At 35.2% G+C, this 53,900-nt stretch overlaps 2 protein-coding genes across 5 annotated transcripts in view; one reads left to right on the plus strand and one right to left on the minus strand.

Annotated features, from left to right (window-relative positions):
- Positions 1-3,709, minus strand: part of LOC123548289 (protein unc-93 homolog A-like) — a 13,346-nt gene extending 9,637 nt beyond the window's left edge. For 2 of the 4 annotated variants that reach the window (XR_006685858.2, XM_045335433.2), the window contains exon 1: positions 3,536-3,706. The gene's annotated coding sequence lies outside the window, so the exon portion shown is untranslated. Of the gene's footprint in view, positions 1-3,535 lie in introns of all 4 variants that reach the window. The other 2 variants (XM_045335434.2, XM_045335435.2) reach the window with 2 other exon arrangements.
- Positions 3,710-18,908: 15,199 nt separating this feature from the next.
- LOC123548288 (ileal sodium/bile acid cotransporter-like) lies at positions 18,909-46,771 on the plus strand. Its single transcript, XM_045335432.2, has 3 exons — positions 18,909-19,628; positions 37,755-37,926; positions 39,820-46,771. The coding sequence occupies exons 1-3, from the start codon at positions 19,011-19,013 to the stop codon at positions 40,515-40,517; spliced, it is 1,488 nt and encodes a 495-aa protein (XP_045191367.2). The 5' UTR covers positions 18,909-19,010; the 3' UTR covers positions 40,518-46,771.
- The last annotated feature ends 7,129 nt before the right edge of the window (positions 46,772-53,900 follow it).

Below are 53,900 nucleotides of genomic sequence, written 5' to 3' on the forward strand. Positions count from 1 at the left end.
TTTTCTTTAAATGAATATTACATTGTTCATTTAAGAAACAATTTATAGCTAAACCGTGTTTTAACTCTATTTATACACGATGGGCGGTTATACGTCGAGCGTAATAAATTATTATTACGTGCAACGTATAACCACCGAAGTCTCAATATTTCATTGTCTATATGAAATAAAGAAGGAACTGAATTGGTATAATGTAACCATTATGGGCACCGAATGGTTTTAGGTTATATAGCAGTAATTCGGTCAAAAATGTGCTTCGAAAAATGCCCCTAATAAATAGATCCTTATTTTTCCATTTATAGCGCATTTGCGCGTGAACCAGGGGGCCAAATGGGCATTATTTCACTCGTGGAATGTATTTTACATAAAATAAGACAATTTTCATGCTAATATATGCATGTTTTCGACTTGTGTACTTGAAAAGAAATAGGGTGTTTGTTCTGCGGACCGCTTTCTGAAATGCGGCAATATGAGGGTATCTGGCTTTAGTTGACTTGCATTTCACAGCATACAATTCAACGCCCCTTTTTATTTTCGTTTTCTTGACATCTTACGTAGATAGCTAGGTTTACGACGGAGCGAAAATCTAGAAACTGTATCAAAATCGATCTGAAGTAGCTGAATTTTGTATGAAACAATTTCTTGGTACATAGCCTTTATGTTGTTATCTTATGTCTGTTGGAGGATCTTGCGTGCAAATAGCTTATCAACAAAATACTTCAAAATATTCATTGACGTACCCTGCATGATAAGACTGAGTTTAATGTCATGATTTGAAAATTTATTACTCATTCATATCCTATGTTATTTGATTAAGATTGATCAACGTACATTCTTAAACGCCTTTTAAGTATTGTATGTAAAAGCGCAAAATAAACAAAGCCTTATCTGGCAAAATTGCAGTAGTTTATCACAATATGATCTGTATGTACTCTTGCCTGTAAATATTTACTTAAAGTAAAATATGATACCCTTTAAAGTTTTCAGACTTCCTTCTCTTTTGATTTTGAGAATGTACATGACAAATAATAAATCAGCTATATAGCTCTAAGTGAAGAAATAACAAAACATAAGAAATCAACCAATCAACCGAATTCAAGAGTGTTTACCAATTACACTTGCTAATTCCAAAGTGTGTCCAAATGCTAAGCATTTCCCTTGAGCCTGCATTTTCTATTTTCGTTAAAATTTCGTATATTTCATTGACTTATGTAATGCGAAATCTTTAAAATATCAATTTTATATTTCGCGTTTTCGAGATGTCAGTAGCGCTAAAAGGTGGTAAAATGAAATCAAATGACATAAACTCCCCGTTCTTGGATTCAGTGTTTTTATATTTTTGGGTCTTTTGAGATCATGAAGTCCACTTAATATCTAGGTAATTGAATTCCGCTTAAGCCGGTGTTGAGGGGCGTGAGGGGTGTTGTATATTTCATACAGACTCAGTCAAACCGACCGAGCCTGCTATCATTTTGCTTTGTTGTATTCTTTGCTTCCAAAGGATCTTCTTATAGATTTTATTACAAATAATAACATACGAAATTTGCGCGAAAATAAACCCCCGGAATTTCTACATGCGCGTATATAATATATGACTGATAACTCTTATCTAGAATACGCGTTGACACTAAAGATACATAATACGAACATAACCACTTCTGTTAACGATGGTCAGTCTAATTTTAGCAACATTTTACTGAATTTCCTTTTTTAAATAAACTGTTAGTGAACTTTAAAGAAACAAAAAGGCCATTACATACAGATAGATTTTTATTAGAAACGAATGTTTTACTGAATAAGGTGACAAATTGTAATTAGCCCTTAAAATGACATAACATAAAAAGTATTTAAAGAGCTGATTATTTGCTTTGATTTCGATATAATTTCTAGTTTTACATTGCCATTTAATTGTACACAATTTAATACCATTTAAGACTAATGAGAGGATATTTCACAAGTTGAACCCAAATGAAAACATTTGTTTAAACTGACTTTAGCTTTGGAATTCAGTTTCAGTTTCCATTTATCATGGTTGCACAAGTATCTATTAAAGATAGATAAACTTATACGTATTAAAGGCCTAGATTTTGGCAGTGGGCCAAGGGATTTCTGTCTTCACCAGCACAGTTGGGGGCTAATGACCATCACAGTATGGCTCCAATAAACAAGGGTCATTGTTTATTGGAGAGACAGTCTACCTTACAAGTGTATCAATTAGTGAGAAGGGGAAACAATGTAATTTATTTTAAATTAATGAATAAATGATAACTTTTAAAGTTATACTAGATTTTTTTTTTTGCATTTCTATGTAAAGAAAAATATTTGTTGATAAAACACAATAATAAAATAATCAGAAACTTATGTTCGCAATAATGAAATAATGAGAAACTTACTAAAAGAAATATGCAAATTTTTATTTTTTCAAATTCTGTCTGGAGAATTGTGATATTTTAGAAAAATGTGACTTTTTCTCATCTAAAGATTGCAGAATACTGTAAAAAAAAATTTTGTCTAGAATTGAAATCAATATTATTACTGTATCTTTTATCATCCTATATGTAATATAATAATAATAATAATGATTATGATTATTATTATTTTATTATAACATTAAAGTAATAGTTATTATCATCTATATAATATCAAAATAATAATAATTATTATTATCATTCCACATTCACTGAAGAAAAAATAATTCCTTTCAACTCCACTGCACACATCTTCATGGTCTAGTTGGGGTCCCTGCTGTGCTAATTGCCCTCTAATCAGTTACTGTTACATAATCGCTGATAAGCAGCAGATAAGATGGGAGTTGTATATTGGATTTGGGGGGGGGGGGGGGGGGGGGGGGGGGGGGGGGGGGGGGGGGACACTTATATAGTAGTGAATCTAGGCCTTTAAGCTTAAAGTGGCTCATTAATATGTCGGCCATATTTGGTCAAAACTGTACTTACCTTTATTTTAAAATTGCATTTAAATTCACTTTCTAGAATGTCTTTTAAATTGAAATTCAACAAAATTTTAGAAAGCATTTTCACATTTAAGCATCTTTTTTATGCAAATGAGTTTATGGAAAATTCTACTCAGACCTACAGACAGCAATGAAATATCAGACCCAGTTATCGGATAGCAATGATTCGAACAGCCTTTATATATTTTCTGTCAATGAAGGGTAAATTTTATAAGAAAATGCATTTCTATATTTATTTTTCTGTAAGAAGCAACGGAACTTATTTCAAGAACAAAAACAATGTAGTACAACCATATCACGTAAATGTTATAGATGACAGTGCTTTTGCGAATGAAGTTTTTGTTTTTTAATAGTTTATCAGTTTTACGTTTAGGTTCGTAGATTTATATGTTCAACGAAAATGTATATAAAAGACAACATATAGTTATAAATATATATTCGACAAAAGTAAAAGTTCCAGCAGATAGTATAATTTGTAATTTGGTTTTTTATTACAAACATCATTTAATATACATGTATATGGATACAATGAAATGTGTTTCAAAAACAAAAATATATACTTACAAATATATGTGAAAACTTACTAAATCACCTCAAAATTACTTTTCCTTTGAAATTTCAATACAATAAAGTTTATATTTGACAGCAATTCACTCTGATGATGACATATCTGGTGTCGTCTGTATGTTTACTAGCCGCGAAAAGATAACGCGGAAATCTTGCCCGTCATTTTACCCGTTTATGAGATAAGTGCCATGTAGGTTTTTGATAAGGTATGTTTCACTTTATTTTGTCGCAAATTCCTGGCTCATGTGCGGTTGTTATACTTACGCTAGAGACCTTAAAATGAATGGAAACAAACCCAGTTTTACGGTTACACTTTCGCCTGTATATCGCCCATGTTGCAAAGATTTGTATGGTTTAGAACATGATTTATGTTCATAAACAATGACTTTTCCCTTAGGAAAGAAGGACTGGCATTTAAAGTACATTGTTTAAAGATGATGGTTACTAATATTAAAGAATTCACCCTACTCATTACAAAATACATTATATTAGATGAAATGCATCCAGAGGAATGGCTTGATTACTCTTTTGTTGGGGTTACAGTTGGGCCTAGAGCCGCAAGGATACAATTTAGGTCATAAGGCGACTTTTTAAAGCTGCTGATAGTGGAGGAAGATCCCAGCTAGGTGACCATACAGTCATTGTTTCAGGCATGGGCGGGTACCTGGGAAAAACACTGACTTTCAGGCAACATGAAGACTTCCCCACATGAAGAATTCTATACCAAAAGTGAAATTTCAAATCCATATCGGCACGAGGCAAGTGATTCAAGACAACGACCATGGAGTCCCCTCTCCCCACACCCTCTCAGTCATGGTTACAGACCCACTAATACACTAATTAACCCGGATTTTATTTTTTCTATTCGTTCATTTTTTATTGCTTAATGTAAACTAATTTGTTGATTGCTCAATAATGCAACCATGAAATATTCAAAATGGCGTCCAGGATGGCCGCCAGATTCAATCAATACTAACAACAAATTGCTATTTTAAAATTAAACTAACAGCTAGAATTAGTTGAAGAAATGACGGACACGAAGTTCAAGTTTTTATTTCATATATTTACTTGATTGGTGTAAACTTTAAGAGCATATGAAAAAACCAATAAGTCCTAAGATGGATTTCAAAGAATTTATGACAACTTAATTTTTTTCCACTCATTTCTAATATTACAATATGCCCTTAAACACTTTATATATTGATGGTATATCTGTTTTAGTGCTAAATAAAATTAAAAGATATATTAAAATACACAAAAAATGATACACTAATGGCGGAATTAAAATTATAGCTGCATACATTGATCTACTCCGAAACGGGTCAGTCCTTAAAATGCCTACTATGTTAATAAATAAATAAGACATAGCAGTCAGTGTTTACATTACAAGTAGTGTATATAGATATATGGCAAGCAGTTAAGCTTTCTTTTCATGTTTCAATGGTCGTTCACGCCGTAGGAATCTAGGACCCTTTATCTCAAGTATATATTAGACTGTGTACTTAAATTCTAGCCAATCACATTGAGACCTCGAAAAGTTACAAGGAAGTGAAATATTTGTCTTGCCCGACATAGATGAGTCGTGGATAACTCAGTGGTTAGTTCACTGGCTTCCCAAGCAGCATGTTGTTGGTTTAAATCCCAACGAAGTCTGTACTACATGTAATTGTATTTCGGTGTGACCTTAAAACAAGATGTTATAGTACGCATGACACGAACCAGGGAAAAGCACTTGAATCTGGGCATCTTCTGTATCTCTCAAAGTCCTCCAAAACCAATCTTTGAAATCGCCCATATGGGCAGTTGGTGGCGACACTAAATATAAACAATCGGTCGGTCTTGTCAGGTCTGTGTCTTGGCATGTACAGAGCAATTTTTGTAATTACTTGGAACCAATGTGTGTGTGTGTGTGTGTGTGTGTGTAAGCTTATTTATAGTCGCCACCGGTAACCCATATGGGCGACTTCTCCACTGTAAGTAGGCGGACAGTGCAAGATACAGAAGACGCTCCAATTCCAGAAGCTTCCCTGATTCTTTAGTGTGCCAGGTGCAAAGCACCCGTACACGGAACTCTTATCCCAATGTTAGTAATGTTTAGTTGGAGGAGCGGGGGCTCGAACTCACGACCCCTGGTTTCGTAGTCAAACAGTGTTATCACTGGAACACTAGGTCCACTTTTTTTTAGATTATCACATGTTGTAATATTTATATGTTTCGACAGCGTTATCCATCAATGATTTTAGCAATAGCTCATCACAAATGTACTCCATAAGATGACAATGCACCGTTTGCACGACCCATGTACATTGTCAGATGTAGAGAACATTTACCTGGCTGTTACTTTGACATTCACTGACTAGTCTTGTAAATATTTTTGCAGAAAGGACTGCGGCATCTAGAAAACATATCTGGCTTGCAATACTTGTGTCCATTGCTCAGATATCAGTGTCACAATTAAGTGATGGTCCTATGTTTAATACGATTTTGTAATATGTTCGCAACAAAAGGACAAGACTGCATTGAGATGCCGCCTTGCCCTAGCATTAATTTTGGGGGTACACGTAACTTTGACAAGGTTTGAAATACATGCACAAATCCTTACCTTGATGGAACGGCCACTATGTCACATTTTAAGGTAGTCTCCGATCGTTGACTGCTGAACATATAGCACAAGTTGCAGGACGAGCCCATATATGCGTATCATGAGCTTTGACGATGTATTTGATGCCAATTTAATCCTCGTGGCAACCATATGCCGGTATTCGTATTCGCTACCTTTTGGCTCTCAATACTTTGTCAATATTATTGTCAAATAATGGAACAACAATACCGAAATTTCAGACAAGATGGCCATGGTGGGCCTGTATCGCTCACCTGACTCAAATGGGTGCATGCATCTTTTGGTAGAGCGCCTCTACACAATGCATTCAGTTGGGTTTCTAGTTTTAAAAGTATTTCAATAACATGTTTCAATTAGGTACAACGAGTGTTTATTTTCTTAAAGATGGATAATCAGATTTTGGCCATGTAACGGATTTGTTCGAAACTTTAGCATTTGATCATTTACACTCATTTATGTTCACTTAACACTTAATACAAATTAGATTTTCACTGGAGGTATTTTTAAAATTTCATTTTCCTATCCTGGTTGCCCAACCAAGATAGAGTTATTTTATCATAAGTATAAATTTGATAAACATACTTTGCCTAAGGAAATGTATAAATATTAGACATATTTAATATATTTGTAAGATATTTGCATTAAAAATTATGTATTTAGATGGAATTCATTAGAAACGCAAGTTTGAAAAATTATTATTACCCCCCTTTGCCTATCTTGGTTGCGCAATCAAGACAGATTGGAAATAAATGAATTCAGAAGCTACACACAGCTTTTAAACTTGCATTTTGGTTCAGATTGTTCAATAGTTGATCTGTCTATCAAATACAAATATAAAAGTAGACATTGTATCGAAATAAAAAGAAATACCCAGCTTTTAATATACTTTCATATTAAAGGGGAGTAATTACAAAATTTTATAAAAATAATAAAATATACATTTCAAATAGGAATCTAACTCTATGTAATCGGTCTTTTTGTTCCTTAAATAATTCTCTACCAGAATATACAAAAAGTAAAAAATGTCATTAAATGTTGTTTAAATGTGATTGACCACCTTTAAATCATTCTGCTTTTGTAGCAAAAGAAATTTTAAACTAAAATAAAACCATAAAATATGAATATGAAGCGAATGCAGCATATCTCGCTGCAGCTAATTGATCATTACATACTCATGATACTGAAATACATAATAATTTTTGTCTCTCAAAAAATGAATTTCACGTTAACCCATCTCTTTCTATTATTTACAAATGACAGATACTTCCCTTCAGTTCACATTTAAGAACACGTAGATCTTTTGTGATATGACAGTAGCTTGATCTGGGATATTAACTTATCTGGCTCCAGTGGCTTTTGACAGGTCTAGATTATAAGAGGCATGCAAGCTTCTGTATGAGTTTTGTAAATACAGAAAAACCGAGATATTACAATTTACATTCACATGTACATAAATGCATTATTTAAATGTTTCTTTTCATAATGAATGCAATGTGCCCAGGGGCATTTATTAAATCATGCCGAAGGAGCAATACAATCAAGCTGCTAGAAAAGTTAACATTATCACAAGCAGACAGACTGGCAAATTGTTTGAAAGGCAGGTATTAGTTTAAAAGGTACGATAGAAAAATTGGAAGTCATGGCGTAACGTCATTTATTTCGATAACAGAAGCATCTTGTTTATAAATGTGTTGATAAATATGGCAATATTTCTTGCGCAAGATAACAAGAGACCAAATTGGCCTAAGTCACTTTCTTGAGAAAGACCTTTACCGTTTAAAACAATTTCCACAGTTCTCTTTTAGCAAATTCATTTTCGTAGATAATGTCAGAGTGATTAGGCATAGATAAAACCTACATCAGTTTAATGCAAGTTACTTTATAGTCGGTACTTACAACAAATGAGAGCTGACGCAGTAGTCCAGTAGCAACACTGTCTTACTACAAACCAGGGGTCGTGAGTTCCAGCCCTCGCTTTTCCAACTAAAATTACCAAAATTGGGGATAAGAGATGAGAGTCCCGTGTATAGGTGCTTTTACACTTGGCACGCTAGAGAACCAGTTAAACTTGTGTAGTTGGAGCATCTCCTGTATCTAGCACTTATATACTGAACAGCAAAAGAAACTATCCAGATGTATAACGGGGGTATTTTTTAATAAAAAATCTTAAATTTATCAATTTGACCTGTTTTCTTCGTACCACATTACCACACCCTATAAACGACTGTATTCCCCTCTTCCTCTTGCGAGTGATCAAAACAATAATCTGACAGCTAAAAGTTGAAAAACAGCATTTAAAGTGACTGATTTGCTTTGAAGGTATGTATATTTACATTTTATTGGAAGCTAAACATGATTTGTTTCTGTATATAATGTGTTAGTCTGATGACAGGTAGATGTATAGCAAAAAACTCGGTTGATCACTGGTTTTGTCCAGAAATTGTACATTGTCGGCGTCAGAAGTACTTATTTTCTTGCTTGAAGAATGACCTACATGTAAATTCTACTGTTTCATTGATAAAGAAACAATACTAGTTTGGTAAAATAAAATAAAATCATTGATAAATTCTCCAATTTGTTTATAACCGTAAATGAAAGAAGATTCGGTGTTATTTCCTGACTGTATGCACGCTTGCTTAATTACTGTACAAGTGCTTGCGAGTTTGGTAGAACGACTGTATGCCTGTTTGTGAGTGACTTCTTCATAAAATATCGGCGTTTCCTATGCTCCTGTAGTATTTCTTCATATTTAGAACCCGCAAACAATGTTTGAAGGAGGGTGGTATAAAGCAGTCACCATGCGGTCTGTCTGTTCGGTCTGTTTGTATATGTGTCCTCATATATTTGGTCGTGCAATTACTTCAATGCTATTGCACCTACCTCTCTCAAAGTTTACATACAAACATCGGCCGTATGTAGTTAATGTCCATCTTATTATTTTCCTTTTTCTTTTTAAAGAGACACTAAAAGGTGAAATATGGTCTGTTTTTCGTGTCAGTGCCATAACTTCTTTATGCATTAAGAGATTTTGAAATAACTTGGCACAAATGTTCACCATCATGAGACCGTAATGCGACGATGTGTCGCATACAAGATTATATTTTCTAGAATTTCAAACCATTGAAACCAATATATAATCGCATCTGCAATTAATAAGGTGTGAAAATATTAACAGTAAATGGGGTGATTTGGGGTGAAACGGCGCCAGATTGAATCCACTAATCCTTTGTGGGTCGCTTTCTTGACAGCGTCGCATAGTAAACAGCTCTATTTTAGTTTTGTCTTTGTATTTGCCATAAACACATGAACTTTAACATGAAACTTGTCTTATTTTACTGAAAATACATTCTGCGAATGAAATAAGTCCCCATTTTACAAGCAGAAGAGCCAGGGAAAAAATGAGGGTTTATTACCTCACCTGAGCAAGAAGTGCTCAAGGTGAGCTTTTGTGATCACCCTGTGTTCGTCGTTGTCGTCTGTTGTCAACAATTTGACTGTTTACACTGAGAGGTCACACTTTCGGTCCAATCTTAATGAAACTTGGTCATAATGTTACCCTCAATAGCATCTTGGACGAGTTCGATATTGGGTCATCTGGGCTTAAAAACTAGGTCACCAGGTCAATCAAAGGAAAAGGTTGTTAACAGTCTAGAGACCGCAATTTGGTCCAATCTTAATGTAACTTGGTCTGAATTTATCCTCAATAAAATCTTGGACCAGTTCGACATTGGGTCATCTGGGTTCAGAAACTAGGTCACCAGGTCAAATCAAAGGAAAACCTAGTTAACACTTTAGAGGCCACATTTATGACCATTTATTAATGAAACTTTTTTTCAAAAATGTGTTTTGGTGATATTTAGGTCGAGTTCAAATCTGGGTCAGATGGGTCAAAAACTTGGTCACCAAGTCAAATCAAAGGAAAAGCAAGTAAACACTCTAGAGGCCACATCTGTGAGCATGTAGTAATGAAACTTAATATTAATCTTGATAATCTGTAGGTGACTTTAAATCTGAGTCAAGTGGGGTCAAAAACTAGGTCAGCAGATAAAATCAAAGGAAAATCCTGTTAACTCTCTATCGGCCATAAATATGGCAATATTTCTAATGCCTACACACGACTACCCGCTGTGATTTAATAATCATTTCCAATACATTTATACTTACCAAATAACATACAGCTTTCGATATAAATGTCGGAATTCGCCGATCATACTGAAACAAAGACGAGGTACAACTCACGGCATTTTTAAAACCACGGAAGTGGATTGAGCAAGGCCTAGCAATAAAAACGACCAAATCCGCAAGGACAGATTCCCGGCGTGTGTGCGTTATCACTATCAAATGTAAATTATTCCTATTAACATGAGAAATATCGGTAAATCTTGACAGGTAGTAAACACGACGGCTGTATTTGTAACGATAACATGTTTATTTTGTTATTGAGGAAGGGGGAATAGGGTAGTTAAACCATTAGGCCATTCAACTATTTTGTACTACTTTTGAATCTTGTTGACTGATTTACCATGAAGTAAACTCTGAATTACTAATAAGGACTTAATCGACTTTTCCGATAATGTTTTCGTTATCATTTTCTATTTATACGTCCATTTGCAGGATACTTGCGGGTGAAATAGTTTTTTTTATTAAATCAGAGGATCATTTTGCTGCAGACGGACAGACAGACGGGGTCAACGTATAGTCCTCTCTTGTCTCATCTCATCGATGTTTTGAAATCGTAAGGTAACATTTCTTCGTGTGATTTCCATAGGGAATCGACAGTTAATTTCTTGCAAGACATAGTAGGGACCCTGTGTATACATTCAGTTTCTAATTCGTGTTTTATGATAGTATATGTGTGTAAAACCAACACTGAACACTTGCATGTAAAGGATGCTGAAGCATTCAATTAATTATTTAATTAAGTTGGGTAGCAAGTCACAGACACTCCACCCCACCCCAAATGGATTAGTACAAGCATCGCATAGGGGGTTCGACATTATAAACATGACGACTGATCAAAAGAAACAATTTTGTATGCATATTTTTTATTTCATTTACGTCTTTTAAGGACATAAATCGCCTATTGTACTCGCAAGATGGAATACAGTATCACTCGCAAATACGCATTCAGATCAAATATCAGAATTGGCAAGTCGGCATACAGTAAATGGTTTTTTTTTTACCGACTAGATAAAAATTAATTTCATTCAAAAACGAAACATTTTATTTACTTATATTTATGAAGTATGCATACTTATAAGAGAAAACATCATGGATAATTGGATTACAAATCAATTTGGCGTGATATTCATCAGCTTCGTGACTTGGTCGAGTGAATTTTCATGCAATGAGTGTGATCAGTCAACATTTTTTAAACATTACCTGTCAGTTTCATCTATTATATCACCATATACACATATCTATGTTAGACTTATCGTTTAACTTAAATACACATACAGTGTAAAGCCAAATAATGAATTTGAAGACGATTCTTACCTTTTGTGTGTCTGTTTATTGTTTTGATCACTGGCAAGAGGAAGAGGGGAAATACAGTCGTTTATAGGGTGTGATTACACTTGAAGAATTTCACTTGGTAAATTTAAAAAATCGATCAACCGTGAAGTCAGTAGTCCCACAATAGCCGTTTTGCACGAAATTCACGTGCGCGTCTAATTAATGATTTTCTTTGTGAATTTTATAGTCACTGGAAACATTGATGATTGACTCACTCGAAAAACAACAAAAAGTTAAAACAAGAGGGTCATGAAGGCCCTGTATCGCTCACCTGACCTTTTGACCTAAAGATCATGAACATTCTGACCAAGTTTTATTAAGATATGGTCATAAATGTGGCCTCTAAAGTGTTAACTAGCTTTTCCTTTGATTTGACACAGTGACCTAGTTTTTGACCTCACATGATCCAGATTGGAACTTGACCTAAAGATCATCAAGATTAACATTCTGACTAAGTTTCATGAAGATACAGTCAAAAATGTGGCCTCTAGAGTGTTAACAAGTTTTTCCTTTGATTTGACCTAGTGACCTAGGTTTAGACCCCAGATTTTAACGTGACCTATAGATCATCAAGATCAAGTTCTGATCAAGTTTCATTAAAATATGGTCATAAATGTGGCCTCTACAGTGTTAACGAGCTTTTCCTTTGATTTGACCTGGTGACCTAGTTTTTAATCCTACATGACCCAGATTCAAAATGGACCTTGAAATCTTCAAGATTAACATTCTGACCAGGTTTCATGAAGATATAGTCATAAATGTCGCCTCTACGGTGTTAACAAGCTTTTCCTTTGATTTGACCTGATGACCTAGTTTTTGATCCCAGATGACCTAATATCGAACTCGTCCAAGATTATATTGAGGGAAACATTCTGACCAAGTTACATTAAGATTGGGCCAAAATTGTGACCTCTAGAGCGTTAACAAGCTTTTCCTTTGATTTTACCTGGTGACCTAGTTTTTGACCCCAGATGACCCAATATCAAACGCTTCCAAGATTTTATTGCGGGTAACATTCTGACCAAGCTTCATTAAGATTGGACCAAAATTGTGTCCTCTAGAGTGTAAACAAGCTTTTCCTTTGATTTGACCTGGTGACCTAGTTTTTGACCCCAGACAACCCACATACAGTCATAAATGTCGCCTCTACAGTGTTAACAAGCTTTTCCTTTGATTTGACCTGGTGACCTAGTTTTTGATCCCAGATGACCCAATATCGAACTCGTCCAAGATTTTATTGAGGGAAACATTCTGACCAAGTTTCATTAAGATTCAACAAAAATTGTGACCTCTAGTGTTAACAAGCTTTTCCTTTGATTTTACCTGGTGACCTAGTTTTTGACCCCAGATGACCCAATATCAAATGCTTCCAAGATTTTATTGAGGGTAACATTCTGACTAAGTTTCATTAAGTTTGCCCAAAATTGTGACCTCTAGAGTGTTAACAAGCTTTCCCTTTGATTTGACCTGGTGACCTAGTTTTTGACCCCAGATAATCCAATATCAAACTCGTCCAAGATTTTATTTAGGGAAACATTCTGACCAAGTTACATTAAGCTTGGACCAAAATTGTGACCTCTAGAATGTTAACAAGCTTTTCCTTTGATTTGACCTGGTGACCTAGTTTTTGATCCCAGATGACCCAATATCACATTTGTCCAAGATTTTATTGAGGGTAACATTCTGACCAAGTTTCATTAAGATTGGACCAAAATTGTGACCTCTAGAGTGTTAACAAGCTTTTCCTTTGATTTAACCTGGTGACCTAGTTTTTGACCCCAGATAACCCAATATCAAACTAGTCCAAGATGTTATTGAGGGTAACATTCTGACCAAGTTTCATTAAGACTGAGCCAAAATTGTGACCTCTAGAGTGTTAACAGTCAAATTGTTGACGACGGACGACCGACGGACGACGGACACAGGGTGATCACAAAAGCTCACCTTTGAGCACTTTGTGCTCAGATGAGCTAAAAAGATATTGATGGTTGCATGGCACGACTGAATCAAATTCAGCGCGACCGCGCTATTGGAATGTTACAATGCAATCTGACTAAAGTACTTGATCTTCTAAACGAAGATCTGAGAACGACCCATTCACATTCGTCTTCTGTATATTTTGGATTTCCAGTATTGCTATTTTTATTTTATCCAATCAGACGACTTGTTCGAATGTCAAAGAGTAAGAAAAATGTGCAGTCATTCCAGGGCTCGAACCCGGGACCCCTCGCTTACAAAGCAAGTGGCCTACCGACTGAGCTAACCGGCTATCTGATACAATATGACATAAAAATTGTAAATATCAAAAGTCAAGGCTACAGGTAGATTTGCAGGATGTTGTAAGTTAGGCTCTGATTGGCTAGCGAAAGGGTCGTCAGAACGAGGCAATGAATAGGTCGTTCTCAGATCCTATGCGTAGCGTAATAGGATATGTACTTTAGTCAGATTGGTTACAATGCAACAATCGCGCAAAAGATACAGCCAGAATTTCGTGCAAAACGGCTATTGTGGGACTAATGACTTCACGGTTGATCGATTTTTTAAATTAACACGTGAGGTTCTTCAAGTGTAATGTAGTATGAAGAAAATAAGCAAAATTTATAAATTTAATTCATTTATCAAAAAATACCCCAGTTGTAATCTGGATAGTTTCTTTTGCTGTTCAGTATATATATATATGTAGAACTGCCATGGAGGAGTCACCAATATAGGATTCCAGTGGCTGCTATAAATAAGCTTACAAACAAACATTATAATAAATGTTTTCAATAATTTGATCAACTCCCTGACTAGGTCACATCAGCGTGCAAGACGCATCAGGGGCACATGTATAGCTAACTAGGTCACCGGGACTGACATCACTCCTAGACACAGTATATATGGAATATACATGACAGATGGCTATGTCAGTGATCGTAAAAAGGGAACAGTTATCACTGGGCCTGCATATCGTCGCCGGTCTGTTTTCCAGATAGCTGAACAACTAACCTCAGGTCTGCTAGGGTGTTCGTTAGGAAATGTCATGCACGGGTTTAAAATTAATTTGCTTATCGTCCCCAGACGGGGACTTGAACAGCGATCGTCAACAAACATGTCAGATTATTCGGCTTATCCGGATGGCTTATTTTATGATTTGATATTTCGTGGTTGTCATCTTTCTAAGTTATCAAGTTGTCCTTAAATGTTCTATTATTTTTACTATTGGCAATATTTCCCATGTAGTGATCTTCTCAAAGATCGACGCTACACTTGCGTTTTGTCCTGTTTTTGACCGGTATCCGATTTACCTTCCAGAACCTCATACCACCAGTCGACGAAGCCAGAGAAGGCATGCTGCACAAAACCAGACGAAAAGGCTGCGCATAGAAGCGGAGACACCATTACTAAGAAAAATCTTGAACTACGTAAGACAAAATTCAGGACCGAAGGGAGGATTATAAATATCCATTCGTGATCTGCTTTGGACGAGTTACTTCCCGTCGTAAAGCTGTGTGTCTTCTCAGGACTTCCAGTAGATTGGCATATCAGTCGTTAGTGTCCTTTAAAAAATTATCTCTGCCATCAAATCCTCTCAAATTGCACATTCTGAAAGAAATATACAATATCTTTTATCTCTGACTCTAACGTGTTGAGATGAGCCTAGAGAGAAAATTATAATTTAATTATGTTTTCTGTCTAATCAAGTATTTGGTATTTTCATGTTTATGAATTGAACACATGTTTTAGTTATGAACAAATGTTTAAAAATAGGAGGAAGTGGTACAGCAACCAAACCATTCACTATTTTGTAGAACATAAGGAGGCGTGAATCAGATCTCCTATTTTCAAGGGTACGCCATCTCAGCTGATTTAGCATGTTCGTGACACTGCTGTATGGGGAGAAGTCGTGATTAAACCCATCGCGCTGCCCTCCGTTGAATCATTTCGATCTGGTGAATGTTATGTTGGGTATATGGGCTCCAGACGCAGCTAGCATATTCCAGCTGCGGCCTGACTAGAGCTTTATAAGCTACTTCAGGAACTTTTGGGTTTTTGCAAGGGATATTTCGCTTAATGAAATTAAGTGTTCGGGTAGCTTTGGACGTGACTAAATTGATGTGTTTATTCCAGTTAAGATCTGAGAATATAGTGACCTTAAGATACTTTGCATCAGGAACTGTTTCCAAGACTTGGCCATGGAGTGTATACTTTGATCTGAAAGGGTTGGTTTTTTGACCTTGTTATGTTCATAACTGTGTATTTTGAGGGATTAAACTCCATGTCCCACTTACTTTCCCATAACTGTAACCTATTCAAGTCTTGCTGGAGGATGTTTTCTTGGGCAGAACTATTTACAGTTAAATAGACAGCAGTGTCATCGGCGAATAAATGGACCTGTGAAATCGGATTTTCAGGCAGGTCATTTATGTAGAGTAAGAATAGAAGGGGACCTAGGACGGAGCCCTGTGGGATTCCGGACGTTACTGGAACTTCATCTGATGCTTCACCATTCACAAGGACGGATTGGCGCCTGCCTATCAAGAAAGACTTGACCCATAGCAATGTGGTGCCCTGAACACCATGTTGATGAAGTTTGTACAGAAGTTTCAGATGGTTAACCTTGTCGAATGCTTTAGAGAAGTCCAGAAGGATTAAGTCCGTCTGGTGGCCTTGAATTAAGTTTCGAGATAGATCTTCTACAAGTTCGAGTAACTGAGTTTCGCATGACCTTTTCTCTCTGAACCCATGCTATAGGTCATAGAGGATATTGTTCACTTGGAAAAGCTTGGTAATATTAGAGGCTATAATATGTTCCAGTAACTTACAAAGAATACAAGTTAGGGAAATAGGCCGGTAATTTGCAGGATTGCTTTTGTCGCCCTTCTTAAATAGAGGAGTGACATTGGCCTCGGACCAGTCAGCTGGGATAGTGCGCGTGTCAAGGGACCTTTGGAAGAGCTTAGTGACTAGTGGTGAGATTTGTTCACTAAGATTTATAAGAAGGATCGGCTTTAGACCATCGGGACCACATGCTTTGTCTATTTTAAGGGAAGAGAGGAGTTTCTGAACATCATTTATGCCGATAGTGACCTTTGGTATTAGGGGATATTTTGGCTGGTATTAATCAATTGGTATAGAGAGTACAGATTGCACTTTCATTTTACAAAGTTGGCCTAATTTGAGAGGTGACATTGGGGTGAATACAGATTGGAATTGACGATTGAGGATATTGGCCTTCTTTTTGTCATCAATATGAAGTTGACCTTTTTCTAGAAGAGGATTCTTGCTTGGCATTTCTGGCAAGGGAGAGAAGTTTCTTGCGAGAGAAGTTTTGACCTGTTTGGAGGTTATCCGGAATCACTTGACATTCAAGGACATAATCTATGTAGCTGTCCTGGGCTTGTTTGAGATTTTTAAAATTTATGTAATGTTGTTTGACCTTTGGATTAGTGTTATTTTTGACCTTTTGGAACATCTTATTTCGTTTTCTAATTTGACGTTTAATGCTTTGGTTAGTCCATGGCCGGTAGTTGGGGTCTTGAACCTATTCTCTTGGTTGGAATGAATAGATTCATACCTTCAGATAGTACCTCTTTGAATTCTGACCATAGGTCTTCAAATGACCGTGTGTTATAACCTTTAAACAGGGAAGGGGATTTAGACTTTATGAACTGCTGAAATTTTGACCAGTCTGCTTTTTAATATAAGTGAACTAGGCGGGGTATCATTTTATTGAACCTTGGCTTAACATCTGAGTGCACTTGTACTATATCATGATCAGAAATTCCTGCCATAGTGTTAACATGATTGACCAAAGTTAGGTTTGAGGTAAGGAAGAGATCTAAAGTGTTGTTTAACCTTGTAGGAAGACTAACCGTTTGTTGGAGGGAGAAATCATTAATGATAGAGAAATTCTTCATAAATTCTACTGTGAAAGCAGCCAGGTTTCAGAGTTGGCGTGCCCTCAGGGTCCCAGGACAGTTTTGGGAAATTAAAGTATCCGGCAATCCAAATTTTGCCTTTGAGATTAGTGACCTTGTCTAAAGATTTTCGAAATTCTGTTAATCTGCCCTCATCTTGTTCATGTGGTCAGTAATACAATCTGTTTGTAACTCCTTCATTTCAGACCACTATATATATGGTTTTGACCAAAATGAATACGCCCTCACCCGCCTGGCCTGATTTCCTGTCTAGTCTGTATGGGGTGTAACTTAGGGAAGGGGGAAATACTTCATTATCAGTGTGATTTGATGTTAACCAGGATTCTGTACCTAAAATGATGTCCGGATTTTCAGTTTGAAGTAGGGAGTGCAGCTCTAATTTTTTGTTTACGATGGATTGAAAATTGACGATGATGGTCTTGAGGCCAGAAAAATGGTTCTTTTTAATTGGGCGAGGACTTTGGGTAGGATGGTGCTCAGTTAGACTCGTAGGAGGATAATGATAAATTAGAATCTACCGTGAAGTTATTTGATTCACATATAGTACAGGACCAAATAACTTCACGGTCGCTTCCCTTCAACGAAATCAGCTGGGTGCGACCCTGAAGGAAGGTCTTGATCCAAAAAGTGGCCTGTGGGCTGACACCTATATAATCTTTGTAACTTATGGACTTGTTTATTACGATCTACCTTATCCTCTTAAGTATTGTGCCAGTATTTCACACTTGAACAAAGATCATACTGAATAATAACAATACATTAAATACGAAATATACAAGATTGTAGCTAAAACATTTCAGCTCAGAGATGTTTATATGCTGTCACGGATCTCTGGACGCGACCACCAGAAAATAAAAATAGCATCAGTTTAAGTTTTGGTAGCCAGAACTAACAAGATTGCATTAATTTAGTGTCAAGTAGAATCTAGTGCTAATATTACTAAAATGGCAGTTTAAAAAAAACAAATTCCGGTTATTACATGACATGTAGGTATGCATACAGTTTTCATATTTATCCAAATTATGTTGATCTAGTATACATTTGACGAAGATTGCCAACATTTGTATAAAGTTGATACCTACTGATAATATTTTAGAGAAAAATGAGCACAGCGTGTCTTTAAATGAAATAGCTAGATACATATGTCTTTATTCATTGTTGTGGCATCCTACAGAAAACATAAAGAAAGAAAACTTTCTTCACTCATCTCCGCATTAAACTTACTAGACAGGCCTGATGTAATTTCCCCCTTGGGACGAATGACGCGGTCGAAGATATGTGATGACGAGTTCGGTAAAATATGCAAGTTATTCCCCTTGAATTTGACAGCCGGAAGTGGATTTTTTTGCAGATCTTGTTTACGATTTTAGAGAAAAAACTTATTCTTAATTCACAACAGTTTTGTAATTGTTCAGATATGGCTTGCCCAGTGAAACTTCTAGTACTTTTCATTTTGAATTGTTTACTGTCACTTTATGGAACTGTTTGTGCGAACAAAACGAATCCGTATTATATTGAAGTTGAGTCACACCAAGATTTCCCTTTGCACGTGAAAGAAAACGAGGAGAAATCATTATCCTTCACGTTCAGGAATTATCAAGGAACCGTGTTCAAAATTTTGCCTGTTCTTTCAAATCCAGAATTAGCAGAGGTGCATATGAACATGACAGAAAATTTAAATCCAAAAGAGACCGCAAATTTTACAGCCAAGGTCAAAGGTACTTTTCTAGGAAAGACATTTTTAAGAATGTTTGTGAATACTTCACAGGTTAAGGAACCTGAAAAATATGATGAAGGTTATTCACAAGAACCGGATACTTATGAATGGTATGAGTTGCCAGAAAAGTACGAAATAACAGTGAGCCGTTTGGAAAGTGCTCTAAGTCATTCTTTCACAGGAATGGTGATTATTCTTGTGTGCCTTGCAAATGTTGCTATGGGTTGTAAGACTGAGCTTTCAGTGGTAAAAGAAGTACTCAGGAGACCAGTAGGACCATTGACTGGCATGTTTTCTCAGTTTATACTGATGCCGTTGGTATGTGTATATCTTTAGTTTTGACTCTGTTTTAATATTTCTGCATTTGTGGTTGTTACTTTAGTAATTAAAACTTAAGGATGATTCAAGTAAATATTCCTCATTACTGTACATATTCACTGTCATATTCGTTTATGCTAGTAATTTACCATTCTCATCAGTCAGAGATTCATCATGCTGTTATTTATTTCTTTAACTAGTATATTTGATGGGCATGCACACTTGTTACCACCATGAGTGGTTTCTTCACTGCGAAAAAAGAGTTAATATACGGGAGTGTACGGGATCCCGTATATTACCCGTATACGGGAAGAAATACGGGAAAACTAAAATACGGGCGTGTACGGGGCTTGTATATTTAAAAGTCCGTATACTAATAAAATACGGATTTCCGTATACTATGAAATACGGAATTCTTAGTATACGATACCCCGTATATTATTGAAATACGGGAAATTCTAAAAAGGGTTATTCTGATCGTATACAACACCGTATATTCCCGTATATGTCTGGTGTACGGGAATATATAAATCCGTATATTACGAAAATACGGGACGTATATTTCCCGTATATGTTTCATATACAACCCCGTATATTTCCCGTATATTCTGGATATACGGGATATGTATAGTTTGTATATTTCGAAAATACAGGATTAAATTTCCCGTATTTTCTTCGTATACAACTCCGTATATTTCCCGTATATCCGGAAATACGGGATTTAAATAATTTGTATATTTCGAAAATACGGGACGTATATGTCCCGTATATGCTTGGTATACAACTCCGTATTATTCCCGTATATGCCAGAAATACGGGATTTAAATAATTTGTATCTTTTGAAAAAAAGGGACTTATATTTCCCCCGTATATTCTTTGTATACAACTCCGTATATTTCCCGTATATTCTGGATATACGGGATATGTATAGTTTGTATATTTCGAAAATACAGGGATTAAATTTCCCGTATATTCTTCGTATACAATGCCGTATATTTTCTGTATATGCCGGAAATACGGGATTTAAATAATTTGTATATTTCGAAAATACGGGACGTATATGTCCCGTATATGCTTGGTATACAACTCCGTATATGTCCCGTATATGCCGGAAATACGGGATTTAAATAATTTATATATTTAAAAGATACGAATCAATATGTGTAGTGAAAATTATATTCTCCGGCCATTTCAAAGGTCAAACGTTTTGCATGTTTTCGAACTTGTACTTTGCCGTATGAAAATCAACGACATTGATTAATTCATCCTTCCTTCCATGTTTCGAACTTTCTACAATGTACAATATATATTCCTTCGTGTTTTTATAATTTCTACATTCAGTGTATACAGACAAAGAATCCAGTCCCGATATTCACTAAATTTTTCATTCTTAATCTTTATTAGACTGAAAACGTTTGTCACGGGGTACCGAAGGTAAACTGCGTTAATTATAAAGCTTTATTTAAACGGGTCGTACAAATTCCTCCGTGGTGTGCTGGTGAAAAATGTTAAGGGCTTTATATTGCCTAGGCAATCCGGTTCGATTCCCAACTCATAAATATCTTTTGCTTTGTAAACATTCTTTTAATAAAAAAGTGTGCAAAGAATAGCATTGTTCTAATGTTCATAATATGACCAATTTTCATTTTTAAAGAAAGATCAAATTAGCTAAAATCTGGTGTCAAGGCCCTTTAATATTGATAGAAGAAGATGGATTTCTTGTAGTAAACTCATTCAAATGGAAAATCAAGGCAGGGAATAATTCATTTTTGTTCTTGTGCGTCCAAAATTGAAAAATAAACATTCGCGGACCATCGCAAATAAAAAATCAAAGACCTCAAATAATTCATCCTTTCTTCTTGTATCTTGCATGTATTTCTTCTTCTTCTTTTTCAATACAAGCAATTAGGATTGATTAAGCTATCAATTTCTTTCCTCGTCGATACTAATGAAAAATCATTATGAATGATAAGCCATGCAATCAATATATGTAGTGATTATATTATCCGGCAATTTCAAAGGCCAAACGTTTTGCATGTTTTTGAATGAATGAATGAATGAATGAATGAATAGATGTATAGCACTAATATCTCACGAACTGATAAAAACATTCGCGGGCTAAAATCAAGTAAAAAAATCTAAGACATGAGTAGTTTCCATCATTTCTTCTTGCGCGTTTCCGAATTACATTCAATCTAAATATCCGATTGAGAAAAAAATTCATTCATCCTTATTTATTTGTAGTGATAAACACATTCTTGATCATCGCCGTTGTAAAAATTTAAATGCATGCATCAATTACTCTTTCTGCTGCACATTTCCAACGCTCATGTATACAATGCAAATAATTACTAGTATAGAAAAAAATAATCAACTAATCCATCCCTGTTTTATTCAGTAATAATAAAAGACCTTACGTAGAATATAACACCAAAGACGTGTGTTGATACTTTACTTATGAAATTGATTCCTCCGTGCAATATTTTATCACGAGCTGGCACCTGGGTAGCCCCACCGACCTTCCGTAAGCCAGCTTGATGGCTTCCTCACATGGAGAATTCAACACCCCGAATGAGGCTCAGACCCATATCGGTGAGGGGCAAGTTGTTTGAAGTCAGCGATCTAAACCACTCGGCCACTGAAGCCCCATTCAGCTAGGTCGGACCCTTAAACCAACGTGTAGATAACATGGCATTTTGATTATTAAGAAAGCACATAATTAACCATAGTCATTCAGTTTAGTTCAATTCAGAGAGCTATAAAATGTATTTTATACTTCCTTGTTTAATTTTAGCTGTTACTTATAAACTATTAAGTGAAATATGTGTTCGTATTGTAAAAATAATTCCGCGGATGCTTCTATGTATACTACGGTTGCATAGCGGGGACATAGGAAACATTTTATTTATCACGTGCGCACGTGTTAGCTACCACGTGCGAACGTGTTAGCTAACACAAGCGAACGTGATAGCTAACAAGTGCGAACATGTCCCCTCTATGCTACCGTAGTATACACTGTTCCAAGTTATTTCTCGTGGTTGTAGTTTCCGTTGGTAGTGACCTGGCACTCATGAATATTTCGTATATTTCCGTAAATTGATTTTCAGTGTTCGATCACAAATAGCAATATAAATATTACATATATAACTCTTAATTGATATACTGTTGCATGTGCAGGTAACTGAGTGGACAAGCGGTGTGGCTGCTAATATCAGGGTCGTGGGTTCGAATCCTACCTCTGACCATACCTTTTCCCCCAAATTTTATATGCAAACTTACCAATACCACTTATTTGATCAAACGTATCGTGATATTTATGGTCTATTTACTAAAGGTTATCATACTTACTCGTTGTAACAAAGTAGAATAATTTGTTTAAAGTATTTTAGATAAAAAGGCATGTTACCCGTCATAAGCGTACTAGAATATAAATACTACAAGAGAAAACACTATTTTTTTTAAAAAAACATGATACATAAATTTATGTAAAAATAAAACAGGTATCGTTAACATTATATTATATTTTTAAAAATGATACCCGTGGTAACGTGCCGGGAAATCAAACCCACCGTGACATTGGTCAGCTGTAAAATATGGTTATTTTCAGGATACAAATATTAGGTAAATTAACGAAAACGCCCGAAAATATTTGCAAAGATTAATGAGTGCCAGGTCAATACTTACGGACATATTAAGAAAATAAATACAATCGTCTAACATAGACTTCATCAAAATGCTATATAAGTTTGCACTCATTCATCGATCTCTTCGTAAATAAATTGTACATATAGGTTCTGCGGCACAGTTTTACTGCAACATTAATTGATACTAATTGTATGCATATTAATTAATTTTATGAGATAATCGGCATGGCCTAATTTAACCCTCTGCCGTTTTAATGGAATCGGCCAATCAGCGCGCATTCATCTAGCCCGAGCGATAACATCTGTCCGAAGTGAACCAGCACGCACTAATCTGTATATTGCAAAAATGTCTTGTCATTAGCGTTATTCTGCAGAGGAAGACGAAGGCTCGGGTAAGTATTTATTTGATTTAATTTTTGATTAACTGAATTAGACAGGTTTTTTTTTTCTCAATATGAATTCTTTTTATAACAAGGCAGATCATGAAATACTTAAATTCATGACGTTGTTTATTTCATAATCATATTTGTTGACTTCCTGATGAAGACTTAATAAATAGTCGAAAGGTTGTATGAAAATGGAGTTAGCCTTGTAATTCTCCTGTTCTCTGATGTTGTTTTTTTATTCAATCGGGAATACGAGTTGCTGCGATTTAAAGGAACAATTATGTAGATGAAATAATACACTTCAAACGAAATACTCTTTTATTTGCTAGCGTCAGTAAAAATTGTCTATTTACTAAATTATTAAATTATATAATTATAATATGAAAAAGGAAATTCAGAATAGCCGTTAAGTAGTTTCATTCATTCGTGAAATCTTTCATTCATTCAGTCATTCAAGCACAATTAATTCAACAATTATTTCATTCATTCTTTCATTCATTAGTAGACAAAAATTCCAGTCACCAAAAGCTAATGTTGCAATTGTTTGAAATAAAAGAAAATATCGTGCAAAAATATTTCATGAATACCATTGTGGTTAAACGAGAAAAAAAGTTGAAAAGAAAAAAATATATTTCGCAGAAGCAAAGTAGCCACGGCTAACTTCTTTACGAATTAGGCGGCACGTACATTCATTCATTCGATCGAAACTGGAATCTCATGAAAGCATTCATGAAGTTAGTATTAACGATCTTTTATCTTTAGAAAATGGGTAATCTAACTGACAAAATAATGCTTTTCTAGACTAAAATGTAAGCGGTTTGTGATGCGTATTAAATTTTTTCATAGTATCATATCAAAAAAGGTTGGTTGTAATAAAATTTCAGAATTTTTGAAAGTTTTTTTTATCTTTCAATATGGAAAAAAATACACACCTACTCTATATCTTTGTTTGCCTAGGGTTTATATATTTTGAAACAACTGTAAGAACATTAAAAATCTCCGCCGGAAGGTCGATTTGTGCATGTAAACGTGTTTTTACTCTAACCAGACCTGTTCACGTGCACAGATAGACCTGCGCGCGTGCATATTCAATCATTCTGAAAACAAAAAAGTCATTTGTTAGAAAAAAATCGAGTATGTCTGTAATTTCGATCTTAAAACATATCATGAAATATTTAGAAATCGTTAGATATTATACATCTAACACTTAAGTTTACTTTCTTGTAAATATATGAAACATGATATTAAACATATGAGCCGCGCCATGAGAAAACCAACATAGCGGCTTTGCGACCTGCATTTATCCGAATGCGCAGGCTGGTCAGGATCCATGTTGTTCGCTAACAGTTTCTCTAATTGCAATAAGGTTAGACTGGCATCAGTCGTTAGAGTCATTAAATGTAAAGCACTTGGCCATAAAATCAGTCCTCTCTGATACCACTTTCTCAAAAAATTTACAATATTTCTTGCCTCTGTCTCTAACGTGTTGAGATGAGCCTAGAGAGAAAATGTTTTTTTCTGAGAAAATATCAGTGTCAGTTTGAAGAAATTAATATTATTACAGATTATTTGATCTCAACAGACTTTGTAAGTCTACAATAAGGTTTGAAGGCGAACAACAAAGATCCTGGATGCGCGGGCTGGTCTGGATCCAGGCTGGCCGCAAACGCACTATGTTGGTTTTCCCATGGCCCCGCTCATATTATTATCTATATGTACACAATATAAGTAATTGCGTAGCTAAGTCTTTTATTTCAAATGTACACCACCTACCGATTTTCAACGGACTATTAGGAAATTTTCATAATTTACATATGTATTTCCGAAAGATTGGTATATTTTCAGTTTTCTGTTATTACCTATTTTACAGCCATGACCACAAACGTCTTTTTTTTAGCGGAGCGCAAAATGACGTACTTTAAAAGTTTTCTAAGCAGCGTTTTTATATACAACAAAAATACAGCAAAAAATCTTTTATTTTCTAGCTTGTGTTAAAATTTTCTCTCCAATGATATAAAATTTGTCAAGTGAAATAACTGTAAAAATCATAAAAACTAAATTCCCGAGAAAAAAGACGATACAAAGACAGAATAAGGTGATGCATAAATACAACGTAAAAACCATAAAAATACCTATAAGTGTATTAACATATTTTATGACCCACCTTGAAACAACACTAGTCGGGTAATGCTTATCCCTAGGCAATGTTGTAATACACAATGAAATTTATAGTGTGATTAAATATTTGGCACAGTTAGATTATTTTATGTTAATTGTAACTGTGTGCAATCTTGGAGGGAAAAAAAGATAACGCAATTTTCAAACTAAAAATTAAAAGAATACCAAATACAGGCATTAAAGGCAAAGTTCGACATTTTTTTAAATCTCTGGAAATTAATGCTATATTTCTTAATTTCTGATAGACTATATGTTAGAGAAAATGAGAATTAATTGTTTTAACTACTTTTTATGATGAAAATTGAAAAGCGTTTGTAAATTTAACGCGCATTTTAACATCAAACCCCTCTCAGCGTTAATGGTAACGACAGCGGAAAACTTCTTTATTGCCGCGGCAGTCCGGGTTCGATTCCTGACGCTGTCATCTTTTATTTTCTCTTGATATGGTATTTTTAAATAGTTGAGAAACAAAAATTCCTATTCGGTTGTTCGTAATATAGACCAAACTTCAATTTGAAAGATAGCCTTTATGATCTGATAGTATCGAATACTAGTATTCGGTAACACTTATACGAAATAATGTAAATTATATTGATTGATATCTTTTAATATTTCATTTAGGTTAATCTATAAGATTGGATACATGTGTCTAACAATTTATACTTGTTTTCTATTTCATACTTGAATACAGGACTGCTGAATAAAAACATTTTAACATGAAGAGATAAGACGTTTTTGGTGAATCATTTTACTTGTCTAAAATAAATCTTAGTGAGAATATTATACTGAGCGCAAGACTGGAAATTCTTGAAAACTCTACAGATCATTTAATAAAAAAAAAATAGTGGCAAATATATCGTACAGAATTTGCTAATTTACCATGTTTTTAAGAAATGTTTGAAATAAAATGAATCGCGTAATGGCGGACAGGTTATAGAACACTAATATAGCATAATAACGACGAACAGGTTATGTGACTCTATTTTTTGCTACAATAAATGGCTGTTTGTGTTTAAGCTAGCTTTCGTTTAAATAGTGGATGTATTTTTTACATTTTAGTAGAAATAGAATGGGAAAGTGTTATTTAGATCACATCGCTGCACTTAATATGCTTTTGTAGAATCTCTCTTGAAAATATCTTCCCTACTATTGTCGTGACTTTGTCAGTTTGAAGACAATTCTTCAAAATGAGGTGGCTGCGTGTGTCGGCACTATGAACACCATGCATTATATATAAAATATAATGTTGGGGATAGATTTTAACGTAATATAACTATTAAACGCAAATGAAACACTTTAAATAAGTTGACTGTATATCCAGTTTTCTTTGCGCGAAATGAGCACATAAATGATGTCATCCCTGCCCACACGTCATTTCATTTTTCATATTTTTCACATCATTTATAACGTTAAAATATACCATTCTCTATATCTGTTAACTACAAGAGTCCATTTATATAACCTTTAATGCGTGCAATTCTATTTCAGGTTGACACAAGAGATTTTTCAATTAACTCCAACTGACGACGATTTGTTTTCAAGATAGAGAATACGCTTATGTGAGAAGTTTTGGTCAGTAGATGCTGACAGACAGCCCGGAGACCATCGTACTCAGTGACATTCGTACCTCAACAGACAAAAGCTTACATTTATTGAGATCATGAAACTGAAGATTTCCATGGGGTGCATCATTTGTAACCTGCTTACATATTGAATTCCAACACAGAATGCATCATGCATCTTTTCAAAGCGCTAAATTTGAATACATCTTCAGACATTAGAAAGGATGTACTGCTCTTTTAGCAGACGGCAAATCGAAAAGCCTATAGTGGGAATCAACATTCACTGGAATAACGAAACAATTATAATCAGTAATAAAGAAGTGTTTCTATACTGATTTGTTGCGTTAACGGTGTTTTTTTTTTTCAATTAGAAACGAACATCTAAAAATGCATAATGTTATTGATTGCTATAAGATTCTTTCACTGGTTGTAGGTGCAGATGGGAATTTCCGGCTTCGAGGGTAACTGTTTAGCCGAGAGCCGGATATTCCCATCTGCACCTATAACCAGTGACAGAATCTTTTTCTTGCATACCGACATGAAGAAATAATAATAATAATAATAAAATCAATCGAATGGCTTCTTTATAGAACTATTTCTTATAGCAGCGTAATTAAACAAAGCGCGGGAAAGCAACGTCCGTAAACAGGAAAGATGTCATGACGTTTCATAGACAAATAACAATGTTTAGTTCCGATTTTGTTTTATCAGTTGCAGCGTAACGTTATGAATTTTTGATAAAATAACGTCCTTTGAATCGAGAAATGTATTATCAGGGACCAAGAGGAACTGTCAAGGTATTGGATTTTTATTTCGTTTTTGAAAGAAAATATAACTACATGAATCATCTCCATATAATTATGTAGTTCGTAATACGTCATTTAAAGCACGAGAGTCATCTTACACCCCGGATGGATTTTTCCAGCACCGGTAAAAATACCGGGAATCCCGGTCTGGTATGCAAGAATTACATTTTCTGCTTATTTCATTTGGACAAAAAATAAAAATAACGCATAATCGTACGAGAAAAAAACAACTGTTTTTTTGTTTGTTTTTTTTTTTAAAAAAGTATTTATGTTATATATAATGTTAATTTAATCTGACTTGTCTCCATTGATGATAATGTTTTTCTCATACCCTGTCTTTGTCTTGATTTTTCCTAACATACCGTATTCTGCTAAAGATTTGTTTAACCTTCATTCTATGTCATCTTTCAGTGTGTGCCCCATATACCAGATTAGTTCTAATAAAATAAAAATACGGGATAGTGCATATACGGGAAAAATCTGGCCAACGTATATTTCAACAATACTGTTCCGTGTATTTCCCGTATACGAAAAAACAAATTCAGTCTGTATGTGACACAAATACGGGATCTGCATCCTACGTATATCTTGCATATACGGGAAAAACCCTGGCCCGTATATCAACAAAATACAGTTCCGTATATCCCTTTATATCAGATGCAAATAAATTCCGTATATGCCACATGTACGGGATCCGTATATTACGTATACCTTGCATATACGGGACAAGTCCGTAGCCCGTATAACAAAAAATACAGTTCCGTATATGCCCCGTATATGTCAAAAGTACGGGATCCGTATACTTAGTATATCATGCGTATACGGAAAAAATCCGATGCCCGTATATTAGAAAATACAGGTCCGTAATATGTCCCGTATATTAGATGCAGTTGCAGTCCGTATATGTCAAAAATACGGGCTCCGTATACTACGTATATCCGGAATATACAGGCTCGTATACGTGTTCCGTATATTCTAAAATACGACAAGTATACGGGATAAATTTCAAAGACCCTTCGAATACATGGAAATAAAATCTATGTTAAAGCAGAACACTAATAAACACCATTTCTAATTGATTTTTTTTGAAAACTCGTATATTTAATATATACGGGAAATATACATGTATGTATATTCGGCGTATACGGGATCCCGTATATGCATGACAAATATACGGACTTCCCGTATACTAGATGTTCCGAATACGGGATTGTATACTAGGTCCGTATATTTATAATATACACCCCGTATACTCCCGTATTTTCGAAATATACGGGACCGTACACTCCCGTATATTGACCCTTTTTTCGCAGTGCTTCCAGTCAATATATTCCTATATTCGACTTGCTGAAATGAAAATTCAAACCAGGGCCTCCGCTGTCGATCGCCAATGTCGCCATTTGCGATAATTTTAAGAATTTGGCGCTAAATTTTGCGAACTGGCGAAAATAAGTGGCGCATAGCTTTTTTTCCTCGGCATTTGTTTTTTCCGTAGTGATATAAGCGGCCCAATAATTGGTTCCCGATACACATGTTTACCTAGACGCTGGTAGTGAATAAGATCGATAACCAGTCTAGGCAGTGTTGACAATTCGACTATTGAGGTTGGTTGACACTTTGAGAAGATGATTGCGTAATAATGTGTAAATTGATGATTAACCAGTAATCAAAACATCTGCCAGCTTGTATGTTTGACCTCTGCCGAGAATTCACCAAAATTAACGCCGATTACGGTGTACTTTATGTGTTGCGATTTTTTACAAAAAAAAAAAAGATCGACATGTTTGTGGCATGCAGTTGTATGACTGACGAATTTTAAATAAGTATGAAAGATACATTTAATTTGTTAGTTTTTGCAAGATAATTTTGTAATTCCTAAGTTTTCATAAAAGATTTTAACGATGGATCCGAAAACAAAAACACATCGACCTCAATTTGTATCCTGGACCTGGTTAATTTCTTTGAAATGTTCAGAAGCTAGAAGATATCACTTGCTACCATGGCTTCTTAAAAATCATTAGACAAGACTTTAGTGTTCAACTCGACCTTTTAGAATAGAAAAAATCCGAATTTTCCTTTCCGAAAATAAATGAGTCCTGAAAAATTGGTAATTCTGACCAAAGAGCTATAAAAATAAAAATTACTTCTACAATAAACTAATGCACCTTCAAAACTTGTTATTATTCCTAATGAAATTATTTACAATATTTTATTTCTCTATGCACACTATGACAGCCAACTAAGAGAAATAAAAGTGGCTCAGAACTTTGGCTCAAAAATAGCTCTAAAGTGGCTCCAACTTTTTCAAATTGGCGAAAAGGTTGGCGACAAGTATGAAAAACCCAGAGGAGGCCCTGCAAACGGCATATAAGCAAAAGATGAAACCAGGGTTTTTTTTACCAGGAGGGGACGGGGCCCAGGCGTGACTTTGGGGGGTAAATAGCTTGGTATTTGGACACAAAAAACCCTGATGTAAAGTCAATTTTTGGGGAAAACTGCATGATTTTAAAGAAATTTTCTGAGGGGAAGGGGCCTATTAATTGCTCCTATTATGAATTCATGAAGGAAAAAAAAACAGAATAAAACTGCGATCAAATTCAATTATGACTGCAGGGGTCACGCTGTCGATCGCCACTTGAGCCATTTGCGACAAAAATCTAAATGTGGCTCCGAAATTTTCTGAGTGGCGAAAATGGCCCGAAGCTACGTCTGTCTACAAAACTATGATTATTGCCAGTTTTAGGAACCAAAAGGTGTGAAAAGTCGATAATCTGTGTAGACAAACAACATCTGTTATTGAAAGGGAGGAAGCCAATTTGCAAAATTTTTATTTGACCAGGCAGTTAATTGGCAATAATTAGATTATTGAATAACAAACTGGATAATTATTATCATCATTTTGTGCGCTTGATACCTTTTTATGAGCAATCGGCTGTTAGACAATCTGTAGCAAATTTTCTTTAATCATGTTAGTTGCCGAGGGTTAGTTTGGGCAAAAACAAATAAAAATGCTTTAGATAAGCAGAAATTGTAAGTATTGAATAGATATGATGACAGAAAAGCGATAAAACATAGGTATTTTATCAAAAATTTAATTCTAACTTACGTTTTCCGTATTTGTCACCCGTTTTCGCGACCTTCATTTTCGGAAATTTCTGTCATTTCTGACGAGATTTTTTAGTGCAGTCTTAAATAAAAACCCAATAAAGAGTCTACATTTAAGAAAAATATGAAAACTGTTGCAAAAGGAGCTCATATTTTAAAGTATTTTTCGAGAATAAAGCATGCGAAGGCATCGAACCCCACCCACTAATAGGCAGTGTGCAAAATAAAACACTGCTTAAGGTAACTTGGCATGAACAACCAAGATGGAGTCACGAAATTAGGGTTGGTCACATTATTTACCCCTATAGACAATATGCTGCTATAGAGGTCTAAAGATGCATTTTAATCATTTAACACACACATAAACAATTGTAAAAATGCATTTAATTTATAAAATTATAAAATCAAATGTTCTGAAACTCACCATGAAAACTAGTCAATTTTTGTGCGCATTTTGCGGTAAAGTTATTTATCCAAACTGAAAATAATTTATATCATCATATGTTTGAATATGTCCTTCAGATGCTCCACCTATGAACAAAAGAACTTATCCTCTGAGTTTTATGCTATTTGCTCTGGAATTTCATCAATAAATTATAAATTTCAATATTTTGTTGCAAATAATTCAGTAACAAGGGGCCATGCAATTCCAAAAATATGTTTATTGTAAAACTCACCCGGTCCTATGAATGGAAAATGTACCTAAACATAGCTGATTTTGGGTATATTACATTATGTTTTATGACCCTTTCATGTTCAAATGAAGAAATCCTTACCTAAACTGTCTCTGTATTTTTTTGGGAGGCAACAGAAAATCAAGAAAATGTACTTTATCAATTATATTAAAACATACATTAATTTAGTATGGCCTAAGATCCACGCTTTCCATGAGATTTCCATGCAAGTCAGTAAAGTTTTGACATTGAGGGTTATTCAAACAGTAGCAAACACATTTGAACTAGGACATAGATTGAAAAGATTGAAAACGTTTTACAAAATTTAAATACAAACAATGTAGAATTACTAAGAAATGAACACTTCACTCAAAACCCTTAATATGTGAGGATGTAAAGTCTCAGAAATAAGGACAAAGTAAACTTACATGTACTTTGAATTTTTTTAACGACCCTCATACTGCAGGCAGGTTTCAACTTTTTAGGGTGTAAAATATAGAAATTTATAATTTACTGATGAAATTCCAGAGCGAATAGCATAAAACCCAGAGGATAAGTTCTTTTGTTCATAGGTGGAGCACCTGAAGGACACATTCAAAGATATGAGGATATAAATTATTTTCAGTTTGGATACATAACTTTTCCACAAAAAGCGCACAAAAATTGACTAGATTTCATGGTGAGTTTCAGAATATTTGATTATATATTTTAATAAATTAAATGCATTTTTACAAGTGTTTATGTGTGTGTTTAATGATTAAACTGCATCTTTAGACCCCTGTAGCAGCATATCGTCCTATAAGAGTAAATAATGTGACCAACCCTAATTTCGTGACGCCATCTTGGTTTTCCCTGTCAAGTTACCTTAAACAAAATTTCTTCTTTTTTGACATCTTTATTTTAAATGTCATGTTCTGAATTTTTTTTTATTAAATGGCAGATGTTTATAAAAAGAATAATTTTAGAAGTTAACAAAAAATGATTTTCTAAATAGCTTTTTAAATGGTTACTAAGAAATATGTAATAACTACATTAATTTCTTGAGTGGTATGCACACCCTATAAACGACTGTATTTCCCCTCTTCCTCTTGCCAGTGATCAAAACAATAAACAGACACACAAAAGGTAAGAATCGTCTTCAAATTCATTATTTGGCTTTACACTGTATGTGTATTTAAGTTAAACGATAAGTCTAACATAGATATGTGTATATGGTGATACAATAGATGAAACTGACAGGTAATGTTTAAAAAATGTTGACTGATCACACTCATTGCATGAAAATTCACTCGACCAAGTCACGAAACTGATGAATATCACGCCAAATTGATTTGTAATCCAATTATCCATGATGTTTTCTCTAATAGGTATGCATACTTCATAAATATAAGTAAATAAAATGTTTCGTTTTTGAATGAAATTAATTTTTATCTAGTCGGTAAAAAAAAACATTTACTGTATGCCGACTTGCCAATTCTGATATTTGATCTGAATGCGTATTTGCGAGTGATACTGTATTCCATCTTGCGAGTACAATAGGCGATTTATGTCCTTAAAAGACGTAAATGAAATAAAAAATATGCATACAAAATTGTTTCTTTTGATCAGTCGTCATGTTTATAATGTCGAACCCCCCATGCGATGCTTGTACTAATCCATTTGGGGTGGGGTGGAGTGTCTGTGACTTGCTACCCTACTTAATTAAATAATTAATTGAATGCTTCAGCATCCTTTACATGCAAGTGTTCAGTGTTGGTTTTACACACATATACTATCATAAAACACGAATTAGAAACTGAATGTATACACAGGGTCCCTACTATGTCTTGCAAGAAATTAACTGTCGATTCCCTATGGAAATCACACGAAGAAATGTTACCTTACGATTTCAAAACATCGATGAGATGAGACAGGAGAGGACTATAGGTTGACCCCGTCTGTCTGTCCGTCTGCAGCAAAATGATCCTCTGATTTAATAAAAAAAACTGTTTCACCCGCAAGTATCCTGCAAATGGACGTATAAATAGAAAATGATAACGAAAACATTATCGGAAAAGTCGATTAAGTCCTTATTAGTAATTCAGAGTTTACTTCATGGTAAATCAGTCAACAAGATTCAAAAGTAGTACAAAATAGTTGAATGGCCTAATGGTTTAACTACCCTATTCCCCCTTCCTCAATAACAAAATAAACATGTTATCGTTACAAATACAGCCGTCGTGTTTACTACCTGTCAAGATTTACCGCTATTTCTCATGTTAATAGGAATAATTTACATTTGATAGTGATAACGCACACATGCCGGGAATCTGTCCTTGCGGATTTGGTCGTTTTTATTGCTAGGCCTTGCTCAATCCACTTCCGTGGTTTTAAAAATGCCGTGAGTTGTACCTCGTCTTTGTTTCAGTATGAACGGCGAATTCCAACATTTATATCGAAAGCTGTATGTTATTTGGTAAGTATAAATGTATTGGAAATGATTATTAAATCACAGCGGGTAGTCGTGGGTAGGCATTAGAAATATTGCCATATTTAGGCCGATAGAGAGTTAACAGGATTTTCCTTTGATTTTATCTGCTGACCTAGTTTTTGACCCACTTGACTCAGATTTAAAGTCACCTACAGATTATCAAGATTAATATTAAGTTTCATTACTACATGCTCACAGATGTGGCCTCTAGAGTGTTTACTTGCTTTTCCTTTGATTTGACTTGGTGACCAAGTTTTTGACCCATCTGACCCAGATTTGAACTCGACCTAAATATCACCAAAACACATTTTGAAAAAAAGTTTCATTAATAAATGGTCATAAATGTGGCCTCTAAAGTGTTAACTAGGTTTTCCTTTGATTTGACCTGGTGACCTAGTTTCTGAACCCAGATGACCCAATGTCGAACTGGTCCAAGATTTTATTGAGGGTAATATTCAGACCAAGTTACATTAAGAATGGACCAGACTGCGATCTCTAGACTGTTAACAACCTTTTCCTTTGATTGACCTGGTGACCTAGTTTTTAAGCCCAGATGACCCAATATCGAACTCGTCCAAGATGCTATTGAGGGTAACATTATGACCAAGTTTCATTAAGATTGGACCGAAAGTGTGACTTCTCAGTGTAAACAGTCAAATTGTTGACAACAGACGACAACGACGAACACAGGGTGATCACAAAAGCTCACCTTGAGCACTTCTTGCTCAGGTGAGGTAATAAACCTTCATTTTTTTCCTGGCTCTTCTGCTTGTAAAATGGGGACTTATTTCATTCACAGAATGTATTTTCAGTAAAATAAGACAAGTTTCATGTTAAAGTTCATGTGTTTATGGCAAATACAAAGACAAAACTAAAATAGAGCTGTTTACTATGCGACGCTGTCAAGAAAGCGACCCACAAAGGATTAGTGGATTCAATCTGGCGCCGTTTCACTCCAAATCACCCCATTTACTGTTAATATTTTCACCCCTTATTAATTGCAGTTGCGATTATATATTGGTTTCAATGGTTTGAAATTCTAGAAAATATAATCTTGTATGCGACACATCGTCGCATTAAGGTCTCATGATGGTGAACATTTGTGCCAAGTTATTTCAAAATCTCTTAATGCATAAAGAAGTTATGGCACTGACACGAAAAACAGACCATATTTCACCTTTAAGTGTCTCTTTAAAAAGAAAAAGGAAAATAAAAAGATGGACATTAACTACATATGGCCGATGTTTGTATGTAAACTTTGAGAGAGGTAGGTGCAATAGCATTGAAGTAATTGCACGACCAAATATATGAGGACACATATACAAACAGACCGAACAGACAGACCGCATGGTGACTGCTTTATACCACCCTCCTTCAAACATTGTTTGCGGGTTCTAAATATGAAGAAATACTACAGGAGCATAGGAAACGCCGATATTTTATAAAGAAGTCACTCACAAACAGGCATACAGTCGTTTTACCAAACTCGCAAGCACTTGTACAGTAATTAAGCAAGCGTGCATACAGTCAGGAAATAACACCGAATCTTCTTTCATTTACGGTTATAAACAAATTGGAGAATTTATCAATGATTTTATTTTATTTTACCAAACTAGTATTGTTTCTTTATCAATGAAACAGTAGAATTTACATGTAGGTCATTCTTCAAGCAAGAAAATAAGTACTTCTGACGCTGACAATGTACAATTTCTGGACAAAACCAGTGATCAATCGAGTTTTTTGCTATACATCTACCTGTCATCAGACTAACACATTATATACAGAAACAAATCATGTTTAGCTTCCAATAAAATGTAAATATACATACCTTCAAAGCAAATCAGTCACTTTAAATGCTGTTTTTTAACTTTTAGCTGTCAGATTATTGTTTTGATCACTCGCAAGAGGAAGAGGGGAATACAGTCGTTTATAGGGTGTGGTATGAGTACTTTGGTACATATAATCAGGGTCACTCAAAATGACTCATTTTTGAAAGACCCTGATATAATGTAGTCCTACAAGAACGTCAGTGCTACATGCACTTCACCGTTATTGGCCTCATAATTTTATAATCAGGGTCACTCAAAATGACTCATTTTTGAAAGACCCTGATATAATGTAGTCCTACAAGAACGTCAGTGCTACATGCGCTTCACCGTTATTGGCCTCATAATTTTATCTTCGGAAAAAGCAGTGGCTCAGAGAAAAAAAATCCCAGTGTAACCCCTGATGACTTCTCCAGTCCAATATTTAGTTATTTACCCAGAGAAATAGGAATATTCCACAAAATTTTAAGTATGCTGTGAAAATGAACACAATTCATGCTTTTCAAATGATTGTTCTGAAACATCTTTGGTTGATTGAACCTGCAATGTCATCGAAATAAAAATATTGATGAAATGTCCGATGAGTTAAATTACATGTAGGATACCTGGTAGATCTTATTTAGAGACTGGTAACAGTGTCATTATGATGGAAAATGACAGATTGTTTGATATTATGCCATTTTCCAGCAGAGTTTCAGTTATGTATTGTTGTTATATTGATTGAAAAAATAATTTACTCAGTGTTTCTGGATTCCTTAACAAGTACGTAGCAATTTATTTAAATCCCAAATAACTGAAAACTTTCTAATGTGAATCATGGACGGAAACGAAAGACTTCAGACTGCATTTTCTTCTGTCAGAAAATTGTCATGAAAAGCATAAATTTACAACCTCAGCTATATTAAGTATATGGAGAGCTATCCTACTTGCCCCCGGCATTCACATTAGCATCCTTGTCTGCTTCCACACCATGGTTAAAGGTTTGACGCATTTTCATTTTATCTCTGTTACTATTTGATGGATGTGCTTTAAAGTTAAAATAATTATTCCTTCCTCAGCATCAGCCACATCATATGGTACAAGGGTCATAACTCTTGCACCAATTTTTTACTTAGAATTTCGAGAAAGTTTTGATGCACTTTCACTCTATGTTCATTATTACTCTATGGATGTTATTCAAACATAAAATAGTTGTTTCACATCATTGCTTACACCATGTGACACAAGTTCCATAGCTCTGGCACCAATTTTTCATGAATTATGCCCCCTTTTCACTTAGAATTTTATGTTAAATTTGATCATTTTTCACTCTATGTCTTCCATTACCAAATTTATACATTTGACTGGGACTTACAAGTACATTATTCTTGTACTCGCACTTCCAAGATCAGCAAGTAGGAGCTCTATATTATTGTGAAGTTACTTTAAAAACTTCTATTATCTTATTCATTACTCAATTTACTGTGATATTTCAGATTGCTCTTGGTGTTATATACATGCTTCAGTTTGATCCAGCAAATGCTTTGGGTTTCTTCGCTATGGCTTGCTCTCCCGGTGGTTCCGCTAGCAATGCATATTCATATCTTTTAGCTGGTGATGTCTCGCTCAGTGTGACCATGACACTCTGCAGTGTTCTTCTTTCTCTTGGTAATTATAATTGTTTTATCATAATTATGTTAACAGTAAATAGTTGAAATACTAGAGTGACATAAATTCAGTCTATTCACATTTGAAGAAGATCAATTTACAAGATACATTTTTGTACCCCCCGACAACAAAGTTGTAAGGGGGGGTATACTGGTTTCAGGTTGTCTGTCTGTCTGTCTGTCCGTCTGTCTGTCTGTCTGTCCGTCTGTCCGTAGACGCAATCTTGTGCGCACCATCTCTCCTTATCCCCTTGACACAATTTAATGAAACTTCACACAAGTGATCAGTACCAACAGTAGTTGTGCATGGGGCATTTTAGGTTCTTTTAGAAAAAAAATTTGCAGAGTTATGGAACTTTGTTTTTTTGTTACTATACTATATACATAGACACAGTCTTGTGCGCACCATCTCTCCTCATCCCCTTGACACAATTTAATGAAACTTCACACAAGTGATCAGTACCAACAGTAGTTGTGCATGGGGCATGTTAGGTTCTTTTAGAAAAAAAATTTGCAGAGTTATGGGACTTTGTTTTTTTGTTACTATACTATATACATTGACACAATCTTGTGCGCACCATCTCTCCTCATCCCCTTGACAAAATTTAATGAAACTTCACACAAGTGATCAGTAACAACAGTAGTTGTGCATGGGGCATGTTAGATTATTTCAGAAAAAAAATTTGCAGAGTTATGGGACTTTGTTTTTTTTGTTACTATACTATATACATAGACACAATCTTGTGCGCACCATCTCTCCTCATCCCCTTGACACAATTTAATGAAACTTCACACAAGTGATCAGTAACAACAGTAGTTGTGCATGGGGCATGTTAGGTTCTTTCAGCGACAAAAATTGCAGAGTTATGAGACTTTGTTTCTTGTTAACATACTATGTACATACAGTCTGCATATGCAATCTTGTGCGTGCCTAATCTACCAAACCCTTGCACACAATTTAATGAAACTTCACACAAGTGATCAGTACCAACCCTAGTTGTGCATGGTGCATGTTACATTCTTTTAGATAAATATTCTGCATAGTTATGGGACTTTGTTTTTTGTTACTATACTGTATACATACAGTCTATATACATACAGTCCACATAATTATGCAATCTTGTGTGCGTCAAATTGCAATGTACTGTGTCAGTGCATGCGGGGGGTACATTCATCACCTTTAGTGATAGCTCTAGTTTTCAGTGGTTTTGAACCGCAGCATGGGTAAAAACTGACTGAAAAAGAATACAATATGAGATTAAAAGAAATTTTGTTTTACATGTAAAAGCAAACTATCTTTCACATGTTAACACAAGATTTTACATGGCTATGCTGCTCTTGACAAAATTGCATCTTGTATTCTTTCATTGAAAGATATTTTTATCTTACTCTGATTTAATAAATATGTCCTTTTTACAATTACTTTCACCGACTAGAAGGTTGTATCAATTTACCTGATGGGTCAGATTCTTTGATCAAGATAGCATTTGTATGAGCTGATACATAAATCATATATTAAAGGTTTCTGTTATTTCTGTTGCAAAATTACATTTTAAGGTAGTCAGTCTGATTTTCAGACATATCTTGGGTTTTGTTTCAAACTGCAAGAGTGAATATTTATATTGATTTAAAATATTGTATTCCTGCCTTATTTAATTACCGTATAGATAGTATGAACATTATAAAGAGACAAGATTGAGAATGAAAGAGTATTTTGTGTTATAGAGTAGAACTTGTCAAAACTTAAAAGTAGCACAAATCAATTTTTTTTGCTGAAACCAGTGGAAGTATAATGAAATAAACAATACTATGGAAGCCACAGAAAATTTATACAGATATTGATTTTGAGTTATAGATATTAAAGTTTCATATTCTGTTTTCCTTATTTCCACAGGAATGATTCCGCTTTGGTTGTTCACTGTTGGAACAAAGGTGCTGTATCAGACAGAAGTCCAGATTCCGTACACAAACATCCTTACCTCCCTTGTGGGCCTTATTGTTCCTGTTGCTATTGGTATGGTCATACAGTGGAAGAAACCAAACTGGGCTAAATACATTGTCATGGGTATCAAACCGCTGATGGTTATTTTCTTCATACTCGTCTTCACTGTCGGCGTTTATTCAAATCTGTACATCTTCACATTGATGCGTAACAAGCCAGAGATTTTATTGGCAGGGGCGCTCGTTCCTTACATTGGCTTTGTGTTTGGAGGTGTGATGGCTATGATAACAAGGCAGAGCTGGAAGCGGGTCCGCACCATTGCAATTGAGACCGGGATACAGAACACAGGTATCGCCATTGTGTTGTTGAAGGTGTCTCTACCTCCACCTGATAATGATATAAGTATCGTTGCTCCGATAGCGGCAGCCATATTTACGCCAGTCCCGATGCTGATAGCTATAATTTGGTATGAGATTTACAAACGATGTTACAAGAAGAACAAGGACGAGATGTACCTAGATGACCATGAAGGAGAAAGTGATGCAGAGGTTGGAAAACAGGGTATAGAAGGAACTTACCACCCGAATGGAGATGGAGAAGACAAGAAGTATATAGAAATGAAAATGAACAATAACAGCAATGAAGTTTGAAAATGGATTTGGCAAGCCAGCTTTTCCCATGTCTCAAGTTCAAACTTGGACCTTTATATTGATGGTCTTGTACTGTATCAAGGTGAACTTGAAAAGGACAAAATTCCTGCTTGTTGGTATTACAGATTCACATAAAAATTAAAATATAAACAATTCTTTCTTTGTACAGTTTTGTTTTATGTTGAGTGCTTTTCTATTAACTCTAGTATTATTTGATCTATTTTTTAAGTTTAATAAAAAAAAAATACTGAAGAAGGTGTCTTTTGATATCAGCATTACTTTTACTCTCGATAGAAGCTATTTTGTATTGATGTATCAGTGGATAGAAATGGATAACTATAGAGTTACATTTAGCAAGAAAAGGAGAGACCGAAGTTTTAATTTAATGGCTGTAAAATCATGACAGGGTTGTAAGAATTTTGTTGCAATATTTTTTGTTTTGGTCTCAGAATGAATAAACTTGAGGGATCACACTTAATGTGAGACTGCCACATTTTAAATACAGTCAAACCTGTGCTAAAGACCACTCGTGAACAGAGACCTCCGAACTGTAGAGACCTCTAACTTCATTTATATTTTTTTTTGTTTAAAATTCACAGTTGACCACCTGTTGAATGGACCACTTTGACTCTGCCAAGCATGATCTTTAATGCATAGGTTTGACGGCAGTTCAGAATTGTGTTTGAAGTGTCCACCACTTTATATGAGTTCAACAGTTGTTTTTTATCCTGTATACCAAATTTTTATGTTATGTATCATAATCAAAAGTTGTAAAAAAAATTCTCATTTATTTACATTTTATTACATAAACAACTAAAACTTGGCTTAGTATTTGTATTGACCTGTCATAAAACCTAATTTACTATGAAAATTGTCCAGATCTGTTAAGTAAATCAGTCCAGAAACTTCTGTTTTATCTTCAAAACAGCTGAATGATTTTAATTTTATTTTGTAACTGAATTATTCATTTCTTTTATACCTGTTGAAAACAGCTAATTGTTTTGATTTTTATTTTGTAACTGAATTATATAATACCTTTATACATGTTGAAAGCAACTTAAGTTGCTTACTTCAAGATATGTTTGTGACATCATTTTTTATTCCTTTTCTGGACTACATGTTCAGTGATAAAGGTTGGGATTTATTCATAGAAGTGTTGGTTAAGTGTCGAATGCATCATTCCGCAAATAGAAATATGATATAAAATAGAAGTGAATTAGTGGTATTTTAGATATATGTGTAAAGTTTACTGACTTGGTATTATTTGATAGATCATGTACTTTACTTTCTATTTTGTTACTAATGAAATATTGATGTTCATCTTGAGGCATGTATTTTTAAGGTATCAAACAATAAGTTTTACATCAATATAAAGTATAGTAGACGCAACTTGACCGCGATGGTTGACCTTAGGCTGATTATTCATATCGGTTATTTCATTATAGAAATCAAGGGTGCTTAGAGTAGCCGTGTATATTTATATGGAATTAGTTTGTATACAGTGCAGTTTCAAAGTATATATACTTACATTTGATCAATTAAAACTTTCCAATACACTAATTTATATTTACACAAAATTATATTTCCTTTTTCTCGTGCAGCTCGTGTTTTACGTACACTCCTTTTCAATAATAGGTTGTGCCTCATTATGTATTATAATGCAAAGGTCAACCATCGGGGTCAAGTTGCGTCTACTATATTTGCTAATATGATACACATTAGGAGAAATACTGATACCACTTTAAGTAAAGCTGGGATGAAAAAAAAACACCTCACAAATAAATGTTACTGAGGCAGTCCAGTTTGTTTTAGAGGGGTATGTCTCCGAGTCTACATCAGGATTTCAAATTTAAAATGGAAAGCAATTGTTATTATATATATGTATATCAAAAATGATAAACCAATATTAGGTTGAATAGATATTTTAAATGTTCATGATATAAAGTATATTTTTTTATCAAATTCCAATAGCATGACATAACACTTCTGAGATTTTTCTGCATATTTTATTGACTAGAAGAGTCATTGTAGATACACAGTTGCCAAAACACATGGAGTCACTTTAAAATTTATTTCTATCAAGATTTCAACATAAATCTAGAAGCATTGATATAGTTCAAGCGTTTTGAGGAAACATGTGAAAATACTGTGAAGTCATTTGATTTTGCGGTTTTGGTCGAAACAACTATTTCATGGGGATATGAATGTGTGTATTTCACTTACTAATATAAAATAAATAGGACTTTTATTTGTTGGTTGGGATGAAATAAACCATGAAATCCACTAAAATAAGTCCCCCATGATGATTTCACAATACAGTACTTAGACAATTCTGATGTGGTTTGGAAGTACTGTACTTCACTGCCAGTCGTACACAGAATGTTGAATTTTAATCAGATACCCATATATTATATCTAGTGCTTTTGTATATATAGACGAAGTGAGTGCTCTTGTTTCTGTTCGTCTGACGTTTTTACTGATGGTGTTGTGTACATGACATTTTGATTTTAATTTGTTATAGATTTTATATTTTACCTCGTTTTTTGTGTACGAAAAAACTTTTATGTTTCCCTGTTTTATCAAAAAATAAATAGCAGTGATTTAGCTGGGCTGGTTAGGAATTTAACAGTTTCAATGATGTTTTTGTTTGAATTGTTTAAAGTTTTGTCTGAGTATATACATTAGGAATTTAACCTGGTACATGTATATAACTGGCTGTTATTTTATCTTTCATGTAGTTAAGGTAGTTCTGCACGTTTGAAAAACCAGAAGTGATGGCGTAACATTATTTATCTGGAAAACGTAGAATAAAGCCTGGATTCGGCCTACGGGAATGAAAATCAATTTATGAATTAATTGAAACCTGTGAGTAAATTTATTACAATGGCACTGTTGCTATATTTCTAAAGTCAAAAAATGATAGTAAAACATACGGGACGTTAAAAATTCAAAATAATGTGTTAAAATTAGCGTGAAATGTCCGGTTCACTTTAATCATGGTCAGATATCTCAAAAATAAGCACACGGACCTATACATTTTATTTCATCACATTATAGTCCATATGTTTATTAACAACCATGGGAAGCTTCATCAAAATCTACATTGTAGAAAAAATTCTATTCGCGAAAATGTTATGAAAGTTATGGTTTTCCCATAGACTTCCATTATGAAATATTGCATGAGGTCCAAATTTTTCAAAGCAGTCTAGCAAAAAATCAAGCACACGACCCTATCTTTTTTATTTGCTGAATTTTCTAGGTATATTCTGAAGTTTTGAAAAATCTAGAGTTTAATCAACTTCTACATTGTAGAAAAATTTTCGATCCAAACGTGCAGAACTACCTTAATGCAGTGTAGCAAACTTTCTGTTACAAGAAAATGGTTGTCATTTTAGTTATTAGCTCACCTGTCACAAAGTGACAAGGTGAGCTTTTGTGATCGCGAAGCGTCCGTCGTCCGTCCTGCGTGCGTGCGTGCGTAAACTTTTGCTTGTGACCAATCTAGAGGTCACATTTTTCACGAGATCTTTATGAAAGTTGGTCAGAAAAACCTTGTGACATCTCTAGAGGCCATATTTTTCATGAGATCTTCATGAAAATTTGTCAGAATGTTCATCTTGATGATATCTAGGTCAAGTTCGAAACTGGATTACATGGGGTCAAAAACTAGGTCAGTAGGTCTAAAAATAGAAAAACCTTGTATCCTCTCTAGAGGCCATATTTCTCAATGGATCTTCATGAAAATTGGTCAGAATGTTCACCTTGATGATATCTAGGTCTAGTTCGAAACTGGGTCACGTGCGGTCAAAAACTAGGTCAGTAGATCTAATAATAGAAAAACCTTGTGACCTCTCTAGAGGCAATATTTTTCATAAGATCTTCATGAAAATTGGTCAGAATGTTCAACTTGATGATATCTAGGTCGAGTTCGAAACTTGGTCACGTGGGGTCAAAAACTAGGTAATTAGGTCTAAAAATAGAAAAACCTTGTGACCTCTCTAGAGGCCATATTTCTCAATGGATCTTCATGAAAATTGGTCAGAATGTTCACCTTGATGATATCTAGGTCAAGTTCGAAACTGGGTCACGTGGGTTCAAAAACTAGGTCAGTAGATCTAAAAATAGAAAAACCTTGTGACCTCTCTAGGGGCCATATTTTTCATAAGATCTTCATGAAAATTGGTCAGAATGTTCACCTTGATGATATCTAGGTCAAGTTCGAAACTGGGTCACGTGGGGTCAAAAACTAGGTCAGTAGGTCTAAAAATAGAAAAACCTTGTGACCTCTCTAGAGGCCATATTTCTCAATGGATCTTCATGAAAATTGGTCAGAATGTTCACCTTGATGATATCTAGGTCAAGTTTGAAACTGGGTCACGTGCGGTCAAAAACTAGGTCAGTAGGTCTGAAAATAGAAAAACTTTTTGACCTCTCTAGAGGCCATATTTTTCATAGGATCTTTATGAAAATTGGTCAGAATGTTCACCTTGATGATATCTAGGTCAGATCTGAAACTTGGTCACGTGCGGTCAATAACTAGGTCAGTAGATCTAAAAATAGAAAAACCTTGTGACCTCTCTAGAGGCCATATTTTTCACGAGATCTTCATGAAAATTAGTGAGAATGTTCACCTTGCTGATATCTAGGTCAAGTTTAAAAGTGGGTCACGTGCCTTCAAAAACTAGGTCATTAGGTAGAATAGAAAAACCTTGTTACCTCTCTAGAGGTCATATTTTTCAATGGATCTTCATGAAAATTGGTCAGAATTTTTTATCTTGATGATATCTAGGTCACATATGCTCAATACTAGGTCACTTTGTCAAATAATAGAAATAACGACGTCATACTCAGTTCAACACTGGGTCATGTGAGGATAGGTGAGCGATTCAGGACCATCATGGTCCTCTTGTATTTCACATTGCATGGTGTGATTTTACAATGCAGATTTTCAACAAATGTTAAGGTTATCTACCCTACTTATTCTGTGTTGCTATGAAGAGTTACATAAACATTTTAAACCTTTACTGTAAAACCCTGTGTCATCTTTCAATAATGGTAATAACTGTAACTATTTGTGACATAGTGAAGCAAGCATTCCAGTTTGAAATACAGTTAAACTTTATATAGTGGCAATCTGCATTAAGCAATTACTTGGCTTAAGCAGCACACCAGCTGACTTCTTTTATTTCAGCTAGACTTAAGCAGCCGCTTTTTGTTTCTGTCTTGGCCTACAGGTTTGACTTATGTCCATTTTGAATATTTTAACCCTTATCATGCTGGACACAATTGGTTCTGCCTTTGTGACCAGTGTAGATCTTGATCAGCCTGCACATCTGTGCAGTCTGATCATGATCTGCACTGTTCGCCATTCAGTCAGTATCTTTTTGGTAAGCACCCCTTTAAACAGTCAATGGTACTGTCCAAATTGAAAGATGGACAGGTCCATTTTAGAAATTTAGCAGGGTAAGGGTTAATTCAATAGCATTAGTCACTATTTTAGTTAAACAGCAAGTTTAACAGCATCTTCTCAGAAATGTCTTCATAAATTCCATTCTCTTTGTAGTATTCTTGCATGGGTATCTTTGACTTTTGCCCTAACATTTTTTACTCATACTGCCTTTCAATATACTGATATGAAAAGGACCAGAAGAATTGATTTTGCAGTGTGTAGATGATAAAATATTTTACTAAATGAAAGTTCTGTTGAAAAGTTGCTGTAGTAATACTGACCAAAAATTGTTTTGTTAATGTTGCTAAGAAAATGCAGTATACCTAAAGTCTTTAATTGCATGTGTTTTAGATATGCATTTAGTTGGAAACTGAATGAAAACAAGTCTTCAAATTTCTTTCTAGTCATAATGTATTTCAAGTGGTAGACATATATAGAGAAAAAAATATATAGACCTTTGTTAAGAATATGATATGTGAAGTATGTGCTTAGAAAATTGTATTTTCTGTGAAGAAACTGTTACGCTTGAATCAGCCTTCCAAGGACAAGGTATGTCAGTAAAAATAGTAGAAATGCTACTTGCATGTGCTGAATTAACCTAGTTCGCTTTTAATCTACAAAATGTTGTTACTGTATGAAAAGTTATATCTCTATTATACATTGTTACACACTATTCAAAGGTTTAATTATTAGAACTTTGTTAAGCAGATACGATTTGAAACAGACCATGTTTTATTGTCTGAGAGTTATATTTTTGTTGTAGTTTATATACATAGTAATTGGAATTATAAAAAAAAGAAAAGTAGCTGCTTTGGAACTCATTTCCTTAAAAAAAAAGATTTCCCAACTGACTTCCCCTCCCCCCACCCCCACCCCCACCCCACGCCCCCCTCAAAAAGAATCATTAAAATAAGTAAACTTATGACATAAAGCTACAAAGCTATCAAGGTACTAGTTCTTTTTAGCTCATCTGAGCCAAAGGCTCAAGGTGAGCATTTGTGACCGCTCAGTGTCCGTCGTTCATTGTGCGTCATGTGTCAACAATTTCTAAAAAAATCTTCTTTAAAACCACAGGGCAGATTTACATCATACTTCACAGGAATGATCCTTGGGTGACCCCCTTTCAAAATTGCCCAAGGAATTGAAATCCATGCAGAACTCCATGGCAGCCAAAAGGAAAATCTTTAAAAATCTTCTTGTCCAAAACCACAGGTCCTAGGGTTTTGTATTTGGTATGTAGCATCATCTAGTGGTCCTCTACCAAGACTGTTCAAATTATCCCCCTAGGGTGAAATATGGCCCTGCCCAGGGGGTCACATGGTTTATATAGACTATAGACTTGTATAGGAAAAAACTTTAAAAGTCTGCTTGTCCAGAACCACAGGACCTAGGCCTTTGATATTTGGTATATAGCATTTCCTTGTGGTCCTCCACTAAGATTGTTCAAATTATTACTCTGGAGTGAAAAGAGGCCCTGTCCCGGAGGTGCCTAGTTTTACATAGACTTATGTAGGAAAAAAATTAAAAATCTTCTTGTCTGAAACTGCAAGGCCTAGGCTTTTTATATTTGGTATGTTGCATTGCCTAGAGGTCCTCTACCAAGATTATTCAAATGATGCCTCTGAGTTGAAAAGAGGCCCCACCCAGGGGGTCCTAAGTTTTACATAGACTTATATAGGAAAAAAAAACTTTAAAAATCTTCTTGCCTGAAAGGTCTAGGCTTTTGATATTTGGTATGTTGCATTGCCTAGTGGTCTGCTACCAGAATTGTTCAAATTATGCCCCTTGGGTGAAAAAGAGGCCCTGCCCTGGGGGGTCCCAAGTTTTATATAGACTTATATTGGAAAACACTTTAAAAATCTTCGTCTGAAGGTTCAAGGCCTAGGCCTTTGATCTTTTGTATGTATCATTGCCTACTTGATCTCTAATAAGATTGTTCGAATTATGCCCTTGGGGTGAAAAGAGGCCCCGCCCGGGGGGTCACTTGTTATATGAGTTACATAGGAAAAAATACTTAAAAAATTATCAGATCATATTTCCTAGACTAATTGTAATTACCTGATGACCCCAAGTGATAAGGGGTCAACCAACTGTGACCTTGACCTACTGACCTGTTTTTAGCTTGACTATTCAAAGAATAGTAGAGCTATTGGACTCACCCATGCGTCGGCATCGGCGTCCGCGTCTGCGTCGGCGTCCCGATTTGGTTAAGGTTTTGTATGTAAGCTGGTATCTCAGTAACCACTTATGGGAATGGATTAAAACTTCACACACTTATTCACTGTGATAAACTAACCTACATTGCACAGGTTCTATAACTCTATTTTGCTTTTTTACAAAATTATGCCCCTTTTTCGACTTAGAAATTCTTGGTTAAGGTTTTGTATGTAAGCTGGTATCTCAGTAACCACTTGTGGGAATGAATTGAAACTTCACACACTTATTCACTGTGATAAACTGACCTACATTGCACAGGTTCCATAACTCTATTTTGCTTTTTAACAAAATTATGCGCCTTTTTCGACTTAGAAATTCTTGGTTAAGGTTTTGTATGTAAGCTAGTATCTCAGTAACCACTTGTGGGAATGGATTAAAACTTCACACACTTATTCACTGTGATAAACTGACCTACATTGCACAAATTCCATAACTCTATTTTGCTTTTTTACAAAATTATGTCCCTTTTTCGACTTAGAAATTCTTGGTTAAGTTTTTGTATGTAAGCTGTTATCTCAGTATCCACTAATGGGAATGGATTGAAACTTCACACACTTGTTCACTGTCATCATCTGACATGCACTGTATAGGTCCCATAACTCTACTTTGCATTTTTAGCTCACCTGAGCACAAAGTGCTCAAGGTGAGCTTTTGTGATCGCCCTGTGTCCGTCGTCCGTCGGCGGCGTCAACAATTTGACTGTTAACACTCTAGAGGTCACAATTTTGGCCCAGTCTTAATGAAACTTGGTCAGAATGTTACCCTCAATAAAATCTTGGACGAGTTCGATATTGGGTCATCTGGGTTCAAAAACTAGGTCACCAGGTCAAATCAAAGGAAAAGCTTGTTAACACTCTAGAGGTCACATATTTGGCCCAATCTTAATGAAACTTGGTCAGAATGTTACCCTAAATAAAATCTTGGACGAGTTTGATATTGGGTCATCTGGGATCAAAAACTAGGTCACCGGGTCAAATCAAAGAAAAAGCTTGTTAACACTCTAGAGGTCACAATTTGGGCCAAATCTTAATTAAACTTGGTTAGAATGTAATCCTCAATAAAGTCTTGGACAAGTTCGATATTGGGTCATCTGGGGTCAAAAACTAGGTCACCAGGTCAAATCAAAGGAAAAGCTTGTTAACATTCTAGAGGTCACAATTTGGGCCCAATCTTAATTAAACTTGGTCAGAATGTTACCCTCAATAAAGTCTTGGACAGATTTGATATTGGGTCATCCGGGTTCAAAAACTAGGTCACCAGGTCAAATCAAAGGAAAAGCTTGTTAACACTCTAGAGGTCACCTATTTGGCCCATTCTTAATGAAACTTGATCAGAATGTTATCCTCAATAAAATCTTGGACGAGTTCGATATTGGATCATCTGGGGTCAAAAACTAGGTCACCGGGTCAAATCAAAGAAAAAGCTTGTTAACACTCTAGAGGTCACAATTTGGGCCCAATCTTAATTAAACTTGGTCAGAATGTTACCCTCAATAAAGTCTTGGACAATTTCGATATTGGGTCATCTGGGGTCAAAAACTAGGTCACCGGGTCAAATCAAAGAAAAAGCTTGTTAACACTCTAGAGGCCACATTTATGACTGTATCTTCATGAAACTTGGTCAGAATGTTAACCTTGATGATCTCAAGATCCAGTTTGAATATAGGTCATGTAGGATCAAAAACTAGGTCATCAGATCAAATCAAAGGAAAAGCTAGTTTACACTGTAGAGGCCACATTTGTGATCATATCTTAATGAAACTTGGTCAGAGTGTTAAGCTTGATGATCTATAGGTCATGTTCAAATCTGGGTCAGGTGGGGTCAAAAACTAGGTCACTAGGTCAAATAAAAGGAAAAGCTTGTTAACACTCTAGAGGCCACATTTATGACTGTCTCTTCATAAAACTTAGTCAGAATGTTAATCTTGATGATCTTTACGTCAAGTTTGAATCTGGGTCAGGCGGGGTCAAAAACTAGGTCAAATCAAAGGAAAGGCTTGTTAACACTGTAGAGGCCACATTTATGACTGTATCTTCATGAAACTTAGTCAGAATGTTAATCTTGATGATCTTTATGTCAAGTTCGAATCTGGGTCTTGTGGGGTCAAAAACTAGGTCACCGGGTCAAATTAAAGGAAAAGCTATTTAACACTGTAGAGGCCACATTTATGACCATATCTTAATGAAACTTGGTCAAAATATTAATCTTGATGATCTTTAGGTCAATAGGTCAGGTGAGTGATACAGGGCCTTCATGGCCCTCTTGTTTCAAAATTATGCCCCTTTTTCAACTTAGCAGTTTTTGGTTAAGTCTTTGTATGTAAGCTGGTATTTCAGTATCCACTTATGGGAAAGGATTGAAACTTCACGCACTTGTTCACTTTATGAGCTGATAAGCTCTGTGAAGGTTCCATAACCCTTTTTCCCATTTTTACAAAATTATGCCCCTTTTTCAACTTTTGTATTCATTCAATTGACAAGGCTGTTGAATAGTCGAGCGTTGCTGTCCTCCGACAGCTCTTGTTTAAGATACAGCTTTGAAATTTGGATGACATGTACAGTTTTGCACACTGATCTTTAAAACTGACTTTCAGTGACCATGAATGTGACCTACTGACCTACTTTCTTGATTTTTAAGGTACAGCCTTGAAATTTGGATGACATGTACAGTTTTGCACTCCGATCTTAAAACTGACTTTCAGTGACCATGAATGTGACCTACTGAACTACTTTCTTGTTTTTAGCTCACCTGAGCATGAAGTGCTCTTGGTGAGGTATTGTGATCACGCTGTGTCTGTGGTCCATCCGTTCATGCATCAAGTCGTTTGTCGTCAACATTTGTGTTTAAACGACATCTCCAAAACCACTGAATGGATTTTGATGAAACTTGGCCATGATGTTCCTTGGGTGGTCCTCTACCACAGTTGTTCAATGGTTCCACTTGGTTGCACATAGGGGCTGCCAGAGCTAAAAATAGAAAAAACTTCAAACAACATTCTCCTCCTAAACCGATTGTCCAATTTTGAAATAATTTCACACAAATTGTCCTTATGCTACCCTCTACCAAGTTTGTTCAAATTATACAGATTCGTCAAAAAACATGGACGTCAGAGGGCGTGGTCACTTTTCCCTTTATGTATATAGAGAAAACTTTAAAAATCTTCTTGTATGAAAATGCTTGTCCGATTTTAGAATAATTTTACACAAATGGTCCTTGTGTGACCCTCTACCAGATTGTTCAAATTATTTTGATTCGTCAAAAAACATGGCCGCCAGAGGGCGTGGTCATTTTTCCCTATATGAATATAGTTGAAACATTAAAAATCTTCTTGTATGAAACTGCTTGTCCGATTTTAGAATAATTTTACACAAATGGTCCTTGTGTGACCCTCTACCAAGATTGTTCAAATTATTTTGATTCGTCAAAAAACATGGCCGCCAGAGGGCGTGGTCACTTTTCCTTATATGTATATAGTTGAAACTTTAAAAATCTTATGTGAAACTGCTGGCCCGATTTTAAAATAATTTTACACAAATGGTCCTTGTGTGACCCTCTACCAAGAATATTTAAATTATTTTGATTCGTCAAAAAACATGGCCGCCAGAGGGCGTGGTCACTTTTCCTTATATGTATATAGTGGAAACTTTAAAAATCTTTTTTATGTGAAACTGCTGGCCCGATTTTACAATAATTTTGCACAAATGGTTCTTGTGTGACCCTCTACCAAGATTGTTCAAATTTGTCCGATTCATCAAAAAACATGGCTGCCAGGGGGTGTGGTGACTTTTCTTCTCTGAATCAATAATAGCTAGAGCTTTGATATTTGGCGTGTGATATCAGACTTGTAATGTGTACCATAATTGTTCAAATTATTGCCCTAGGTTCAAAAGTGTGTGTGACATGTAGATTCTATATAATATAGGCTAACATAGAAGAAACCTAACTCTGTTACGATCCTCTCTTATTTATCCAAATGATATTGCTATGCCTCTTTTATGGGCCACCAGAGCTTAAAATTGAAAAACATTTTAAAAACTTCCCATGAACCAATTGATGGATCTTTACCAAATTTTGTCTATAGCATTCTTAAGTGTTCAGTTCTCAATTCTTGTTGAAATGAGAGCTAAAGATATATATCTTAAACCGCCTTGGAAGCCTAGTGGTAGTGTACTTGCTTAGAGTGCGGGATATCGTGGGTTCGCTCCCTGGCCGTGTTATACCAAAGACGTGAAGAATGGTACTAGTATATAATTTCCTTGCATGGCGCTCAGCATTAAGAGGATAGTACTAGGAGTCTGGTGTCAGTATAATGTAACTGGATAGGATATCATGTGACTTGTCTACTGCATGATATCCCAGTGAGGCAGCACTATAATGTTGGTCATTACGCCCACTTTACAAGAAGACACCGTTATTGATATTACTGGAAAAATGTTGAAAAAGACGTCAAACCCGAATACACGCAAAAATAGAAAAACCTTTCAACAATTTCTTCTCAAGCACCTGATGATGGATCTCCATCACACTTGATCTGTAGCATTCTTGTGTGGTTTTCTGCAAAGGCAGAATCAGTTGCCGCCAGCAGTAGAAGAAAAATCTGTTAAACGATTTGTTCTTATGAACCAGTTGAACCGTCAAAGCTGTAATGAACGCCTTGAAGCCAAAACAATATACATGTATTTATTTATGTTTAAAGTAAAAATATGGCTAAGATTTTGTCAGCATATGATGGTTTCATATCTAACACTCAGATAAATGCTTTCACTGTTTTTATCAGTATGTATTTTTTCAACTTTGAATAACGTGAGTATCATGCAGCTGGATATGGCCGCTAAATGGCTGTCATTTTCAACTTTAGCTTGAAACAAAACCGGGTGATATGAATGAACTGAAGTATAAAATATGAAAGATCGGTGCCGTTTTCAAACTTTTACGCAGATATTTAGAACCTGGGTCCCTCGAAACATGATCGTTCAGAGTCTGTTTTAAAACGGCACTATCAAAAAAATAAATTAATATGAATTAACGGGAGGGGGTAGTGTTAAAAATGAGCTTTCGCATTTTAGTAATTAATTGCTAACTTCATTCTTTTTATTTTATTCATATTTGATGGCTCTTTGTTTCAAACAAAAAATAAAACAAGCATATTTTTAATACAGAAAAATACACAATTAGGTCGGGCAAGTTATCTTAACATCGACAAATACAGCCATTTCCACACTATGGTTAACAAATATGTGCAATTCATGTTTTAGAATAATCACCGTTTTGAAAACTTCAAATACAACTTAAAAAACAGTTTCTTGTCTACTAGTTATTCATCCTGTCAAAAATGACCCCACCCCAGGCCTCATTTCAGACCGAATGACACACTGGTTGGAGCGTCAACCAGGTCATAGGTTTGGTGTCCGGTACAGTCACTATATCCGTGACTAATATGTTTCAATGGGACAGTTACTGTGGAAAAAAAGTTTAGAGCTTGTAAAAAATAAAATGTGACGAAAACGGGCGTAACCCCCCCCCCCCCCCCCCCCCAAACAATAATAATTCCCGGCTAATTCTGACTTTAAATTGGTCGAAATATGCAGAGTCAAAACGTCAGACTTTAAAGTGTACGGACATGAAATAAATAAGGTATTGCACTTATATAAATGCATTTGATAGCCATTAATTGTGTTTCTCAACAACCTTCAATTATGTCACGGCGGTCTGCTTAC

Source organism: Mercenaria mercenaria, chromosome 6, assembly GCF_021730395.1.
Source record: "Mercenaria mercenaria strain notata chromosome 6, MADL_Memer_1, whole genome shotgun sequence".
In the NCBI taxonomy this organism is placed as follows: Eukaryota; Metazoa; Mollusca; class Bivalvia; order Venerida; family Veneridae; genus Mercenaria; species Mercenaria mercenaria.

Excerpts from the sequence above, each read along its gene's own strand:
- LOC123548288 (XM_045335432.2), top strand. The coding sequence starts at position 19,011 with ATGGCTTGCCCAGTGAAACTTCTAGTACTTTTCATTTTGAATTGTTTA. Across the intron at positions 19,629-37,754 it reads AGTTTATACTGATGCCGTTG|ATTGCTCTTGGTGTTATATA; the intron begins GTATGTGTATAT and ends GTGATATTTCAG. Across the intron at positions 37,927-39,819 it reads CAGTGTTCTTCTTTCTCTTG|GAATGATTCCGCTTTGGTTG; the intron begins GTAATTATAATT and ends TTATTTCCACAG.